At 38.1% G+C, this 72,089-nt stretch overlaps 1 protein-coding gene across 1 annotated transcript; it reads left to right on the top strand.

The window, feature by feature from the left end:
• Positions 1 to 21,219: 21,219 nt before the first annotated feature.
• LOC150087630 (nose resistant to fluoxetine protein 6-like) lies at positions 21,220 to 50,830 on the top strand. Its single transcript, XM_090369835.1, has 6 exons — positions 21,220 to 21,239; positions 29,196 to 29,339; positions 29,727 to 29,850; positions 32,770 to 32,944; positions 33,054 to 33,196; positions 50,702 to 50,830. Exons 1-6 carry the CDS (start codon positions 21,220 to 21,222, stop codon positions 50,828 to 50,830), a joined length of 735 nt encoding a protein of 244 aa, XP_090225961.1.
• Positions 50,831 to 72,089: the final 21,259 nt, after the last annotated feature.

Raw genomic sequence — 72,089 nt, 5'->3', positions numbered from 1 at the left:
AGTATAGAAGCACAGGTTTTAAGAATAGGTGGAGAAATACAATCAGGACATGCAGCTTTCTTAGCATCAAGATTGTTCAAAATCCTTCTGACATCCTTTTGATGAACCACAGGAGGCATTGAATGGAGTATATGGCAATGGTGGGAGGTGGTTTACAAAGATCATCAATTCATGAGTTGTAAAACTAGGATGCTAGCAGGTCACCTTTATCTTTGGCTGAAGTGATAATAGAACCATCTGGTGTTGAGAGAAGTGAGAAGAGAGATGGGCAAAAGTTGTGACCAATAGCTTTGGCAAGAGACCAGAATGCTCTACTACCATTTGGACAAGAAGCAAGTTAACTACTCTTAGCCAGTTCAAAATATAGTTTGGACTGCTTTACATTTAATTTAATAACTGCTTTACAATTGTTGCGAGCTTCGGAGTGGGCAGAAAATGAACCTGAAGACTGGATGCAAGCCAATTATGATATGCAACATTCTTCTCTTGAACAGCCTTGGCACGTTTATTGGAAAATTAAAGTTTAGGTAAAGGATGAAGTTTTTAAGGTGGGCGTGGCATAAAGGATTTCATCCCTACAAGAATAACTTCACTGACACAATCTGAGCAAACGTGGACATTTGAATATTTGAAACAGTAATCCGACCTAGGAAAAGAAGGATAAAAATTTCGAAGATCATCCCATTCTGCATTCTTGTAATGCCAAACAACGTTAGGTTGAGAAAGGCCACACGAGAAAGGCTCTATTGGAGAAGCGACCATTGCCAAGTTGTGATCTCAGGTGCCTAGAGGACCAGTCACCTAGACAGTGTACTTAGAAGGATTGTTTGTGAGAAAAAGATCACACATGTTGGCTGTGTGGTTAGGGTTTTGTGATATTCTGGTAGGTAATGAATGAATATTTTGTAAAGAAAGTATTAATTTCCCAAAGGTGGAAGTATTTTTGCCAGTATCACTGAGGACACCTTAAAGTTCAGGGAAACTGCTTGTTAGGGGAGAGAAGGATAATATAGACACACTCTCTGATGATACAGGTCAAAGCAATGCTTATACACATTTAAAGAATTCTTCTTTGTCACCACAACAACTGATGTTGTCAATGTGTTCTCAGAAAGATGTTTCAAATGAGAAAAGAAATAAAGCTAGTGAGACAAGCCTAAATAACTTCAAGGAGTGTGTGTCAGAGTAGTAAACTATAGAATACACAGTCAACTGTGTCCATGGCAGTGCCAGGAGCGTTGTCAATAAAATGGGTGAATTCAAACTCCTGGTTAGGACAGCTAATGCTGACATAATAGGGCTGACAAAAATGTGAAATACTCTAGTATTTTACATTAGAGAAAATACTCTAGTATTTTCTAGAGTATTTCCTCTAGAAAATACTAGAGGAAAGAATATTCTTTCCTCTAGTATTTTCTCTAACATGATGGTAATAATAATCTAGTTTATTTAAAAATTTTGTTCCTCATGGTGGTTACCCTCCCACTTGTTCCAATTGATGGGGCAGATTGAATAGTCACCCATAAAACATTCACAAGCAAGTGTTAATGTCTTATTATGGATGACTGGATGATTTCAATCTGCCCCATCAATTGGAACAAGTGGGAGGGTACCCACCATGAGGAACAAAATTTTTAAATAAACTAGATTATTATTATTTGTACCATCATGTTAGAGAAAATACTAGAGGAAAGAATATTCTATATCTCATTATTATTCATGAATTAGATGACATCACAGGCTTACAGTAGAGTAACCATTGGCAGGTAGTGATCACACAGCCTTTAGTTGGAAGATGAAGAAAGATATCGCAGTAGTTCAAGATAAAGGACACATGTTTTAAGTTCAGAAAATGGGATTATGACAGTTTAAGACACTACATGGCATCTATGAATTGAGCAGATTGCAGACTGAGGGCAACTATATTAGAATTATGGAATACCTTCTGCAATAATCAGAGAAGCCATGAACATAAATACCATATATGTATATAATGAACCATATATACCATTAAGAAAATATAATACAAGCAGAATGCCATGAAGGAATACAGAGCTAGCCGGTCAAACATAGCAGAAAGAGATGTCATGGGAAAGTTACAAAGCAATGAAAAGTACTGAAACTTACAACAGCTAGAAGTTGATCTGTAATAGTGTGCCACAAAAAAAAAAAAAGATTACAGTTGAGTATGAACCATATATACCACTAAGAAAATATAATACAAGAAGGATGCCATGAAGGAATATAGAGCTATCCAGCCAAATAGAGCAGAAAGAGATGTCATGGGAAAGTAACAAAGAAGTTACAAAGCAATGAAAAGTACTGAAACTTACAACAGCTAGATGTTGATCTGTAATAGTGCCATAAAAAAAAAAAGATTACAGCTGAGTATGAGAAAGCACTAGCCAAGAGTGCAAAGACTGGGAACAAGGAGTTTTTCATGTATATGAATACAAACAAAAAAACTAATGAGGTTGCCCCTTGTGTTACAGGGTGTGAGAATGTCTTAGATAATTCAACTCATTTTGTTAATGAAATGAATAAGTACTTTGTAGCAATCTTTACTGATGAAAGGTCCTTCATTCTGAGGCATCTATGCAGGTGTAGGTGTAGCTGAAATGCACAAAATGTGCATTTCAAACTGTGCAGGTGTAGCTGAAATGCACAAAATTAGTGATTTGAAATTTCAGATTATTTGATAGAAAAACTTTTGAGCCTAAAGGCAAGTAAGGTTCCTGGAATTGTGGCATATATCTAGTAATTTTGAGGGAGGTGGCCAGAGAGTGCATTGAAACATTGAGGATAATTATGAGGGCTTAACTGTACTCAGAGAGATTCCTTTGGATGGGAGAAGTGCCAACACATTGCCAATACGTATTGATAATATGTTGGCAATACAATATATTGATAATACATATAAATAACTTATACACATGGCAAGGTTGAACTAAAAAGAGTAGAGGAAGAAAGGAATCTGGGAGTTTTGATACAAGCAGATACAAATTTCTGTGCAAATTATTACTAAGTGGCCAGGAGAGCCCATGGTGTCCTATCAGTGATTTATTATACAATAGCCTATATCATACAATTTATACAATTTATCAATTTATCATACAAAAGCCTGTAGAGACAGGGAAATCATAAATCCACTGTATAAGGCAATTGTAAGACCACACTTATAATAGTGTCCAAGTATGGAGACCTCATCTAAAAAAAGATATTGAGCATCTCAAAAAGGACCAAAGATGGGCAACTCTGCATAGTGAGATCAGCAAGGAGGTGACTGTACAAGGAAAGGCTGATTACTATATGACTTGGCAATAGGGCACCCTAGAGGAAAGCCTGATTCGGGTTTGAGAGGGGGATTAGTAAAATGAGTAAAGGCAGAGTTTTCACTGTTATGAAGAATTTCAGAAATAGGGCCATAAATTCAAGTTAAATGGGAAGAAGTTTAGACTAGATTATACGAAGTTTTCTTTTAGCCAGCGAGTAGTTGATTACTGGAACAAGTTGCCCTCTGAGTTTCATCCAAAAGTATGGGACTCTTCTTTTCCGCAATAATTTCACCAGTGTGTGGGGGTATTGTGCCAATATGTAATAGTCTGACCAGCATCATATTTCCCTTAACACTACTTTGTTTCCAATAAATAGTTCTGATACTGATGTGGAGAGATAACCAGTCTTTTTCTGAGCTATCATAGGATCCAATCCTGTTTTTGAAAACTTTTTTTAGATTAAAAGTTGGAACAGATATACAGATGACAGCATCATAAAATGCAACAGGACTTGCATATCTTTGAAAGCACTAGCTGGAATGAATAATCAAGTGTCTTGGAAGGACATACCACAATGTTACACTGAATAGATTGATGCCATTCTACACAATTCAGTACACTATTTACTATATAGTCATAACCAAATTTTCTATCATACGATACAAACTTTGTGAGATATATATATATATATATATGTTTCAAATGACTTCTTGCAATGTTTCTTTCTTTAGAGGGGCTCTGTTGGCCTTTTGTTTTCTTAGAGAAGTTGAGAAAAGGAATGAAAAAATCAACTGGCTGCTGTTCTATTTGCACCGACTCTGGAGGTAAGAAAGTTAAATATTCATTTTTAGCTATTGCTAATGATTATTATAGTGACATAATATCTACTAAAACCACTATCTTATTTCTTCTTTAATTCATATTAATTAAGAATCTTTATTGTATTGCATTGTAGTAAAGTAAAAGTGCAGCCATTATCAACCCACTGCAGGGTGGAAGCCTCCTCAACAATTCATGCTGAGGGAAATGGACCATAATCTGCCACGCTGGTCCAGTGCGGGTTGGCAGATTGACCGTATTCAGCAGTCAGGGGCTTGAACCCCGGTCTACTCAAAGAGCGTGTGCTACTGCACTCCCGCTCCTGCCCACTCGGCTACGGAGGCCGTCGTTGCATTGTAGAATATGTAGTAAATATTGATTGTTAACAGACTTGTTGATTACCAAAACTTGACAACAGATTTACTAGAGTGGTTTCTTTGTAGGCTGACTCCCATGTACATGATTACACTAGGATTTTATGTTACCTTTTCTAACCATCTAAAATCAGGGCCCTTTTGGTCCCTCACTGATGATGAGACAGTCTGTGCAAACAATTGGTGGAGAAATATTTTGTACATCAACAATCTCTTTGACTGGACGCAGATGGTGAGTAAGCTATCCTAATCTAAACTAACCATGTATTTCTTTTGTTATCAAGTATTGTTGCATGAATGTGGTTTGCTGAGGAAATAAAAAATATATATATAATAATAAATGTATTATACTTTTAAGACTGATTCTTCGCTATTAAAATGGTAGTAGTCTTAAAATTGATTGCAAAATGGTAATAAAAAATAATGATAAAAACATAAACCCAGCATATCATTTTGTTTTAAATATGTATCTTAAGGAAACTAAAATATATGTTTTTTTTTTATTTTTTTTTTTTTATGAAAACCCCAAACATGAGAGGTATTAGAACCTATAGTACTTAGTACTGTGCATCGATTGGAGGTTGAGAAGATGAAAGAAGATATTTGTTGACATTAGACTTGAACTTCTGTAGATTGTAATTTTCAGGAAATATGTATGAAGGAAGGGTGTTCCAGAAAACCAAAGTTGAATGAATAAATGAGGAAGAAGAAAAGTTAGTTCTGTGAGTTTGAAGTTGGACAGTAAAAGGATGTTGACTGGTGACAGCACATATTTGAACTGCTTTGAAAGCGAGAGCGGGAATAATAGAAGCAGATTCAGAAGAATATCACCCATGGAAGCAGCTATAGAAAATGCATGCAGAACATCTATGAGACAGAGAGTTGAGAGACTTTGTTAGAGATGAGTCATAAAATTAACCTAACTGCCCTCTTTTGAATGGAATCTAGAAGCTTGAAACAGGTTATGGGGGCCATCCTAGGTGTGAAAACAATATTCCATGGTATGGTGGATTTGCAATTTGAACAGAGTACAGAGATTTGTACAGAGTTTGGAAAATAACTGTCACTACCTTAAAACCCCTCATACTGCAGATCTTCAACTTGTCTCTCAGGCTGGGGAAGTATCCTAAACACTTTAAGCAGGTCAATATAGTTCCTATTTTCAAAAAAGGTGATAAAAATGATGTAACTGATTACAGACCCATATCCTTGCAAAACAGCCTGGCTAAACTCTTCAACAGCAGTACACAAACATCTCTTCGAATTCTTCAGGCCTTTCACTGATCAGAATCAACATGGTTTCTGCAGTTGCAAGTCAGTAGTCACAAATTTGCTTCCTTTCTGGCAATACACCTCTGAAGTTCTTGATAACCACCTTCAAGTTGATGCAGTCTACACGGATACATCTAAGGCATTTGATAAAGTCCCGCACGAACAACTTCTGGAAAAACTTAAGCTATATGGTATCCGTGACCCTTTGCTCTCATGGCTACACAGCTATATTACGCATCATTCCTTGAGCATTATCATCAATCAAATGCACACTCAAACTATTTTATACAACTAAGTGAAGTACCTCAAGGCTCCCCCTTAGGTCCTCTACTTTTTATTGTTTTCGTAAATGATCTTCCTTCTTTCATCTGCACTTCCAATGTTCAAGTTTCTCTCTATGCAGATAATCTTAAGATCTACTCAGCAGTGAAGGAGATTACCGATTCTCAGCAGCTTCAATATGCTCTCAATAAATTCTCTCTGTGGCTATCTCTGAATGGCTTGTCTGCTAACCCCTCGAAGTGCAAAGTAATCTCTTTCTCATCCGGCAGATCTCCACAACTAATAAATATGGAGTACACCATTAACTCTGAGATCCTCGAAAGGTGTGACCAAGTTAACAACTTGGGGATTCTCTTCTCCAGCAGTGCTAAATTTGATGCCCATGTCCTTAAAATCACCAGCAAAGCATTCAAAACACTGGGATTCATCAAATGGAACACTTACAAGTTCAAAAACTACAGATTAGCATTAGTAGAGGCACATGATGCAAGAAAGCAAGCTTATGCAGCATCAGCCAAAAAAAAAAAAAAAAGCTCCGATTTCACCCCTCCATTCATTCAAAATACCTGTCCAGCTCAGCCTTAAATTTATTTAGGCTATCAACTTCCACAACAAAAGATGGAAGTCTGTTCCACCAATCAACTACCCGCTGGCTAAAAGCAAATTTCCGCACATCTATCCTACATCTGTCTTTCCTCAATTTGAATTTATGCCCTCTCAGGTGATTATTCTGAGCAAGAGGAAGAATCCCATCGGCATTGAGCAGGCTCAAACCATTCAAGGCTTTATACACCTCTATCAGATCACCTCACTGGTGCCTAGTCTCCAGACACTGTAATTTGCAAAACTTAAGTCTTTCTTCGTAAGAGCAACCCTTTGTTCCATTCACTAATCTTGTTGCCCTTCTCTGTACTCATTCCAACAGCTCTACATCTTTCTTAAAATGAGGCCTTCAGACCTGTATATAGTACTCAAGATGTGGCCTGACCTTATACAAGGGGATAATCACCTCCTTATCCCTGCTAGAAAAATTCCTGTATAAGGAGGTGCAGATATGCAGTTATCCTTTATAAAACTATTGTTCTGCCAATCCTTGAATTCAGTTCTCCCATCTGGAATCCTCACACAAAGACTTTAACTAACGAAATTGAAGCAGTCTAAAAATATTTTGTCCATTAGCTTACGTACCGTAATCCTCTATTCTATCACTCGGCATATTATAAATCACTGTGTGATTACTTTCATCTGAGCCCTCTCTGCACTAGAGTTAGTAGTGACATCACCCTTCTAGCCAAAGTAATCACTGGAACTTATGAAGCATTTGAAATCCTTAGTAAAATAAACTTCAATGCTCCTTGTAGACAAGTCAGGAACCTTACACTGTTTCACCTTGACCCTGCCACCATGGACTTTATGAAGTTTAGTCCACTAAACAGAATCAGCAAATGACTCTCATTGACTTCTTTGACAACTCCCAACCACTGATGAACTCCATCCACAAGTTTGCCTCTTCTCTTAAACTACAAAGTGACTAGCTCTGATCTAATTATTGTAATTTATTATTATTATTATTTGTTTTATTATTTTTCTATTCTCTAACTGATTAATTATTACTTGTTTTACTGGTAATTTAACTTAATGCAATCCTCCTTTGCACATATGATTGAATCTATATCAATGTGCAATTGATATAGATTCAATGTTGGATTTCTGTTGGATTTCTTATTATTGTTATTGCATTCATTGTTCTGATCTCAGATACATTGTTAATGGTTACCTGTTGTACATCTTGTTATTAATAAAAATAAAAAAATAAAAAAATAATAAAAAACACCTGTTTGGAAGAAAAGTAATGCCGACAATGAAAGAGAAAACCCAGTTTTTTAGATGAAGAGAAAGCAATATTTGTAATATGCTTATGCCAAGAGAGATTAGAAGTCAGGATAATCCCCGCTGACTGGGTTGGCCGGGTGGGTAAAGTGCCTGCCTGACAACCCAAAGGTCGCGGGTTTGAATCCCGCCTTGGGTGTGGATCAAAGTACTGCAAAAACCCTGGGAGGGGCATTATGGTCACAGAAGCTGATGCTCCAACAACTAACTAAAAAAAAAGAAAAAAAAAAGGGTAATCCCCAATAGAGATATATGATCTTGTTAAGGAATCAGAGTGTCATCGAAGACAAGCATTGGAGTAGAAGAATCCATTTTGTAAGATATAAGCCAGAACTGCGCTTTAGAAGGATTGAAATCAACTAAGTTATCTTTGCCCCACTGGAGAATTACCTGGGGATCAGAATTTAAGGAATTGGTAGCGAATATTCGAGAAGTTGAAGCTGTTTGTGTGGGGCAAGGTTTCTGAAACTGGAAGATGGAATGCAATGTGTCATCATCAACAAAACTATGGATAGGATTTCTGGTCAATGGAAGAGGGTCATTAATATACAAGAGTAAAAGAGTGAGGAAAAGAACTGAACTTTGGGGAACACTATTAGTGGAGAAATTAGAAGACAGAGAGCCATCTAACATCACCCTCAGTGAGCAGTCAGAGAGAAAAACTGGGTACCCAGTTTTCCTTCTAATTTGAAATTTCAGTTGGCAAACCAAAAGATGGAAGCTTATTTAGGAACCTTTTATGCCAAACACAATCGAAAGCCTTTGAAATGTCAAGAGTAACTGTTTGTGTTTCACAAAACGTTTCCATTGAATGTGCGTATAGACGGGTAATATAAACCAGAATATCACCAGTGGATTGACACTGACAGGAATACTGATGTTCATTAATCAGACAAAAGGTTTCTAGATAGTTTAAGAGTTGGCAGTTAATTGATTTCTCCAGTTACATTTAGAAAGAGTAAAAGCAGGGATAAGGAGGTGTAAGGAGGTGTAAGTCTAGCAGGGATAAGGAGGTGATTATTCCCTTGTATAAGGCAATGGTCAGGCCACACCTAGAGTACTGTATACAGGCCTGAAGGCCTCATTTCAAGAAGGATGTAGAGCTGCTGGAATGAGTACAGAGAAGGGCAACAAGATTGGTGAATGGGACAAAGGGGTGCTCTTACGAAGAAAGGCTTAAGTTTTGCGAATTACAGTGTCTGGAAACTAGGCACCAGCGAGGTGATCTGATAGAGGTGTACAAAGCCTTGAATGGTTTGAGCATGCTCAATGCAGATGGGATTCTTCCTCTTGCTCAGAAGAATCACCTGAGAGGGCATAAATTCAAATTGAGGAAAGACAGATGTAGGATAGATGTGCGGAAATTTGCCTTTAGCCAGTGGGTGGTTGGTAGGTGGAACAGACTTCCATCCCTTGTCGTGGAAGTTGATAGCCTAAATAAGTTTAAGGCTCAGCTGGACAGGTATTTCAAAAGAACAGAGGGGTGAAGTGGAAGTGGTTATTTTTTATTTATTTATGTTACTTTTTTTTTTTTTTTTTTGGCTGATGCTGCATAAGCTTGCTTTCTTGCATCAAATGCCTCTACTAATGCTAATGCTAATGCTAAGTAATTGCAATGGGATGATAATTAGATGGGAGAGATTTGTCATCCTTTTTAAGAACTGGCTGGATATGAGGAAATTTCCAAGCAGAAAGGAAAAAAGGCAGCATAGAACATTAGTAAGTTCACGAGCACAGGTTTTGCACACAAGTACAGAAATACCATCAGGACCTGGAGCTGTCTTAGCATCAAGATTTTTCAAAATCCTCCTGACATCCTTTTGATGGAAGACCACAGGAGGCATTGAACAGAGCATACTGGGAATGGTGGGAAGTGCTTTAGCCAAAACATTAATACACAGTTGGAAGAAAAATAGAATGCTAGCTAGTCAGTTTATCCTAGGCTAAAGTGGCAATAGAACCATCTGGTTTTGACACAGGTGGGAGCAGAGATGGGTAAAAGTTGCAACCAATAGCTTTGGCAAGAGAACAGAATGCTTAGCTACCATTTGGACAAGAAGCAAATTTTCTACTTTTAACCTGTTCAAAATCTAGTTTGGACTGATTAATAAACTGCTTTACAATTGTTGCAAACTTTGGTGTAGACAGAAAATGAAACTGAAGATTTGGAAGCAAGCCAATTACAATGTGCAACATTCTTCTTGAAGCGTCTTAGCACATTTATTGGAAAACCAAAGTTTAGATACAGGACGAGATTTTAAGGTGGAGTGTGGAATAAAATATTCCATTCCTACAAAGAATAATTTTGCTGAGAAGATCTGAGCACCAGCAGAATTACTTAACAAGTACAGGTCACTGTTGAAAAACAGCCATGAATTAATGGTTGAATTTGAAAGTGTCTGCAATTCTGCCCAGACACGATAGGAGGAAGTAAAAGATGAGAGCCTTGTTGATCAATTTGGCCCTGGAAAGGTAGAATTGTGCAAGGGTAGAATTGCACAATCTACCTACCCTGGAAAGGTAGATTGTGCAAGGGTAGAATTTTTTTCAGCCTGGTCTGTACTTGTTAACAGAAGAGACTGCTTCTACAGGGAGGGCATACACTTAAATAAAAAGGGTGCAAGAATATTTGCTGGTGCTATCGAGGCAGTGTTAGGTTGGGTCGGAAAACTGCTAGCTTGGGAGTATACAATTACTAAGATTAACAGTAGCCACTGGCAGAGGTGAAGATATTTCTTGCATTGCTTCTATTGGAATGAGCAAGAGCCTGGAAAACAAGATGCAGAATATTTCAGAGACTGCAGGGAGTCATTGAGGTACAAGTAAACACATGGGTCCTGTTAGGGTAGCTAAGAATAGGAACAGGTGCATGTATACTTGTGTGTACACCAATGCTAGGAGTTTCGTAAATAAATTTCATGAATTTGAGGTATTGCTCAAAACATCAAAGGCAGATATTGTTGGGATATCAGAGACATGGTGTAAACACAGATATAAGGAATGCAGAACTGCAATTTGAGGAGTACAATGTGTACAGAAAGGATAGACAGGATAGGAAAAGAGGAGGGGTTATGTTATTAGTTCAGAAACACATAAAATCCAAGGAAGTGAAGCCAGTCGACATCGCTGGACAGTGCAGTGTCGAGTCAGTTTGGTGTGACATAAGCATTGGGAGATCAAAATTGAGAGTGGGAGTGTTCTATAGGCCTAATGACTCTGATGAGTATAATAATAAACTATACAGGGAAATAGAGTGGGCCAGTAAATCAGAGAGTCTTATAGTGGGGGATTTTAATTTCCCAGATATTGACTGGAATTTGTGGGTTGGTCACTCACACACTAGCAAGGCTTTTGTGGATTTATTGGATGATTGTTTTCTACATCAGCATGTTCGGGAGGCAACTAGAGGGAGTAATACTCTTGATTTGATTATCAGCAGTGATTCTTCATGCATTACGAATCTGCAGATAAATGAACCACTAGGTGGCAGTGATCACTGTGTGCTGAAGTGGGATTTACTCAAAGAGGTAACTACCATCAGGGGTAAATGGAAGGGTTTTTGCTTTCGTAAAGGCGACTACGATGGTCTGAGACAGTATTTAAATTCTATACAGTGGGACCAACTGATGATGTTACCAACAGCAAATTCAAAATGGGAAGCATTCAAAGAACTTATCTTGGAAGCTACTAGGCTTTACATACCCACTAAGAAATATTGTTCAAAGTTTTGGCCTAAATGGATGTCAGTTGTTGTTGTCTTGGTTTTTAGGATCATTAGCAACTAAGGCCATATTGCTCCGGGATATGCGATGGTCATTCCCTGACCTTTCCGCATCCTCCATATTTAGTGGTGATGGGCTCAAACCACGGTCTAATCAAGAAGCGTGTGCTACGCCCTGCTGCTCCTTCCCACCTGGCTACGGAGGCACCATGGACGTCAGATGAACTAATAAGACATATGGCAGAGAAGAAAAATGTATGGGATACATATAAATTAATTGGTGACATGGTAGCCTGTGATAGATATAAGCTGGTCTGTAACCAAGTCACAAAGGAGATTAGGCAGGCAAAGGCAGATTATGAGAAATCCTTGGCAAAGGATGCAAAGAAAAACAGAAAAGAGTTCTTTACCTATGTAAACTCTAGTAGGAAAGGGGTAAATCAGATCGGTCCACTGGATATTGATGGTTCAACAGTTGAGGATCCTGCTCAGGTGGCTAACAAACTAAACGAGTGTTTTGCATCTACATTCACACATGAGGAGTTATTCAGGAAGGGGAATGCCAGAGTGAAGTAAACTCTGGCAGTGAGCTAGATGATTTTGTAATAACTGAGAGGAAAGTGGAGTAGAAATTGTTGAGGATAAACATAAAAAAGGCACCCAGGGTGGATGGGATCTATCCAGTTATATTAAAGGTGGGAGCAAAGGAAGTAAGCAAACCCTTAGCCATAATTATGAGAACTTCTTTGGACTCAGGGGAGGTACCCATAGACTGGAGATGTGCAAATGTGAACCCAATTCACAAAGGAGGATCAAAGGCTGACACAAGTAATTATATGGTATATCAAGCTTAATGTCGAAGTTTGTAGACGATACAAAGATTATCAGGGTTGTTAACTTCTGTTCCAGGAAAATTAATGGAGGCACTGGTTAAAGAAGCACTGCAGGATCATCTAGACAATACTTCAGTTATTGCTCGGACACAGCATGGTTTTGTTAAGGGAAAGTCTTGCCTGACCAATTTGATTGGATACTATGATGCAGTCACAAAAGAACTGGATGCAGGGAATAACTTTGATATTATATATTTGGATCTTAGAAAGGCTTTTGATACTGTTGCACATGGAAGACTGCTGCACAAATTGGAGCAGTGTGGCATTGGAGGCAAATTGCTGCTATGGATAAAGGGATGATTGTGAGGGAGAAGACAGAGAGTGGTAATCAATGGACACTGCTCATCGTGGACTAATGTTATTAGTGGAGTCCCTCAGGGTTCAGTGTTGGGTCCATTATTGTTTTCTGTATTTATAAATGATATTGATGATGGTATATCAAACTTAATGTCGAAGTTTGTAGACGATACAAAGATTATCAGGGTTGTTAAGGACACTACTGATGCTATGCTGCTGCAACAGGATCTGGAAAGGTTGAGCAGATGGGCTGAGAGGTAGCAAATAAATTTTAACATTGACAAATGTAAAGTATAGGAAACAGTAACCCCAGAGGAACGTATCAACTCTTTGATACTACACTGACAGTGGTAGAGAATGAAAAGGACCTGGGGGTAATTGTGCAGGCAGATATGAAGTTCTCTGAGCAGTGTAGATGGTCTGCAAGAGTAACACATGGTGTCTTGTCAGTGATATACAGAAATTTTTCTAGCAGGGATAAGGAGGTGATTGTCCCTCTGTATAAGGCAATGGTCAGGCCACACCTTGAGTACTGTGTACAGGTCTGGAGGCCTCATTTTAGGAAACATGGAAATTTGCTTGAGCGAGTACAGAGAAGGGCAACAAGATTGGTGAGGGGAACGAAGGGATCCTCTTACCAAGAGAGGCTTAAGTTCTGCAAATTGCAGTGGCTGGAGATTAGGCACCTGCGCAGTGATCTGATTGAGGTGTATAAGGCTTCGAATGGGTTGAGCACGCTGAATTCTGATGGGATCCTTCCACTTGTTCAGATTATGAACCTAAGGGGGCATAAATTCAAATTTAGAAAGGCCAGAAGAAGAATAGATGTGCAGAAATTTGCCTTTAGCCAGTGGGTGGTTAATTGCTGGAACAAACTTCTATCTGCCGTTGTGGAAGTTGATAGGTTGAATAAATTTAAGGAGGAACTGGACAGGCATTTGGAGGGAATGGTGTGATTTTTTTTTTTTTTTTTTGGCTGATGCTGCATAAGCTCATATACTTGCTTTCTTGCATCACATGCCACTACTACTACTACAGCCCACCATTGCAGGTGCGCCATCTGTGGCTACTGCTGTTATATTAGTAATTGAAATATCATACTTATTTAAATATTCCTCCAATCGCTGAAAAATTGTCAACCCTGTTCCATCACTTTCAAGATATTTTGCAAATAAAAATTCGTCAATAATTTGATGTTTGGTTTTACTATAATATCTTACATAAGCCCTAAGAATAGAAGAACTATCGAATGTAGATTCATCATGTTGGATGGAGAACTTACTATTTTTGAGTTCTGATACTACAGTTTTTTCTACATCCTCAACCATTTCACCAATACACCTTTTCACGGTATTCGCCCTCAATGGTAAGCATTTTAAAACAGGGCCAGAATCTTTTTTCATTATGGTTTCAATTACTTCTTTGATTGCGGGTATAACAATGTCCTCTGCAATTGTATATGGTTTTCCTTTTTTTGCTATATTAAAAGAAATATTGTACGAGGCTGTTAATCCTTGTTTATTGTCAGCTTCGGCAGGTGCTTTCATAAATGATTTTATAGTTGGTCAATGTGTGTATTTCTCTTTCAGTTCTTTAAAAAGGTCAAGATCTTTATCTTTCTTATCGGGATGGAGTCTTTGAAGATGATCTTTCATTTTTGCTGGATTCATTGCATCGTAACTAAAAGTTTTTTCACAAAGAAGACACATAGGCCTCGTTTCGTTTGTTAATGAAGCAATAAACCCAAGTTTCAAATATTCTAACGAATATTGTCTGCATTTCTTTTTAGAATCTGAAGCTGCCATTGTGGTTACAAGGGTTGTAACAAAATAATTAAAATTGAAGTCAGTAAGCAAAAGTAATGTCTAAATAATATACCTACTCACGTATTTCTATAGGATGTAGAAAACTACCAGCCCTGCTCAACTCTTCAACAGGTCCCATTCATGTCACTGTTCCCACGATTCACTCTTAATTACGTTGTCATTCAGAATGGAGGTAATCCAAGTTAACCGAATTAAATATTACCCGTACAATGATGTCTTATATTTTTCTATCAACCCCCAATCGGCCCCTGAGCCCGAATCGACCACTTTGGCGACCACTGGTTTAAGAGTTTTCTATGGCATATTTACACCAATATTATATAGATTATTTACACTCTACAAAATATATGATGCCTTGTTGCATTGACCACTTAAACATAATGTAATAATAATATTCAGTTTAAGGACAAAATGGTAGTAGTGAATTATTTTTTATTTCTTTTAGTGCATGATATGGACATGGTATATGGCAATCGACATGCAGTTCTTTTTCATCAGTCCAATCTTTCTATCCCTGCTCTGCAAGTGAGTACCCTTGCCAATTCAAACAATTTATTTTCATTTTCATGAGTACATTTAGTAAAATAGTTGTGATTAAATGCATGTGGAACATGATTTTTATTTTTACTGTTAATTATTATATATTATACCAAACATGGGAGCAAAAGGACACTTTATAATTTCATTGTAACTGTTTCCATGGGCAGACTTGCCATAGTTGGCCCCATATCTCTCCTTTTTTTTTTTCCAGCACTAACACACTACAAATGTTATTAAACCCAGCAGCAATTGCCACCCACTGGCATGGGCTGCCAGTAGTACAAGATTGCTTACATACAACTGGTATTACACTACTTCCGATGGATGCAGAATTTTATTATTTTATTTTCATTTGTATCTTTACTGTTTTTATATTTATTTATTTTTAATTTAATTTAATTTTTATTTACTATTTTTTATTTATTATTTTTTTTTTTGCTTTATGTAAGACAGTACATAAAGAAAAAGTGGGCCCCCTAATTGGTGTGGATGGGTACTGGGAAATCAGCTCTTGTGTTAATTGCTGTTTCCATGTAGCTAAGTGGTCAGAAAAAAACTAAACACACACACACACACACACACACACACACACACACACACACACACACACACACACACACACACACACACACACACACACACACACACACAGAGTGCAGAACCATAGCATTACACTCAATGAAACACAGCATCACTACTGATTATCAGTAGTGTAGTGATTCTTCTGCAGATAAGGGAACTACTAGGTGGCAGTGGTTGGTTGGTTGGTTGGTTATTGGAAGTTTAATGGTGCATCAGCATCTAAGGCTATCATGCACCAATTCTAAGGTAATAAAATATAAATATGTAAAAATGTAAAATAGCATATCTAGTTAATATATTATAAACAAAAATATGGCATAAAACATTTACAATATAATAAACATTAGAGCAATCTAAATAAATCTATATAAATTAATCAGTTGTAAAAACCTGAATACATCTGACACATTGTCATCGTCAGATAAAATCTGCCTGAGTGTATAAGGCTCAGACAAATGGTTAAAACATAAATGGCATTCATTACTAAAATATGTACATTCAACTAAAATATGATGGATAGTTAAAATTGCTTTACAATGTCTACACACAGGATTATCATCAGCCCTCAGCAAATAAGAGTGCGTCAGGTGAGAATGTCCTATGCGTAGCCGAGCAAGAATTACTTCCTCCCGTTGAACCCTGCACTGACTAGAATGCCAATGCATTATTACAGGCTTGATTTCATTCAGCTTGTTGGTAGAGCACCCATTCCAAGATTTTTGCCAATGCGCACATAATTTTTGGTAGATCAGTTGCTTTTTTTTTTTTTTTTTTTTATGAAAAAACCCAAACACAAAAGGTATCAAAACCTATAGTACTTAGTACCATGCATGGGTTGAAGGAGAAGTATGGGGGAAGGGGGATGCCGGAAACTTTGCTCTAGAGACTAAACATGGGTTTCACCACTTCAAGCCTCCAATAAGCAAAGTGGTGGTATTTCACCAGTTGATGAAAGTCATCTACCACCTACAGAAACAGCACCGTATTCAGTAGTCACGGGCTTGACCCCCGGTCACTCAAGGCACGTGTACTTATGCACCCGCGCGCCTGACCACTAGGCTACGGCGGCCCAGCTTGCAGTCTGTATAGGGGACTAACAAGTGGATGCGACTTTGTGGCATTGCTGATTTTGCTGCTGCATCAGCCAAGTCATTGCCTCTGATACCAACATGGCTAGGGATCCAGCAAAAGCAAATATCAAAGTTTAACTCTGAAAGGGAGTATAATATTTGCTGCACCCGACATAATACTGGGTGAGTGCTTCTCACTTGAATAAGGCCTGTAATACACTTGGGGAGTCTGTATATAACATGCACCTTTGGTACTGGTGGGTTTTATATGATCCAAGGCCAGTTCTATTGCGAGTAGCTCTGCAGTGTATATGCTACATTCACTTGGAATATGACTGCAGATTGTTTTGCTTGGAAAGACACAAGCAGATCCCGCAAACTCTTCAGACTTTGAGCCATCTGTATAAACCGGCAAGAATTCAGAGTATTCGGCAAGGTGTACTGCAAAGAGTTGCCGATATATACATGGCGATGTGTTAGCTTTCAGGCAACTCCTAAGAGTGAAGTCACAAGACGGAGATCGTATATTCCAAGGGGGAAGAACTTGCTTGACTGACGTGGATATATTATCCAACATGAAGCTAATATCATGAACCAGCTCTTGAATCCTGATACCAAAAGGCCGACTGGCAGTTTTCCGCGTATTATATAGATTTTCCCACCATGGCATATAAACAGATGTCCACGTAGGATGGTCAGGCAGTGATTTTATTTTTACAGCATATTGTAACGACAATTGCTGACGTCGAAGCATCAATGGTGGTTCATTGGCTTCAACATATAGACTTTGGACAGGTGAAGTATGGAATGCCCCCGTGGCAATCATGAATGGCTTTATGGTAGATTGGGTCAAGCCATCAGAGTACAGAATTTCTAGCAGAAGAATAAGCTTAGGAACCATAGTCAAATTTAGAGCAAACGAGTGCTCGGTATAGACGCAATAATGTGCTTCTATCTGCTCCCCAAAAGTTGGAGGAGATAGCACTGAGCAAGTTCAAACCCCTCATGCATTTTGCTCTAAGCTGACGGATATGGTGTAGGAATGTCAGTTTTTTATCAAAGATAAGTCCAAAAAATTTTGTTTCTGCTACCACAGGAATTGGATTTTGTCCAAGTCTGAGTTCCGGATCAGGATGTAGATTCTGTTTGTGGCAGAAGTGCACGCAAACAGTCTTTTGGGCAGAAAACTTAAACCCATTGGTTAAAGCTCAGGAACTAAGGTGATTGACTGCTTGTTGCAATTGTTGTTCAATAACTCTCATGCTACAGGAGTGACAAAAAATACTAAAATCATCAACGTACAAGGCACTATTTACTGAAGGAGGAAGCTGTTTTGTAATGGAGTTAACTTTGACTGCAAACTGCGTAACACTGAGGACAGAGCCTTGGGGAACTCCTTCCTCTTGACAAAAAAGGTGGGACACACTGCATTTAGCATGAACCTGGAAGAGTCATTTAGATAAAAAATTTCTGATAAAAATAGGGAGATGGCCTCTCAGACCAAAAGAATAGAGGTCTTTTCAAACACCATACCTCCAGGTTGTGTCATAAGCTTTTTCCATGTCAAAGAAGACTGATACCAAGTGTTCACGCTTTAAAAATGCATCGCGAATTGCTGTTTCCAGTTGGAGTAAATGGTCCAAAGTGGATCGATTCCTTCGGAAGCCGCACTGAATCTTGTTCAAATGGTCATTTGCCTCAAGGTAATATATGAGGCGGGCATTCACCACTTTTTCCAGAATCTTACATAAGCAACTGGTCAGAGCAATTGGACCGATAGTTGCTAGGAATTTTGGGGTCTTTTCCTGGCTTTGGGAAAGCGAGAACGGTTGCCCTACGCCAAGAAACGGGAAATTTATCCTCCAAATAAATTCAGTTGTAGAGATGTAGCAACAGCTCTAGAGAGTGAGATGAAAGATGTTTTATCATTTTATACTGAATTTCATCTGGCCCTGCGGCACTCACTTTCAAGGTAGCAAGTGCAAAGGTTAATTCCACTTCACTAAAAGGCAGGTTATAAGTTTCAGCTTTGCTTGAAGGGAAGTTGAGTTATTGTTTCTCCACTTTTTTCTTTAAAACTAGAAACTCAGCAGAGTATGAAGTTTCAGCAGATATAGTGGAGAATATTTCTCCTAGAGCGTTGGCAATAGCAGTTGAGTCTGCTAATGTACAACCATTATGTTGTAACATAGATGAAGGAACTGATGTGTATTTAACCTTCATCTTCTGAATTTTATTCCAGACGACTTTGGCACTGGTCATCTGGTTAATTGAGGATGTAAACTTGACCCAGTATTCCTTTTGCCTCTGTCAGCATATAAATCGTGCTTTTGGCACGGGCACGTTTAAAGGCTATAAGATTTTCAGTTGTGGGGTAACGTCGGAATTTTCCCCGATTTTGTAACTTTCTTGCTTCTTTACAATCTTTGGAAACCATGGCTTTGGAAAACGTGGAAATCGGGAGGATGTTTTTGGAATTACAATTGCCACTGTGTGGATAATACACTCTGTGATATACTTCACTGCTTCATCAATTGACTCCTGTTGAATTTTTACAGGATCAAATTCGGTAAGCCATGAAAATTTACTCCAGTCTGCTTGATCATACTTCCAACGTGGAGTTCTAAATGGATGACAAGGTTGTCCATTCACTATGATAGATATTACGGGGAAATGATCGCTTCCATAAAGATTCTGTTCCACTTCCCAGGAAAGCAAAGGTAGCAGAGAAGGCGAGCAGATGGAAAGGTCGATGGCAGAGAAAGTACGGGTAGGCATATGGAAATAGGTGTTTACTCCCATATTTAGTAAAGAAAGGCCGTTATTGTCAAGAAAACGTTCAACAATACGACCTCGTTCATTAGTTTCTGCACTACTCCACAGGGTACTATGTCCATTAAAGTCTCCAAGAAGTAAAAAAGGAGAGGGCAATTGCGTAATAAGATTGTCGAGATCTACCTGGGAAATGTGTGTCCCAGGAGGCAAATATATAGAACATTTTGTAAGAAAAGATCCTATTGCTAAGCGAATGGCTACTGCTTCTAAGTTAGTGTTCAATTGAAATTGAAAGGGGTATGGTTGCCCACAAGGATTGCGACTCCTTCGTGGGCTGGGCCATCCCTGTTTCTGTCTTTACAAACAGAAGCAAAATTTTGCAAGATGGAGTCATCATTTGCCTTTAGGTACATTTCCTGCAAACAAAAGCACACAGGTTCGTGTTTACGCATTAGCATTTTGACAGCCCCCATATTTCATCGGAATCCACGACTTACTTGGAATTAGTGGAACCATTGGCTGGCTTCCGAAGTGATGCGGGTTTTGATTGGCCCGCTTTGGGTTTTATTCTGCCTTTGGGAAATTGAGGGCACCCAACATCCATTTCTTCCTCCGGATGAAGATCCAGAATAGATTCTTCCACACTTTCAGCTTCTTCATTTACCTCCATTTCCTCCTATACCTCACTAATAACAGGCGGGGTTTTTGTTGGAGGTGATTTTCCTTTAGGTGCTACTTCCTTGGTTGGTATTGAAATGGGAGTAGCGACTGCTTTATCTTGCTGTGCTTGTGTCAACAAGTATCGGGCTTGGGGTGTAAAAGAATCACGTGGCGAGACTGAAATATCAGTTTGCGTCGAAATTGAAACCTTCCTCAAAACTGCTTGTGCATAAGATTTTCCACTGTTTACTGATGTAACCTGTTTCTTTGCTTCCACATATGGGATGTTCTGTTCCGTCTTGATTTTTTGAATTTGTTTTTTGTCTTTCCATCTTTGGCATGCTCTTGAATATGCAGGGCGTTCACCGCCACAATTCAAGCATGCTATTTTTGAGGCAGAATATTCCTTTGTCATGTTCTTTTGCTCCACAGTGGGCACAAGCAGGTGATCCACGACATGACATCTGAGAGTGGCCATATTTTTGGCATTTGAAACATCGCAACGGGTTTGGAATGTACAGCCTTACAGGACAGTTCAGATAACCAGCCTTGATGGAAGTAGGCGGTTTAGGTGTGTTAAATGTAAGGATAAGAACCCTAGTTGGGACTAGTTTTTCCTCCTTACGCATAAATATCCTCTTAACGACTGTTACTCCTTGATCTCTCAGTTCGGTACATATCTCCTCTTCAGATGTTTCAAGGAGATTCCACTTGGCAATTACGCCACGCGATGTATTCAATGTCTTGTGTGGTGATATCTTAATTGGAATGCCCCCAAGAGATGTTGCTTGGAGAAGCAATTCTGAATGTCGCACTGAGGAAGTTTCTACTAAAAGGTCACCCGATCTAAGTCGTTTTACCGACTTCGGGGACCCTGCCAGCCTTTTAAGACCCTTCTTAATAAAGAAGGGCAACATTTTACTATTTCCTTTTCACCGGTAGAATGTATGATAAGGAATTGAGGTACAGGAGGTGATGAAGCTTCTGTTCGGTTTTTCTTTTTTAATGTTACATTATCTTCATCAGTTTCAGGTAGGGACCTCGTAGAGGCCCCAAAGGGGTTTGAAAGATTTAAATTACTCATAGGAGTAAAGAGAAAGTTTCTGATGCCCTAAGTACCTCACCCACCACGGAGCCCAACGAGGGGACGCCCACTCGTGAACTAGCAGGTACTGCATACACGAATGGGACGCCAAGTTCGCTTAGGAGCAATTCTGAATGTCGCACTGAGGAAGTTTCTACTAAAAGGTCACCCGAGCTAAGTCGTTTTACCGGCTTCGGGGACCCTGCCAGCCCTTCAAGACCCTTCTGAATGAAGAAGGGTGACATTTTACCTATTTCCTTTTCACCAGTAGAATGTATGATAAGGAATCAAGGTACAGGAGGTGGTGCAGCTTCTGTTCAGTGTTTCTTTTTTGATGTTACATTATCTTCATCACTTTCAGGTAGGGACCTCGTAGAGGCCCCAGAGGAGTTTGAAAGATTTAAATTACTCATAGGAGTAAAGAGAAAGTTTCTGATGCCCTAAGTACCTCACCCATCACAGAGCCCAACGAGGGGATGCCCACTCTTGAACTAGCAGGTACTGCGTACACGAATGGGATGCCAAGTTCGCTTAGGAACACCATACCCACGTTACCAATAAGTCTTGATCCCGTCCCAGGACCAAAGGGAGGGAGACTTATTGGAATGCAGTTGACCCTAGCAGTAAAAAACCACCCGCTGATTGATCCCAGTTGGGCTGGTCCAGGACCACCCGTCTTGTCAAAGCAGGGGTCAAAGTGGTATATTAGGGCTGGGCCCCTCACCCACCAGAATCCCCCTTTTCCGAGTTTCCATGGGTCGCAGCGCACGGCTGCACATGCTGGATTCCAACAATGTAACCCTGGAACCAAGGTATGGACGTTAGATCCCAGTGATCCTAATCTGGAAGGCCAGCAGCATCACTGGGAGGTCCCCTCACCACGTACAGCTGCCCACATCAAGGGGAGGTGGCAGTGATCACAGTGTGCCGAAGTGGGATTTACTCAAAGAGGTGATGGTAGATGGCTCTCTGTCTTCTAACTTCTCCACTAATGCCGGTGTCCCCCAAGGCTCAGTTCTTTCCCCCACTCTTTTCCTCTTGTATATCAATGACCTTCTTCCATTGATTGGAAATCCTATCCATAGTTTTGCCGATGATAGCACACTGCATTTTACTTTCCATTTTGAGAAACCTTGTTCTGCTCAATCAGCTTCAACTTCTCGAAAATCTGCTGCCAATTCCTTAAATACCAATCTTTAGGTAATTCTCCAGTGGGGCAAAGACAACTTAGTTGATTTCAACCCTTCTAAAACTCAGTCTTGTGTTATATCTCACAAAAAGGATTCTTCTGCTCCTATGCTTATCTTTAGTGACACTCCGATTTCTAGGCAAAATGATATATCTCTTTTGGGGATTACCCTGACTTCAAATCTCTCTTGGCACCAGCAAATTACAAATATTGCTTCCTCTGCATCTAAAAAACTTGGTTTTCTCTTTCGCTCTTGCCTTTACTTTTCTTCCAAACAGCTGCTCACTCTGTATAAATCGCAAATCCGCCCTGCCATGAAATATTGTTCCCACATCTGGGGTGGTACCCCCAAAACCTCTCTTAGGCTTCTTGATTCCATTCAGAAGAGGGCAGTTAGGTTAATTAATGATTCATCTCTAACAGAGTCTCTCCACTCGCTTTCTCATAGACGTATTGTTTCTGCTGCATGCCTCTTCTACAGATACTTCCATGGGCACTGTTCTTCTGAATTGGCTTCTATAATTCCCGCTCTCTCTTTCAAAACAGTCCAAACATGTGCCGCCACCAGCCAACATCCATTTACTGTCCAACTTCAAGCCCACAGAACCAACTTTTCATCTTCCTCATTTATTCATTCAACTGCCGTTTTCTGGAACAACCTTCTTTCATACGTATTTCCTGAAAATTACAATCTACAGAAGTTCAAGCCCAATGTCAACAAATATCGTCTTTCATCTTCTCAACCTCCAACCCAAGCATGGTACTAAGTACTATAGGTTCTAATACCTCTCGTGTTTGGGGTTCACATAAAAAAAAAAAAAAAAAAAAAAAGGTAACTACCATCAGGGGTAAAGGGAAGGGTTTTTGCTTTTGTAAAGGCAACAACAGTGGTCTGAGACAGTATTTAAATTCTATATGGTGGGACCAACTGATAATGTTACCAACAGCAAATTCAAAATGGGAAGCATTCAAAAAATTTATCTTGGAAGCTACTAGGCTTTACATACCAACTAAGAAATATTGTTCAAGATTTCGGCCTAAATGGATGTCAGATGAACTAATGAGACATATGGCAGAGAAGAAAAATGCATGGGATACATATAAATTAATGGGTGACATGGAAACCTATGATAGATATAAGCTGGTCTGTAATCAAGTCACAAAGGAGATTAGGCAGGCAAAGGCAGATTATGAGAAATCTTTTTCAAAGGATGCAAAGAAAAACAGCAAAGAGTTCTTTACCTATGTAAATTCTAGAAGGAAAGGGATGAATCAGATTGGCCCACTGGATATTGATGGTTCAACTGTTGATGATCCTGCTCAGGTGGCTAACAAACTGAATGAGTATTTTGCATCTACATTCACACATGAAGAGTTATTCAGGGAGGGGGAATGCCAGAGGTGAGTTAAACTCTGGCAGTGAGCTATGTGATTTTGTAATAACTGAGAGGAAAGTGGAGGAGAAATTGTTGAAGATAAACATAAAAAAGGCACCCGGTGTGGATGGAATCTATCAAATTATATTAAAGGAGGCAGCAAAGGAAGTAAGCAAACCCTTAGCCATAATTATGACTAAGGATTTGCTTCTTTGGACTCAGGGGAGATACCCGTAGACTGGAGATGTGCAAATGTGATCCCAATTCACAAAGGAAGGTCAAAGGGGGACAAAAGTAATTATAGACCTGTTAGTTTAACTTCTGTTCCAGGAAAATTAATGGAGGCACTGCAGCATTATCTAGACAACACTTCAGTTATAGCTTGGACACAGCATGGTTTTGTTAATGGAAAGTCTTGCCTGACCAATTTGATTGGGTACTATGATGTGGTCACAAAGGAACTGGATGCAAGGAATAACTTTGATATCATATACAGTGGACTCCCGCTAATCCGAACCCGCTAATCCGAACATCCGCCTAATCCGAACACGTTTCGGTCGGCGGAGAGGAAATTTTTTAGTTTGCAAAATATACGTTTTTTGTATTTTCCCGTTAAATTTAAATGGCATTAATGGTACAAAAACATTTAGAATTCCACAAAACAATTGTATTTTATTGTAGTACTGTACTAATACAAAATTTATAAATCAGTGTTTGACATGGCCTATTAAAATTACAGATCTATACTTACACACCAAAACAGGAGCAAAAGTCATTTTTCAGAAGTAACAAACTCTGTTAGTTTCTTTTGACGTAACGATGAAAATCGGCTAGATGATGCTATGTTTCGCCACTGCTTCATAAACATGTAGTCAGCGCTACGCTGGGATGTTGTTCTAAGTAGCGTAAAGTGAGGTCAAGGGCCGCTGTCGCGTCTGTGTGCGACACAAGTTGTTCTGCAGAAACACCGGGCTCGTCATCACTCCCGTCATCATTCTGCTTGGAGTCTTCTTGGGTGACAGCTGCCACGATGTCCTCATCTGACAGGTTTTCATGACCTATTCCATCCGCTGCAATCCACTCGTTAACGTCAGATTCTATTGCTTCCTCGCACCCAGGAATTTCCTGTACGAGCTGAATTAATTGTTCTATGTCATTGTTTTCGTCAGAGCTATCGACAAAGCTGAGAGAGGGCCATAATTTCTTCCATGATCTTTGTATGGACTGCTCGGTTACACCCTCCCACGACTCAGCAACCCAATATACAACATCTTTTAAGTTCACTTGTTTCATTTTCTCATGTAAAGAAAGCGAATTGGTGTTATCTTCTATCAAGGACCTAAGATATTTCTTTCTGTATGCAAGCTTGATAGACTGTAACACCCCCTGGTCCATGGGCTGTAATAACGGTGTTACATTAGGCAGTAAAAAAGCTGCCTTTATATCCCCTGATGTCAACTCGGAGACGTCTGGGTGGGACGGCGCATTGTCTATGAGGAGAATGGCACGAGGTGGCAAATCATTTTCATTGCTGAAACGTTTCACTGCTGGGACAAATTGATTATGAAACCACTCAATGAAAAGCTGTCTGTTCATCCAAGATTTTTTTTGACTTTTATAATGAACTGGAAGACTGTTAATGTTCATATTTTTAAAAGCTCTCGGCTTCGCTGATTTACTGATCATCATCAAAGGTAGCTTGTGATTTCCTGAAGCATTACTACAAGCTATCAACGTCACTCGCTCCTTATTCGTTTTAAAACCTGGGGCACGCATTTCTTGTTGAGATGCTAGACTTTTTGTGGGCAAAGCCTTAAAATTTAAACTGGTCTCATCAGCGTTATATATCTGCTGAGGTGAATAATGTGATACCAAATCAGCAAACTCACCCAAATATTTCTCTGCTGCAGCATGATCAGCTGATAATTGCTCCCCGGTGATCGTTAGCTGGCGAATCCCATGGCGCTTCTTCCAGCGATCAAACCAACCGGTACTCGCACTAAATGATTCGTCACCTTTCATTAGTTTGTTGAGATGAATGGCCTTTTCTCTAACAAGAGGTTCACTTAGGGGTGTTCCCCTTCCTCTTTCCTGAGTGAACCACGTGAATAAGGCTTCATCAAGCTTGTCAAACGTTGAGGGCCTTACTGTTTGTCGATTTTCAACTGATTTTTCTGAAGTAGAGGTACAAAACTGCTCGATCTTTGCACGGTTTTTTTTCCAGTCAGTTACTGTGGCCTTGCCCACTCCAAACTCTATTGCTAATTTCGTTGCACTTTCCCCCTTGTCCAGCCTTTTCAAAACTTCCAGCTTATCTTTCAACGTACACGTTGTGTGTTTCCGTTTCGTGGCCATTGTGGCACAGACTGAACTAAACTAAACTATAAAATGTAATGTAGAGCGAAGATATAAACATTCACATTTAATGCACAATGTCGCGTGCAATTAGTCATAGCGTGGAGGGGGGTTTGCTTCCGGTGTGTTACGCTCGCGAACAAACGCTAGTAGGCTTACTATACATTCATTCCTTAATAAACCAGACCTGTTTTACTGCTTGCTTCTGGATTATTGCAGTTATTCGGCTAATCCGAAATTCTGCTAATCCGAACAGGGCTCGGTCCCAATTAGTTCGGACTAGCGGGAGTCTAGTGTATTTGGATCTTAGAAAGGCTTTTGATACTGTTGCACATGTAAAACTGCTGAACAAATTGGAGAAGTGTGGATTGGAGGCAAATTCCTGCTATGGATAAAGGGATGGTTGAGTGGGAGAAGAGAGAGAGTGGTAATCAATGGACATTGCTCATCGTAGACTAATGTTATTAGTGGAGTCCCTCAGGGTTCAGTGTTGGATCCATTGTTGCTTTCTGTATTTATAAATGATATTGATGATGGTATATCAAGCTTAATGTCCAAGTTTACAGATGATATGAAGGTTGTCAGGATTGTTAAGGACAGTAATGGCAGTGTGCTACTGCAACAGGATCTAGAAATTTTGGGCAGATGGGCTAAGAAGTGGCAACTGAAGTTTAACCTTGACAAATGCAAAGTCCTGCATATGGGTAGAAGTAACCCCAGAGAAACGTACCAACTGCGTGGTACTACACTTAATGTGGTAGAAAATGAAAAAGATCTGGGAGTAATTGTGCAGTCAGATATGAAGTTTTCTGAGCAATGCAGACAGGCTGCCAGGGCAGGTCATGGGGTTTTGTCAATGATATATAGGAATTTTGCTAGCAGAGAAAAGGAGGTGATTGTCCCTCTGTATAAGGCAATGGTCAGGCCAAGCCTTGAGTACTGCGTACAGGTCTGGAGGCTTCATTTTAGGAAGGATGTAGATTTGCTTGAGCGTGTACAAAGAAGGGCAACAAGATTGGTGAGGGGAATGAAGGGATCCTCTTACCAAGAGAGGCTTAAGTTCTGCAAATTGCAGTGGCTGGAGACTAGGCACCTGCGCAGCGATCTGATTGAGGTGTATAAGGCCTTGAATGGGTTGAGCACGCTGAATTCTGATGGGATTCTTCCACTTGTTCAGATTACGAACCTAAGGGGGTATAAATTCAAATTAAGAAAGGACAGACATAGAATAGATGTGTGGAAATTTGCCTTTGGCCAGTGGGTGGTTAATTGCTGGAACAAACTTCCATCTGTCGTTGTGGAAGTTGATAGGTTGAATAAATGTAAGGAGGAACTGGACAGGCATTTGGAGAGAATGGTGTGATTTTTTTTTTTTTTTGGCTGATGCTGCATAATCTCATACACTTGCTTTCTTGCATCACATGCCACTACTACTACTACTACTACTACTACTATTAATGACAATACGCTGCTGCAACAGAATTTAGAAAAGTTGAGCAGATGGGCTGAGAGGTGGCAAATCAAGTATAACATTGACAAATGTAAAGTACTACATGTGGGAAGTAGTAACCCCAGAGTAACATATCAACTCTGTGGTACTACACTGACAGTGGTAAAGGATCAAAATGACCTCAGGGTAATTGTGTAGGCAGACATCAAGTTTTCTTAACAGTGCAGATCAGATGGTCTGCAAGAGTAGCTCATGGTGTCTTGTCAATGATATACAGGAATGTTTCTAGCAGGGATAAGGAGGTGATTATCCCCTTGTATAAGGCAATGGTTAGGCCATACCTTGAGTACTATGTACAGGTCTGGAGGCCTCATTTTAAGAAGAATGTAGAGCTGTTGGAACGAGTACAGAGAAGGGCATCAAGATTAGTGAATGGAACAAAGGGTTGCTCTTACAAAGAAAGGATTAATGTTTTGCAAATTACAGTGTCTGGAGACAAGGCACCTGCAAGGTGATCTGACTGAGGTGTATAAAGCCTTGAATGGTTTGAGCATGCTCAATACTGATGGGATTCTTCCTCTTGCTCAGAATAATCACCTGAGAGGGCATAAATTCAAATTGAGAAAAGACAGATGTAGGAGAGATGTGTGGAAGTTTGCCTTTAGCCAGTGGGTAGTTGGTTGGTGGAAGAGACTTCTATCCTTTGTTGTGGAAGTTGATAATCTAAATAAATTTAAGGCTGAGCTGGACATGTATTTGGAACAAACGGAGGGGGGAAATGGGAGTATTTTTTTTTTTTTTTGGCTAATGCTGCATAAGCTTGCTTTCTTACATTATATGCCTCTACTAATGCTAATTTCTGGCCATTTTACAGAGTAACATTACAGCTGTTGTTGTTGTTATTTGGTTTTTAGGAGCATTAGCAACTAAGGCCATATTGCTCCTGGGATATGCGGTGGTCATTTCCTGATCTTTCCGCATCCTCCATATTTGGTGGTTACAGGCTTGAACCCCGGTCTAATCAAGAAGCGTGTGCTATGCACTGTTGCTCCTGCACACCTGGCTATGGAGGCACCAACATTACAGCATACAAGGGTGTTGTTGAACTAACTTTCAGGGGCCATGCTATATAAGACTAAACCCATGTTTACATGCCAACCACCTGGCTGCACAGGCCAATCCACCCTTGACTGTTTCTATGCCAATTGATACCATCTGATTAAAACACTACTGGTGTATAATATGGAAGTAATTTATTAATTTAGTTTATATGTGGTGTAACACACCACAGATAGCTAATGCACCTAAGAACAAGCAAATAACTTGAAAAGTTGATGGTAGAAAATATACAGCTTTACCAAAATATTAGAAAAGTGAAAATGGTAATTCTCATGATTTCTTTTAATTTAAAGAAGAAGCATTTTAATTAGAGTTTACCAAAGTATAGATGTGACTTTTATTACAGGTGGCCTACCATTGGTGTGGCTGTTGTCGTGTTTTCAATAGTAGCCAGTTGGACTATCACGTCTATGATGTGCATACTCTATGATCTGCAGCCCCTTGCAAGCAACATTCGTCACACAGCAAACATGGCAGAGTTCTATGAAAGGTAAGATGATTTATTCCTCTTTATTTCAGCAGTGTTTCAACAAAACTTCATTATACAAAATTAATTACTTAACCTCAATCACTATAGCTGCACAACTTGACTAGAATGGAGGGGTTGCTTTAAGCGAGAGAGAGAGAGAGAATTCAGAAGGCACAGTTTTTTTCACTATAACCTTATCAGAATCTCCTAATTATAATAATTTATGCATAAAATGATTAAGCAGAAATTTCTCTTAAGGAAAGAAATTTTATTTATTTTCTAAAATGCATATAGTATTCATAAAGAAAATAAACAATATTTACAGAATCAACAATATAAAAACACAGTCATGCAATTCAAACTAGTTCAAAAAATTAACTAGTTTTTTTGGGTTTTTTTTTCCTTAAGGCAGAACGAGTACTTTGACATGGTGTACCTAAAGCCCTATTGTCGTGTAGCTCCATACTTGGTTGGCATCTTATTTGGATATGCATTACACAGGACAGGAAACAGAAAGAAATTCCTTCAGCCAGTAAGAAAACTCATTGAACTTTCAATAGAAATTGAATTTAACTTATTTTTATGGAAGGTTTTTAACTTATTTTTTAACAGGTTAAAAATAACCAATACAATGGTTATTTTTAACCTGTTAAGATGCTTTCTTTATATTTAACACTGTTCATGTTGCACTGTGTATGATGGAAGGGAAGACAAGTTATTATAAATTAATTAATTAGTTGGAGAGACTTAAGAAATCTGTCCCCATTTATCATATCTTGTTAGCTATAATCTTCACAAGCAACTACAACTGTTCTTATAAACCATGTATAGAATACCTGTGTTTATTATCTGGAGAAGACTCTTATAGGCTTTATTCATATTACTGCTGATTTAGCCAGTGTTTTCTCCCCTTGCATAAACAAGACTGGAATTTGCAGATGATTCATTGATAAATCAGAAAATAACATCTCCAGAGTTTTATTTCCAAAATTAACTAGATATAGAAAAGAAATTATATTATATGACCAAAATTATATTCATACACCCCTCCATGAATATTGTCCTCCAATACAATGGCATATCAATATAAATCCTGTGGATCTGCCTGTGCAACAATAGCACATTAAAAGCCAGTATGGATCACTGCTTGAAACTTAGACTTTCAACATGGGATGGAGGTTGAATACCATACCAGTAACCTTTCTGTTCACACAACTGTGGCTTGTCTGAACTTCTCAAAATCTTCTGTAGCAGTTGCTATTCAGCAATGGAAAGTCATAGGCAATACATCAATAAAAAAGGTCTGGAGAGCTTCACAAACTCATGAATGCATTTGAATGATTCATAGAGAGGGCATCATGCATCTGCAAAACACATCAGAGAGCAGGTCCAGGAAGCCACAGGACATTTCAGTACACTGCCATCTGTAGAGTGGTACATAACCTTTGATCAATGGTATGACAGCTGCAATAAGCCCAGTATCATGGTCACCAATATGAAATAGCACTTGGAGTGGTGTTGTTCCTGGCATTCATGGGTTCTAGAAGTACAGAAGATGCAATGGAATAATGAATCTTGCTACACAATGTTTATTTACAATTGATGTGTTTGGGGGGTGGTAACTGTGTAGAGAGCACTTCCTGTCAGTGTCTTAACAATGTAGTGTAGTGGAGGTAGTTTGATGGTGTGAGACTGGTTAAAACTTGGTCTGTTGGTGGTATTTGATACCATGAAGTCTGTGACCTATTTGGATGTTTTGGACAATTATGTGCTTACTATGTTATGACAGTACTATGGAAAGGGCCCCAGCACAACAGTGCTCAATGTCACACAGGATTGCTTTGTGGACAATGACACTGAAAAGTTGGACTGGCTGTTCAGAACCAAGACTGGATTAGACTGTAGTCATAACAGCCTTTGCAAACCAGCCTCCCAGCTGCTTTGCAAACTGATGGAAATTCCATCTGATACCATTTAGAAGTTGGTCAAAACTATGTTCTTAAGGGTTCAGGTTGTAATACAAGCCAAAGGTGACTTTACTGCATGAATTAATAAAAAGTCCTTTTTGCAACTCTGTATGTATACAGTGTATTTGTAATTACAATGAGATACATCTGTCTCTCAATATAATTACTATAAACATAGAAATATTAATCCAAATGTTTTATGAGATTTCTAATTCTGTTTTGAAGGAATGTGTCATGACACTTGATAACCCCATTGTAGCACTGCTGATGTAATATCATAATTGTTAAGGAAATGCTTTACTACAAAATGTTTCTGTGAATAAAAAGATGGAAATCTGAAGATGCTAAATCAGGGCTTTATGGAGGATGCTATAAGGCATTACAAAAAAATTGTGGTTAATTGCAAAGTGCATGGCCATGTTCTATAACTCTATCATCAAGAAACTGCTTTTTTATGTCATTTCGCAATGCCTGTAGGAGTTAAACAATATGTTTGAGCATTAAAAATGTGCAACGTTCGGTGAAATTGATCAAGAGAATTTTTTTCTGTGCTATTCTAGAAAAATATTTTTCTAGCACAGAAAAAAAAACAGAAGACTGCACGTGTCACTTTTCCTGAAGACTATGTTCACTGGGATTCAAGATGCTTGCTTTGATTCTGGCAAAGAAGTGTGCTAAAGTCCATCTTTCATAACAGTTCAATACAGACAGTTCTCCTCTGAGGAATAACACAAAAGGTTTTCCAAAGAACATCCCATTCGTTTTTTTTTTTTAATTGTCAGCATTTTTGGAACTTACTGCTTGAAATTTTATGGAATTTTATTTCTCAGGATGATATCCCAAGCTGATGTTTGTGGATAGCCAGGCTGTTCTTTTGTGTATTTGTCTATGCAAATAGCTATTTCTTATCTGTTGTCTCTTAATACTTGTATCATATAGCAAATTTGCAGAAATGGAGTGTGCTTCACGGAGAATAAGTTAGTGTAAAGGGCCCTGACATTTTCATTTTCCGTAACTTATTTTAAATTAGCCTTAAATGTGGTTTGTTTATTTGTTATTTGGTTTTTAGGAGCATTAGCAACTAAGGCCATATTGCTCCGGGGATATGCGGTGGTCATTCCCTGACCTTTCCGCATCCTCCGTATTTGATGGTCATGGGCTCGAACCCCGGTCTAATCAAGAAACGTGTGCTATGCACTGTTGCTCCTGCCAGCCTGGCTAAGGAAGCGCCCTTTAAATGTGGTGTGTGATTCCATATCTCTCTCTCTCTCTTCCCAACAACAGCATTATACAACAGTTTTTTTTTTTTTTTTTTTCATGGTTATGTAAATGATGTTGAATAGAATTATTCTAAGCTTCTTTGTAAATGTAGGCATCCTACAATGCTATCTAATGAAGGTGAATAAGCTTACATGCTTATTGCTTTTAGATTTGCTTTCACCAAGTTTGTTAATAAACATTGAAAATGTTGATTGTTTTTGCAGTGGCAGCAATCTCTGTGCTGGGCAATAGCCTCTCTCATGTATTTCACTGTGACTTTTGGATTTAAAATTGTACTAGAAACTGGTTCTTTGGGATTTGCATATGCTGCCTTGTCCCCTACAGCATGGAGCATTGGATTAGGGTGGATACTGTATGCCTGTTGTATTGGCCAAGGAGGTAAGGACTAATTCAATTCTTTTGTTCATACACACATACATTTTACAAGCATTACTCTGCTCATGAATTCACTGCAATCACTCAAAAAATTATTGGTTCCATCTTGCAGGTATCATCAATGATTTTCTGTCTTGGACCTTTTGGATCCCACTAAGTCGTCTCACCTTCTGTGCCTATCTGCTCCATGAAATCTTCATCCACTGGTATTTTAAGTCACTCAGAGTTCCTATCTACTATGCCTTTAACCACTTGGTAAGAATAAATATTTTTAATGACTTCACTGAACATAATACAAATTACAGGTATAGCTGAAAGCCATTTTACCCATTTAGTTTTGGAAATAAACTGTGACATGAATTGCGCATTTGCATCAATAGTACCCAGCTAGAATTTAAAAAGAAACCAAAGTTGTGAGTAAGGCATCATTTTAAAACAACTCATATTGCAAAATCCTTTGTGAGTTGCCTATCCCTTATATTTCGAATAAGTAATTGTCCTCCATTATAGAAGTCTTGGGTGATAGTGAGTAATATCACCCAAATTGATGCCATTTCAAAGCTATTTGGCTTCTTGTTAGTGGATAGGTGGGAATCCAAGGTATAAGAGATCAACCCAGTTATAATTTACTTATACAATATGTAAAAGGCCAAAAGGTGTATCTTAGACTAATGAAAATTTTATAGCTGTAAGTCTCAAGCTATGATTAAATTCAAATTATGATATGAATTGTGACATCAATAGTACATTGCTAGAATTTAAAATCAAACCAAAGCTTGTAAGCCATCATTTTTAAAGGGTTGTCAGCTATTACACTTTGGGTACCAATCCACCCACCAGTGAGAAACCAAACAGCTTCGAAACAGTGCTGTTTATATGGTACTAATTGTTGTTTGTTGTATTTTGGCGCATTGGAATCGAAGGCCATAACTGGCTGCAGTAGCCCAACCATGTTATTCTTATATGTGGTCCATGTTGAATTTGGTATTGATAAATATTGTCTGTAACTCGTGGGTTGGTCAGTCACTCACCCACTAGCAAGATTTTTGTGCCTTTATTGGGTGACTGCTTTCTACAGCAGCATGTTCGAGAGGCAACCAGAGGGAGTAATACTTTTGATCTGATTATCAGCAGTGATTATTCATTCATTAAGAATCTGCAGATAGAGGAACCACTAGGTGGCAGTGATCACAGTGTACTGATATAGGATTTACTTAAAGATGTAATTACTATCAGGGATAAAGGGAAGAGTTTTTGCTTTCGTAAAGGTGACTATGGTGTTCTCAGACAGTTTTTAAATTCTATACAGTGGGACCAACTGATGATGTTACAAACAGAAAATTCTAAATAGGAAGCATTCAAGTAATCAATCGTGGAAGCTACTAGGCTTTTCATACCATGTTATGCTGTTATAACCTTGAAACCTTGAACAGTATTTTAAACTTTGAAATACTGTTCAAGGTTTAGGCCTAAATGCATGCCAGATGAACTAATGAGACTTGCGGCACTTATGGGATGCATATAAATTATCTGGCGAGACAGAAGCCTATGGTAGATATAAGCTAGTCTGTAATCAAGTCACAAATGAGGTTAGGCAAGTAAACACATATTACGAGAAATCTCTGGCAAAGGATGTAAAGAAAAACAGCAAAGACTTCTTTACTGATGCAAACTCTAGAAGGAAGCAAATGAATCAGATTGGTCCACTTGATATCGATGGTTTGACTGTTGACAATCCTGCTCAGGTAGCTGACAAACTGAATGAGTATTTTGCATCTACATTCACACATGAGGAATTCTGTAGGGAAGTGGAGGCCAGAAGTTTATCAAACTCTAACAGGGAACTTAATGATTATTTATAACTGAGAGCAAAGTGAAGGAAAAATTGTTGAAGTTAAACATAAAAAAGGCACCTAGGGTGGATGGGATCTGATTCAAAGCCCTAGTCTCTGACTAGGGCTTTGGTTTGCACAAGCTCAATGCTGATGGGATTCTTCCTCTTGCTCAGACTGCATACTTGAGGGGGCATAAATTCAAATTGGGGGAAAGACAGTTGCAGAATAGATGTGTGGAAATTTGCCTTTTGCCAGCAGGTAGTTGATTTCTAGAACAAACTTCCATCTGTCATTGTGGAAGTTGATAGCTTAAATAAATTTAAGGAAGTACTGGACAAACATTTTGAGTGAATGGATAGGTGAAATGGGAAGAGGTTTTTTTTTTTTTTTTTGTTGTTTTTTTTTGTTTTTGGCTGATGCTGTATAAGCTTGCATTCTTGTATCATATTCCACTACTTATGCTAATAACATCCCATTCCATGTTATAATGCATGGTCAATTGCTCAGTCTGTTTCACTAGTCCTCCTCTTGCCCCTTTAGCCAACACCACATGGCTAGGTTGCATGTGAACTCTGGTTGATGGTTCTTTCAGTTGATCCACTGTTGATACATGAAACATGACTATACATGTACAAAGTCTGCTGCATCCAGAATATTTAGCCTCACTAATCTGGCCCCAATGATCATACCCCATTGGAATTCAGTTAGGTCAGGCCTCCTCAAGCTCATTCTTTGCATGAAACACTTCCTGCATGTATTGAATGAAACATTATGTGTAGCATATGGTACTACTGCCACTATGCAGCATACTCTATACAAGGACAAAGTCTGGAACTACAGCATTGAGCTGTAACTCCAGGCTCAGAAAGTTTCTGATGAAAAGCTATCTCAATTTGTATATACAATAAGGCTGCCGTACTTTCCTCTTCAAATCTGGAGACAAAATGGCTTCAAAATAAAGACTATAGAAAATAAATATAAACCATTCTGTATTTCCAGGACAGAATAGAATAATAATGATTATTAGTAAATAAATGAAATTATAAATTTGTTTAATTAAAATTTAAGCAGATGAAATTATAGTTATATTATTAGCATTAGCATTAGTAGAGGCATTTGATGCAAGAAAGCAAGCTTATGCAGCATCAGCCAAAAAAAAAAAATAAATAAATAAAATAAATAAATAAATAAAAAATAACCACTTCCACTTCACCCCTCTGTTCGTTCAAAATACCTGTCCAGCAGACCCTTAAACTTATTCAGGCTATCAACCTCCATGACAAGGGATGGAAGTCTGTTCCACCAACCAACCACCCGTTGGCTAAAGGCAAATTTACTCACATCTATCCTACATCTGTCTTTCCTCAATTTGAATTTATGCCCTCTCAGGTGATTATTCTGAGCAAGAGGAAGAATCCCATCAGCATTGAGCATGCTCAAACCATTCAAGGCTTTATACACCTCTATCAGATCACCTCGCTGGTGCCTAGTCTCCAGACACTGTAATTTGCAAAACTTAAGCCTTTCTTCGTAAGAGCACCCCTTTGTTCCATTCACCAATCTTGCTGCCCTTCTCTGTACTCGTTCCAGCATCTCTACATCCTTCTTGAAATGAGGCCTCCAGACCTGTATACAGTACTCTAGTTGTGGCCTGACCATTGCCTTATGCAAGGGAATAATCACCTCCTTATCCCTGCTAGAAAAATTCCTATATATCATCGACAATACACCATGAGCTACTCTTGCAGCCCGTCTGCACTGCTCAGAAAACTTCATATCTGCCTGCACAACCACCCCCAGGTCCCTTTCATTCTCTACATATGTCAGTGTAGTACCACAGAGTTGATACGTTGCTCTGGGGTTGCTGTTTCCCATATTTAGTACTTTACATTTGTCAATGTTAAACTTCATTTGCCACCTCTCAGCCCATCTGCTCAACCTTTCCAGATCCTGTTGCAGTAGCATAGTGTCAGTAGTGTCCTTGACAACCCTGCCAACCTTCGTATCGTCTGCAAACTTGGACATTAAGCTTGATATACCATCATCAATATCATTTATAAATACAGAAAACAATAATGGACCCAAGACTGAACCCTGAGGGACTCCACTAATAACATTAGTCCACGATGAGCAGTGTCCATTGATTACCACTCTCTGTCTACTGATCATCATGGTCATCAGCCATTTTCAATCCACTGCAGGATGAAGGCCTCTCCAGCAACTTTCCAGTTACTTCTGTTTTGTGCAATGGCCATCCATTTACTACCCACAAACTCATGAATTTCATCTATCCATCTCCGCCGTTGTATTCCAGGTTTTCTTCTAGCTCCTCTTGGGTACCATTCTGTTATTTTCTTAGTCCATCTTTCATCATGTCGTCGAGCTATGTGTCCTGCCCAACCAAGACCATTTTAGTTCTTTAGTGGTGTCTCCATAGCCAGGTGGGCAGGAGCGGCAGTGCATAGCACACGCTTCTTGATTAGACCAGGGTTCAAGCCCATGACCACCAAATACGGAAAGGTCAGGAAATGACCACCGCATATCCTCGGAGCAATATGGCCTTAGTTGCTAATGGCTCCTAAAAACCAAAAAAACAACAAACAGTTCTTTAGTTTTGATAAGAATGTCCTTTACTTGAGTTTGCTGCCTAATCCATGTGTTTCTCTTCTTATCTAACAGCCTGATTCCCAATATAATTCATTCCATCCTTCACTGTATAGTTCTCAGCTTCTCTTCCATAAGTCATGGTGGGGAGTATACATTGGTTCATTATTTTATGTTTCAGACAAACTGGGATATTGCTCTTCAATATGTGACTATATTTCCTGAATGCAATCCATCCAAAATTTATTCTTCTCTTGACTTCTAGCCATTTATCATTATTACAGCTAATAACTTGTCCCGGATAAGTATATGACTCCACCTTTTCAATTACTGCTCCTTCAATCTTTATATCCCTTTCTGTGGCATACTTGTTCATCATTACTTTTGATTTAGCCATATTCATCTTTAGTCCAAAATCCTTACTAGCTGTGCATAACTGATTAAGATTTTCCTTTAATTCTTTGGGATCGGAGCTTATGACCATAATATCATCTGCAAATCATAAATGGTTTAGGTACTCTCCATTCCCATTGACTCCTTTCTGCGACCAGTCTAATCTTCTGAAAGCTTTCTCAAGGGCAGCAGTAAACAGCTTCGAAGAAAGTGTCTCTCCTTGTTGAATTCCATTATTATAGCAATCATTATTATTATATTATATTATTACAGCAATTGTTATATTATTATAGCAATCAATAATTTTAATTAATTTTAATATAATTTAGAATATGAGAATAAAATAAATAGATTTAAAAACAACATAAAATAATTATTGAATAAATGTACTTAGGAGGGCCCATCATGAATTCTCGTGTTTTCTTTTTTTTTTTTTTTTCTTTTCAGCCAGCAGGATTGAAACTCATTTAGTAAATGCAATGGCATTAATGCCAACTAGAGATGAAACTTTGCTTTTACAACAAGTTGCACTACTACTTTTAAACAAATGACAACATTTTTGTGATGCATTTACTTGATATGGTTAATCTTTCAATTATTTAAAATTTGAGACAATAACTAAACAGCAGAGGTTAACCTTTAGTGATGTAATGTCATCTATAAAAGGTTAATATGCCAATTTCACTATTCACTAGTATGAAAGCAGTGTAATACACTGGTGTGCACAATTTAAGAACCAGTTTTCACCTGTAGATTCTCATAGGAGGGGTCTGGATATGGGAAAAGCATACCAAAGGAACCTCGTGAGGTACAGAAATGATGAAGGAAACAACGCCGACACAACAACGGAAACAAAACAGCACAGGGGGACTTTATTCAAAAATGGCAACATAGCACTGGCTGCCATGATACAGATGCATTACTGCCAAAGATGGAACAATGGGAAGAGGTGGTCTTCAGTAGGAGATATGTCCACCCCTAATGTCAATGCAGGCTTTGCACTGCCTGTTCATACTTAGAAGAAGTATGGACATACAAAACAAGATATTTGTTGACATTAGACTTGAACTTCTGTAGACTGCAATTTTCCAGAAATACATACGAAGGAAGGTTGTTCCAGAAAATGGCAGTTGAGTGAATAAACGAGGAAGATGAAAAGTTGGTTCTGTGAGTTTGAAGTTGAACAGTAAATGGATGTTGGCGGCATGTGTTCATACTGTTTTGAAAGAAAGAGCGGGAATTACAGAAGCCAATTCAGAAGAACAGTGCTCATGGAAGTATCTGTAGAAAAGGCATGCAGCAGAAACAGTATGTCTATGAAACAGAGAGTGGAGTCATTAATTAACCTAACTGTCCTCTTCTGAATGGAATCAAGAAGCCTAAGAGAGGTTTTGGGGACACTGCCCCATATATAGGAACAATATTCCATGGGAGGGTGGATTTGCGATCTGTACAGAGTGAACAGCTGTTTGGAATAAAAGTAATGCCGAGAGCGAAAGAAAACACCAAGTTTTTTAGATGCAGAGGAAGCAATATTTCTAATGTGCTTGTGCCAAGAGAGATTAAAAATCAGCCTAATCCCCAAAAGAGATATATCATTTTGCCTAGAAATCAGAGTGTCACCTAAAATAAGCACAGGAGCAGAAGAATCCTTTTTGTGAGATATTAGACAAGACTGAGTTTTAGAAGGATTTAAATCAACTAAGTTGTCTTTGCCCCACTGGAGAATTACCTGGAGATCAGCATTCAAGGAATTGGTAGCAGATATTCGAGAAGTTGAAGCTGATTGAGCAGGGAAGGGTTTTTCAAAATGGAAAGTGGAATGCAATGTGCTATCAATGGCAAAACTATGGATAGGATTTCCAGTCAATGGAAGGTCATTAATATACAAGAGGAAAAGAGTGGGGGAAAGAACTGAACCTTGGGGGGGAAACCAACATTAGTGGAGAAGTTAGAAGACAGAGAGACATTTACCATCACCCTCAGTGAGCAATCAGAGAGAAAACTGGATAATCAATTACAAAACACAGTTGATAAACCATAAGATGAAAGCTTGTTTAGAAGACCTTTATGCCAAACACGATCAAAATCGTTTGAGATGTCAAGAGCAACCGCTTGTGTTTCACCAAACATTTCCATTGAATTTGTCCATAAATGAGTAACATAAACCAGAATATCACCAGTGGATCGACACTGACAGAATCCATACTGGCGATCGTTGATCAAACAGAAGGTTTCTAGGCAGTTTAAGAGTTGGCGGTTAATTGATTATTCCATTACTTTAGAAAGGTTACAAGTAATTGAATGGGACAATAATTGGATGGGAGCGATTTGTCATCCTTTTTAGGAACTGGCTGGATATGAGCAAATTTCCAAGCAAAAGGAAAAACATCTTTAGAATATGAAAGTGAAAAAAGGCAGCAAAGAACCGGAGTAAGTTCAGGAGCACAGGTTTTGAGAACAAGTGGAGAAATGCCATTAGGACCTGGCACTTTCTTAGAATCAAGATTTGTCAAAATGCTTCTGACATCCTTTTGACAGAAGACCACAGGAGGCATTGAATGGAGCGTACTAGGAATGGCGGGAGGTGTTACACCAAGATAATTAATATGCAAGTTTGAAGAAAAATGGAATGCTAGCAGGTCAGCTTTATCCTTGGCTGAAGTGACAACAGAACCATCTGGTTCTGACAGAAGTGGGAGCACAGATGGGCAAAAGTTGTGGCCAGTAGCTTTGGCAAGAGACCAGAATATTCGACTACCATTAGCACAAGAAACAAGTTTTCTACTCTTAGCTTGTTCAAAATCTAGTTTGGACTGATTAATAATTGCTTTACAATTGTTGCAAGCTTTGATGTAAGCAGAAAATGAAACTGAATAATTGGAAACAAGCCAATTACGATATGCAACTTTCTTCTCTTAAACTGCCTTAGCACATTTATTGGAAAACCAAGGTTTAGATAAAGGGCAAGATTTTAAGGTGGAGTGTGAAATAAAGGATTCCATTCTTGCAAGAATAATTTCACTGTCACGATCTGAGCAAATGTTGACATCAGAAGTTTTGAAACAGTAATCCGTCCAAGTAAAAGAAATCTCGCAGGCATTCCATTTTGCATCCTTGTAATGACGAAGAACACAAGGTTGGGAATAGCCATTACTTTATGAGATAAAGGCTCCATTGGAGAAGAGACAATCACCAAGTTGTGATCTGAGGTACTTAAAGGACCACTCACTTCAACCGTGTACTTAGAAAGGTTGTTTGTGAGAGAAAAAGATCAAGTGAAAAAGACTGTACTTGTTAACAGGAGAGATTGCTTCTACAGGGATGGGATACACTTAAATAGAAAGGGTGCAAGAATTTTTGCTGATGCTGTCGAGGCAGTGTTAGGTGGGTCGGAAAACTGCTAGTTGGGGGGGATACAAGGACTAATAGATTAACAGTAGCCACTGGCAGAGGTGGAAGTGATTCTTGCACTGCTTCTATTGAAATGAGCAGAAGCCTGAAAAACAAGATGCAGGATATTTCAGAGACTGCTGGGAGTCATTGCGGTACAAGTAAACACATGGGTTGTGTTAGGGTAGCCAAGAATAGCAACAGGTGCATGTATACCTGCGTGTACACCAATGCTAGGAGTTTGGTAAATAAATTTGATGAATTTGAGGTATTGCTCAAAACATCAAAGGCAGATATTGTTGGGATATCAGAGACGTGGTGTCACACAGATATAAGTAATGCGGAACTGGAATTTGGGGAATACAATGCATATAGAAAGGATAGACAGGACAGGAGGGGAGGAGGGGTTATGCTATTAATTAAGAAACACATAAAGTCAAAGGAAGTGAAGCCAGTTGACATCGATGGACAGGGCAGTGTCGAGTCAGTTTGGTGTGACATAAGCATAGGGAAATCAAAATTGAGAGTAGGAGTGTGCTATAGGCCTAATGACTCTGATGAGTATAATAATATATTGTACAGGGAAATAGAGTGGGCCAGTAAATCAGAGAGTCTTATAATGGGGGATTTTAATTTCCCAGATATTGACTGGAATTTGTGGGTTGGTCACTCGCACACTAGCAAGGCTTTTGTGGATTTATTGGATGATTGTTTTCTACATCAGCATGTTCGTGAGGCAACAAGAGGGAGCAATACTCTTGATCTGATTATCAGTAGTGATTCTTCATGCATTAAGAACCTGCAGATAAATGAACCACTAGGTGGCAGTGATCACAGTGTGTTGAAGTGGGATTTACTCAAGGAGGTAACTACCATCAGAGGTAAAGGGAAGGGTTTTTGTTTTCGTAAAGGCGACTATGATGGTCTGAGACAGTATTTAAATTCTATACAGTGGGACCAACTGATGATGTTACCAACAGCAAACTCAAAATGGGAAGCATTCAAGGAACTAATCTTGGTGGCTACCAGGCTTTACATACCAACTAAGAAATATTGTTCAAGGTTTAGGCCTAAATGGTTGTCAGATGGACTAATGAGACATGTGGCAGAGAAGAAAAATGCATGGGATACATACAAATTAATGGGTGACATGGAAGCCTATGATAGATATAAGTTGGTCTGTAACCAAGTCACAAAGGAGATTAGGCAGGCAAAGGCAGACTACGAAAAATCCTTGGCAAAGGATGCAAAGAAAAACAGAAAGGAGTTCTTTACATACTTGAACTCGAGAAGGAAAGGGATGAATCAGATTGGTCCACTGGATATTGATGGTTCAACAGTTGAGGATCCTGCTCAGGTGGCTAACAATCTAAACGAGTATTTTGCATCTACATTCACGCATGAGGAGTTATTCAGGAAGGAGAGTGATGTAGGTAAAGTAAACATTGGCAGTGAGCTGGATGATTTTGTAATAACTGAGAGGAAAGTGGAGGAGAGATTGTTGAGGATAAACATAAAAAAGGCACCTGGGGTGGATGGGATCTATCCAGTTATATTAAAGGAGGCAGCAAAGGAAGTATGCAAACCCCTAGCCATAATTATGAGAGCTTCTTTGGACTCAGGGGAGGTACCCATAGACTGGAGATGTGCAAATGTAACCCCAATTCACAAAGGAGGATCAAAGGCTGACACAAGTAATTATAGACCTGTTAGTTTAACTTCTGTTCCAGGTAAATTAATGGAGGCACTGGTTAAAGAAGCACTGCAGGATCATCTAGACAAGAATTCAGTTATAGCTCAGACGCAGCATGGTTTTGTTAAGGGCAGGTCTTGCCTGACCAATTTGATTGGATACTATGATGTAGTCACAAAAGAACTGGATGCAGGGAATAACTTTGATATTATATATTTGGATCTTAGAAAGGCTTTTGATACTGTTGCACATGGAAGACTGCTGCACAAATTGGAGCAGTGTGGCATTGGAGGCAAATTGCTGCTATGGATAAGGGGATGGTTGAGTGGCAGAAGACAGAGAGTGGTAATCAATGGACACTGCTCAACGTGGACTAATGTTATTAGTGGAGTTCCTCAAGGTTCAGTGTTGGGTCCATTGTTGTTTTCGGTGTTTATGAATGATATTGATGATGGGATATCAAGTTTAATGTCTAAGTTTGCAGATGATACAAAGGTTGGCAGGGTCGTTAAGGACACTACTGACGCTATGCTGCTGCAACAGGATCTGGAAAGGTTGAACAGATGGGCTGAGAGGTGGCAAATGAAGTTTAACATTGACAAATGTAAAGTACTACATATGGATAACAGTAACCCCAGAGCAATGTATCAACTCTGCGGTACTACACTGACAGTGGTGGAGAATGAAAAGGACTTGGGGGTAATTGTGCAGGCAGATATGAAGTTCTCTGAGCAGTGCAGATGAGCTGCAAGAGTAGCTCATGGTGTCTTGTCAATGATATACAGGAATTTTTCTAGCAGGGATAAGGAGGTGATTATTCCCTTGTATAAGGCAATGGTTAGGCCACATCTTGAGTACTGTATACAGGTCTGGAGGCCTCATTTCAAGAAGGATGTAGAGCTGCTGGAACGGGTACAGAGAAGGGCAACAAGATTAGTAAATGGAACAAAGGGTTGCTCTTACGAAGAAAGGCTTAAGTTTTGCAAATTACAGAGTCTGGAGACTAGGCACCGGCGAGGTGATCTGATAGAGGTGTATAAGGCTTTGAATGGTTTGAGCATGCTCAATGCCAATGGGATTCTTCATCTTTCTCAGAATAATCACCTCAGAGGGCATAAATTCAAATTGAGGAAGGACGGATGTCGGATAGATGTGCGGAAATTTGCCTTTGGCCAGCGGGTGGTTGGTTGGTGGAACCGACTACCATCACTTGTTGTTGAAGTTGATAGCCTAAACAAATTTAAAGCTCAACTGGACAGGTATTTCGAACGAACGGAGGGGTGAAATGGGAGAGGTTTTTTTTTTTTTTTTTTTTTTTTTTGGCTGATGCTGAATAAGCTTGCTTTCTTGCATCATATGCCTCTACTAATGCTAATGCTAATGCTAATGCTAAAAAGTGTGTTGGCTGTATGGTTAGGATTGTCTGGTATTCTTGTAGATAAATGAACAATCTGTGCAAGGTCATTAGTAAATTGCAAAAGCCTCAGCATCTCAACCAGCTGGGTTGGTGTGACTAGAAAACAGAAGCCAGCTGGAGTTGTGAACATTAAAATCACCAAGGAAAATTACCTCACTGTTAAGAAAGTTGGATTGGAGTAAGTCAAGTTGCAAAGAGAGGAAGTCAAAGAACTCCAAGTGATTAGTGGAGTTGGGAGAACGGTAGAGACAACGAATGAATTTGGCACAATGAAGTTTATTACTATTATTATTTGGTTTTTAGGAGCATTAGCAACTAAGGCCATATTGCTCTGGGGATATGTGGTGGTCATTCCCTGACCTTTCCGCATCCTCCGTATTTGGTGGGCATGGGCTCAAACCCCAGTCTAAACAAGAAGCATGTGCTACGCACTTCTGCTCCTGCCCACCTGGCTACGGAGGCACGGCACAATGAGGTAGAGAGATTTTAAGCCAGAGAAGATCGATAACAGGAGATTCCAAATTACCAAGTCTCTGACAGGGAATATTGGAATGGTTGTTATTGTTGTTATTTGGTTTTTAGGAGTATTAGCAGCTGAGGCCATATTGCTCCGGGGATGTGCGGTGGTCATTCCCTGACCTTTCCGCATCCTCCTTATTTGGTGGTGACGGGCTCGAACCCCGGTCTAATCAAGAAGCGTGTGCTACGCACTGTTGCTCCTTCCCACCTGGCTACGGAGGTGCCTATATTGGAATGGACATATACAAAAGTACCACCTTTGAAGTGAAAGGAATCATACAGCAAATAATTTGGGCAACTGAGATGAGCAGTATTTGAATCAACCGATAACTGAGATTCTGTCAGAAAAAGTAGATGGGGTTTTGCAGACTGTACGTGTAAATGAATATCATTAAGATTAGAACTGAGACCATGTATATTTGTGAAATTAACGACAAAGCGTTTGGGAGGTTTAGATGTTTTCACAGATAAGTTTGCGCTATTAGTTTGACAATCCATGTTGTATTCAATAGTAAGAAAAAGTGAGGGAGGGGGACGTGCTGTATGAAGTAATGAAATTTTTAGACATGGCATACACATGGTAAGAATATATTCAGATCCTTGACTTAACATGGCCTTGACAATGCCCTCCACATACAAACTACTCAGACTCAATCCAGTAGCGTTAGCAAGATTATACACTAGCTGATCCAGAAGCCTCCTAAAGAGTTACCAATAGGTTCAGTCCAGTGAACTAACTAGCAGCTGGCCTGCGAACACCATTTTAGAGCTGTACCCTTGAAATTTATGATGTTCATCATAACCTCAACAGTTATCAGTCATACTGCATGATGGAAAAGATTAGCATTAGTAGAAGCATACGATGCAAGAAAGCAAGCTAATGCAGCATCAGCCGAAAAAAAAAAAAAAACTACTCCCATTTCACACCCCCCGTTCTTTCCAAATACCTGTCCAGCTCAGTCTTGATTTCATTCAATCTATCAACTTTCCCAACAAAAGATGGAAGTGTGTTTCACCAATCAAGTACTCTCTTGCTAAAGGCAAACATCCGCACATCTATCCTACAATGCTCTTTCCTCAATTTGAATTTATGCCTTCACGGGTGATTATTCTGAGCAAGAGGAAGAATCACATCAGCATAGATCCTTGACTTAATAGAGCATGCTCAAACCATTCAAGGCTTTATACACCTCAATCAGATCACCTCGCAGGTACCTAGTCTCCAGGCACTGTAATCTGCAAAATTTAAGCTTTCTTCATAAGAGCAAATCTTCGTTCCATTCACTAATCTTGTTGCCCTTCTCTGTACTCATTCCAACAGCTCTACTTCTAAAAATGAGACCTCCAGACCTGTATACAGTACTCAAGGTGTGGCCTGACCATTGCCTTATACAAGGGGATAATCACCTCCTTATAACTGCTAGAAAAATTCCTGTATATCATTGACAAGACACCAGGAGCTACTCTTGCAGACCATCTGCACTGCTCAGAAATCTTCATATCTACCTACACAATCACCAACAGATCCTTTTCATTCTTTACCACTATCAGTGTAGTACCACAGAGTTGGTACATTGCTCTGGGCTTGCTCTTTCCCATATGTAGTACTTTACATTTGTCAATGTTAAACTTCATTTGCCCCCTCTCAGCCCATCTGCTCAACCTTTCCAGATCCTGTTGCAGCAGCATAGCGTCAGTAGTGTCCTTAACAACCCTGCCAACCTTTGTATCGTCTGCAAACTTGGACATTAAGCTAGATATACCATCATCAATGTCATTTATAAATACAGAACACAACAATGGACCCAACACTGAACCCTTAGGAACTTCATAAATAACATTAGTCCACGATAAGCAGTGTCCACTGATTACCACTCTCTGTCTTCTGCCCCTCAACCATCTCTTTATCCACAGCAGCAATTTGCCTCTAATGCCACACTGCTCCAATTTGTGCAGCAGAATTCCATGTGCAACAGTATCAAAAGCCTTTCTAAGATCCAAATATATGATATCAAAGTTATCCAGTTCCTTTGTGACCACATCATAGTATCCAATCAAATTCGTCAGACAAGACTTCTCCTTAACAAAACCATGTTGTGTCCCAGCTATAAATGAAGTCTTGTCTAGATGATCCTGCAGTGCTTCTTTAACCAGTGCCTCCATTAAAATCCCTGGAACAGAAGTTAAACTAACATGTCTATAATTACTTGTGTTGCCCTTTGTCCTCCTCTGTGAATTGTGATCACATTTGCACATCTCCAGTTCATGGGTACTTCCCCTGAGTCCAAGGAAGTTCCCATAATTATGGCTAAGGGTGTGCTTACTTCCTTTGCTGCCTCCTTTAATATAACTGGATAGATCCCGTTCACCCCAGGTGTCTTCCCTATGTTTAACTTCAACAATTTTTCCTCCACTTTCCTCTCAGTTATTACAAAATCATCTAGCTCACTGCCAAAGTAGCAATTCACCTCTGGCATACCCTTCCCTGAATAACTCCTCATGTGTGAATGTTGATGCCAAATACTCATTTAGTTTGTTAGCCACCTGAGCAGGATCATCAACAGTTGAACTATCGATATCAAGTGGACCAATCTGATTCATCCCTTTCCTTCTAGAGTTTACATAGGATAAAGAACTCTTTGCTGTTTTTCTTTGCATACCTTGCCAAAGATTTCTCATAATCTGCCTTCGCCTGCCTTATCTCCTTTGTGACTTGGTTACAGACCACCTTATATCTTGTGGCGCCTCCGTAGCCAGGTGGGAAGGAGCAGCAGTGCGTAGCACACGCTTCTTGATTAGACCGGGGTTCGAGCCCGTCACCACCAAATACGGAGGATGCGGAAAGGTTAAGGAATGACCGCCGCATATCCTGGAGCAATATGGCCTTAGTTGCTAATGCTCCTAAAAACCAAACAACAACAACAACCTTATATCTATCATAGGCTTCCATGTCACTCATTAATTTATATGTATCCCATGCATTTTTCTTCTCTGCCATTACTTCATCTGTCTCATTACTTCATCTGACATCCATTTAGGCCTAAATCTTGAACAATATTTCTTAGTTGGTATGTAAAGCCTAGTAGCTTCCAAGATTAATTCTTTGAATGCCTCCCATTTTGAATTTGCTGTTGGTACATCATCAGTAGGGCCCACCATATACAATTTTAAATACTGTCTCAGACCACCGTAGTCTCCTTTACGAAAGCAAAAACCCTTCCCTTTACCCACGATGGTAGTTACCTCTTTGAGTAAATCCCACTTCAGCACACTGCGATCACTGCCACCTAGTGGTTCCTTTATCTGCAGATTCTTAATGCATGAAGATGGGGAAGATTTGATCGGAACCTATCTCTGGAGACTAAACATGGGTTCCACCACTTCAAGCCTCTAATAAGCAAAGTGGTGGTATTGCACTGGTTGATGAGAGTCATCTACCACCTAGTATTTCCCTAGTAACACAGAGGGGTGGCATTCCTCCATGTGGTGTGGGCACCACACCTCAACCTATGGTTATGTTGGTTCACACCTGGTTGATCATCCACAGTGTGCTTGTGCGTGGAGGTTATACCCAGGATTACCAACAATACCACCATCGTGAAGGTGCAAGCAGAGGATTTGGCTGTCACACACCATCTGGACTTCGCCGAAATTGGGTGCACTTGACTTGAATATCACCCGTTATCAGTTCTATCAGTGTTTTCTACCAGGTAGCAAGTACAGCTTGTCTGGCATATCTCAGAGAATGTCTGTGACAACCTCAAGGACCAAGGTATGGGATTAAGGGTAGGTTGCTACAATGGATAAAGGGATGGTTGAGTGGGAGTCACAGAGTGGTAATCAATGGACACTGCTCTTTGTGGACAAATGCTATTAGTGGAGTTCTCCATGGTTCGGTGTTGGGCTCATTGTTGTTTTGTATATTTATCAATGATATTGATGAAGGTATATCAGGTTTAATGTCCAAGTTTGCAGATCATACAAAGGTTGGCAGGGTTATTAAAGAGAGTATGCTACTCCAACTGGATCTAGATAAGTTGGACAAATGGGCTGAGAAGTGGCAACTGAAGTTTAACATTGACAAATGCAATATACTGCATATGGGTAGCAATAACCCAAGAGAAACGTATCAAGTGTGTGGTACTACTCTCAGGGAAGTGGGAAAGTGAAAAAGACCTGGGGGTAATTGTGTAGTCAAATATGAAGTTCGCTGAGCAGTGCAGATTGGATGCCAGGGTAAGTCATGGAGTCTTGTCAATGATATATAGGAATTTTACTAACAGGGAGAGGGAGGTGATTATCCCGCTTTACAAGGCAGTGGTCAGACCACACCTAGAGTACTGTGTACAGGTCTGGAGGCCTAATTTTAGGAAGGATGTAGAGCTGCTGGAATGAGTACAGAGAATGGCAAGCAAGAAGATTAGTGAATGGAACAAAGGGTTGCTCTTATGAAGAAAGGCTTCAGTTCTGAAAATTTCAGAGGTGATCTGATTTAGGTGTATAAGGCTTTGAATGGGTTGAGCAAGCTGAATGCTGATGGGATTCTTCTTCTTGCTCAGATTAAGAACCTAAGGGGGCATAAATTCAAATTGAGGAAAGACAGTTATAAAAATTTGCCTTTAGCCAGCGGGCAGTTGAATGGTGGAACAGATTTCCATCTTTTGTTGTGGAAGTTGATAGCCTAAATAAATTTAAGGCTAAACTGAACAGGTAATTGGAACGAATGGAGGGGTGAAATGGGAGCATGTTTTTTTTTTTTTTTTTTGGCTGATGCTGTATAAGCTTGCTTTCTTGCATCATATGCCTCTACTAATGCTAATGCTAATTCTACTTCAAACTGAGGAAAGACAGTTGTAGAATAGATATGTGGAAGTTTGCATTTAGCCAGTGGGTAGTTGATTGCTGGAACAAGATAGATTAAATAAATTCAAGGCAGAACTAGACAAACATTTGGAATGAATGGATTAGTGAAATGGGAAGGGTTTTTTTTGGCTGATGCTGTATAAGCTTTCTTTCTTGCATTGTGTGCCTCTACTAATGCTAATGTAATATACAGAATATTGATCTTGAAAAGGTAGTCCCAGATAAGTGGCGATTTGCAGTTCTTGTAAGTCACCTTTCTGGTAATACATTCTAGGAACTGCCAACCGGGCTAGCCGGGTGGGTAAAGTGCCTGCCTGGCAACCCAAAGGTCGCGGGTTCGAATCCCGCCTCGGGCTTGGATCAAAGTACTGCAAAAACCTTGGGAGGTGCATTATGGCCACAGAAACCGATGCGCCAACAACTACCAAAAAAAAAAAAAAAAAAAAAAATCTAGGAACTGGGCCATTCTGGGTACAAGAAATGAATTGTGGGGATGTCTGGTAACCCTAATGTGAAGTTTTTTTTTTTTTTTTTAGGAGCATTGGCAACTAAGGCCAATGCTCCTAAATGGAAAGGGGAAGGTCAGGGAATGACTAATGGTGACTAAAGTATTGGTGGTCATTCCCTAACCTTTCCACATCCTCCGTATTTGGTGGTCATGGGCTCGAAGCCCGGTCTAATAAAGAAGCGTGTCCTACGCACTGCTGTTCCTGCCCACCTGGCTACGGAGGTGCCGGTAATGTGAAGTAAATGTATATATTAATTTTTATGATATCTTTATACCAATTGTTCTCTTCAAATTATGCAAATCCATGATGAAGAAGACTCAAACAATTAAAACTTCATATTTTTAAATGAACAAAATTGTCAGTAACTGTTATTAGTTTAAATATAAAAGTATATAAAAAAGTAACAACACATTATTTAAGTAGATATTGCCTTCACTAAAGAGACTAACTTAGTCTGCAATTTTTAATCTCTCCTGCTTCACTCTATTATTATTACCATCCAGTTACTGATTGAGCTTTCTCTCTCATCCACAGGTGTTACCCTTGTTTGCCTTCGTCTTAATGACCTACTTTGCTGCATCCATTGCATTTGTGCTGTTTGAGGCTCCACTCATAGCCTTGAAGAATATCATGCTCAAGAAGACTGTGAAGAAAATCAAATAACCTTGTCTGTGAAAGTATTTGATTTGGAAAGGTGACAAACTAAACTGCTACATTCACTCTATTTAATGGATTGTAGAATCCATTTAGCCAAAAGAAACAAATTTCCAAACTTATTTGGAAAGTGTGCTTTCCAAATAAGGAATTTAAGACATTGCAAGTTATCAATTAAAAACAAATAGCAACTTCTCTAATGCCTGAATATGTCTCAAAATAAAAATTTTTAGTATATAATACACTTATGCAGAACAGAACAATTATGCATATTTTGTATTTTTATGACATAAAACATTAACTACTTTTAATGTACAGTACTTTGGAAAGGGCGCCTCTGTAGCCAGGTGGGCAGGAGCAGCAGCAGTGCATAGCACATGCTTCTTGATTAGACCAGGGTTCGAGCCTATGACCACCAAATACGGAGGATGCGGAAATGTCAGGGAATGATCACTGCATGTCCCCGGAGCAATATGGCCTTAGTTGCTAATGCTCTTAAAAATCAAATAACAAACAAACTTTGGAAAGGACATTACTTGGAGTGCTTACATATAGTTTGTGTAGAGAAAAAAAAAACTTTGTTTGAGTTTATTGAAAGTGGCAGAACTCTGATACAATTTACTATCAAGCTGACATAAAACATGTAAATCTAACCCTGTTTCTGGTTCATTGCCAAATCATATCTTTAGACAGCACTGCTGGCTCAGACACATTGGTGATGTAATCAGAGTGAAATTTAATATTGTATGGGCACAACAGTAGATTTATCATTATATTAGTCTGGAAATAAACTGAATTTTCACAAAGCTCACACATGGGCTTGGTATTTAGCCTATATAAACTGCATCTTTATTATCAGAAAATTCGAGTTCTAAATGCCAATGCATAAATATACTGGCAGTGATCTTAATATACTGATTTGGGAACTTCTTTCATAAAGGTGACTACAGTGGTCTCAGACAGTGTATGAAATTCTGTGCAGTGGGACCAAGTGATAAAGTTACCAACAGCAAATTCTAAATGGGAAACATTCAAGGATATAATTGTAGAAGCTACTAGGCATTTTATATCAACTAAGTGATACTGCTCAAGGCTAAGATCTAAATGGATATATGAAATAAGAAGGCTAATGGCAAAAAATAAAAAATTGCATTAGATTATAAATTAGCAGGGTATGCAGAAACCTACAATAAATATATAGTAATCTGCAATCAAATCACTAAGGGGGATTAGACAAACTAAGGCAGATTATGAGAAATCTTTGGTTTTGGTTTTTTTTTTTTTTTTTTAAGAGCATTAGCAACTAAGGCCATATTGCTCCGGGATATGCGGTGGTCATTCCCTGACCTTTCCACATTCTCTGTATTTGGTAGTGACGGGCTCGAACCCCGGTCTAATCAAGAAGCGTGTGCTACACACTGCTGCTCCTTCCCACCTGGCTATGGAGGCACCTAGAAGAAATCTTTGTCTAAGAATGCAAAGAAAAGTAGCAAAGAATTCTTTGCTAATATCAATACCAGAAGGAAAGAGATGAACCACATCAGTCCATTAGATGTGAAAAGCATAACTATTGATGATCCTATTCTCATTGCTGCCAAACTGAATAAATATTTTACATACATCTACATTCACCTGCAAAGATGTTTCTAGGGTTGGGAATAACAGCAGTATACAGAGCTATAACTGATAATATATAATTTTTTTAAATTTTATAATAACTAATAATTACAATTGATGATTTTACAGAGTTATAACTAAATGATTTTGTGATAACTGAGAAAAAAAAAATGGCAGAAAATTACTAAGGCCAAAAGTAAATAAGACATGTAGAGCCGATTGAATAAAATTATATTATATTAAAACAAGCAAGAAAAGAGGTGAGCCAATTAGCCATAATTATGAGTATAACATTGGATTCATGGAAGGCCATATGGATTTCTGCAATAAAGGTAGACTGATAATGGAACTGATAATGATGCATCAGGAAGACTGATAATGGAACTGATAATGATGCATCAGGAAGACTGATAATGGAACTGATAATGATGCATCAGGAACACTGATAATGGAACTGATAATGATGCATCAGGAAGACTGATAATATGTATGAATTTTTATTTACTCTATTTATTTAAATAATATCATCAACATCCAAATCTCCTATACCCAGTGAGTGTACAAGTCATTATTGCACTGCAAATCAGTCCTGACTATTAACCTTCCATGCACCATTTTCTACCATGATAGGCAATTTCTAGTTAGGTTTTTAGCCAGCCAGATTAAGCCATCTTTCTTTTAAAACTTGCTTACCACTATCAGCCCATCTTCTTCTTGGTCTCCTTCAGGGTCTATTATCATTTATTTTTCCTCTAAATATCTGTTTAGCTAATCTCCTTTCTCCCATTCTTTCTATGTGCCTATCCCATCTTAACTCTATTTCACTCTGAGTAGATATTTTTTTACCAAGATAATTTTTATGTCCTCATTTTTAATATGATCTTACCATTACTCCAGTATATGCCATTTATTTTTTCTTAAAACTCCCATTTCCGAAGATTTAAAATTTTAATCAATCCCTTTATTTCTTACCCAGTTCTTGGCTTTAATAGATTAAAAATAGGCTCAAAAAGTGTTATAAAGAGGACTATCCTCACTTGGAAGGAATTTATGAACTAATTGATCCCTACATGAAAGAGGATTCTTGTCTGTGAAAATTAATCCATGGCCTATGATACCTGTGAAATGCTTCTAAACACTGATCAGTGAGTCATTTCACCTCTATGCAGTTAGGATGCTTCCATCAATGTTGTGAATATTGGTATGGCCATTCCATCATGACACTTCACCTTACCAAAAAAATAGGTTTCCCCGATGTTAGAAGGAGCATGGTTTCTGTTCTCTCCAAATGAGAATATAGTGGGAATCAGTTTCTAGACTGAACCCAAACTCGACTACAAAGAGAGCATTGGCCCAGTGATCTTAACTCAAGAGATGGTATTGTCTCCACCAAATCAGATGTGTATTCCTGTGGGAGGAAATGGGAAGAACAGAAACCATAGGCATTTCATCCAGGAAAAGGAATAGGATGGACATTGTAAAAGGCAGAGGAAGTAGATTTTCCTCATGAATTATTCCAAAAATTTCCATCCTAGAAAACTTGAAAATCAGCATGCTTGTAGAAAAGTACTCTATATGCAATAAAAGTATTTAGTTAGTTAGTTATTTGGTTTTTAGGAGCATTAGCAACTAAGGCCATATTGCTCCGGGATATGCTATGGTCATTCCCTGACCTTTCCGCATTCTCCGTATTTGGTGGTGACGGGCTCGAACCCCGGTCTAATCAAGAAGTGTGTGCTATGCACTGCTGCTCCTTCCCACCTGGCTACGGAGGCGCCTCAATAAAAGTATATGAACACTACAGTACACTATAAACAAAAGTACAAATAAAAGTACACTACAAACAAAACAGAACACTGACAAAATTCCCTCCCCCAGTAGCATAGCTACCCTTTTTCGGGGCACCTCCGTAGCCAGGTGGGAAGGAGCAGCAGTGCGTAGCACATGCTTCTTGATTAGACCGGGATTCGAGCCTGTCACCACCAAATACGGAGGATGCGGAAAGGTCAGGGAATGACCACCGCATATCCCAGAGCAATATGGCCTTAGTTGCTAATGCTCCTAAAAACCAAAATAACAATAACATAACAAACCCTTTCTCGGGCCTGGAGGCAAAGAACATGTTTGGGCCCCTACTTAATTAATGAAAATTGCAAAAACAGGAGACAGCCAAAGACACCGGGCCCGGAGGCAATTGCTTTGCCTGCCTACATGGTAGCTATGCCACTGCCCTCCCCTACAATCTTAAAAAAAAATGGCAAATAAGAAAATTTTAGTACACTGGTAGATTACTGATTTGAAGACTGACCAACTGGCAAAGCATGAAAGAAACAGTTGTAATTATCAAAAGAATAAATTAGAAAAAATGCAGTTAAAATGATCAATCCAAGCATTTATGAGAGAGTTATCTCAGAAGTAATGTACAAAAGCAGATAATTTAAAATGAATTTATTTTATAACATAATTTACATTAAAATCTTCAATGTAGTTTCCTTCACACCTGATAACTGCTTCCCAAAGTTCAGGTAATATTTGAATGCCATTTAACTGTCTGCTTAAGTCATCTGATGCATTGGGTCATGGCTGCACTCAACTTCTAAAGATTGTTTGTTGTTTGTTTGTTATTTGTTTTTTAGGAGCATTAGCAACTAAGGCCATATTGCTCCGGGGATATGCGGTGGTCATTCCCTGACCTTTCCGCATCCTCCATATTTTGTGGTCACAGGCTCGAACCCCGGTCTAAATCAAGAAGTGTATGCTAAGCACTGCTGCTCCTGCCCACCTGGCTATGGAGGCACCTTAACTTCTAAAGACAGAAACCTTTGTCCATGTAACAGTTCCTTCATCTTGGGGAATAGATTGTAATTGCAAGAATTCATATAACTATAAGGGGGTGAGGTAGTGCTTCCCACTTGTAATCAGTAAAAATAAACTGCACAAACTGTGTGATATGAGGCCTTATATTGTTATGGAGTATGATGTTGTTATGTTGTTATTTGGTTTTTAGGAGCATTAGCAACTAAGGCCATGTTACTCCGGGGATATGCGGTGGTCATTCCCTGACCTTTCCGCATCCTCCGTATTTGGTGGTGACGAGCTCGAACCCCAGTCTAATCAAGAAGCGTGTGCTACGCGCTGCTGCTCCTTCCCACCTGGCTACGGAGGCGCCTTATGGAGTATGAGCACACTAGCTTTCTAACATCTGTGGCAACTTCTGACAAAGAAACATTGCATATTAATCTCCACTTATTGATCTTCCAAGTGGAATGTAATCAGTGGCAGTAATGCCCTCATAATTGTAGATCATCATGACTATTTGTTTCACTTTTGACTGTTGCCAGTAATGTTTAGAGAACCGTGGCAAAGATGGATGCTTCCCCTGAGCTGATTATGACTTCAGTTCAGTACAAAGTCACATATCCATCTCATCAATGGCACAATACATTTTAAAAACTTTTCACCTTCTTGTCAGTAATGTGCAAGTAACTACATTGCAGTTTCTTTACACTTGCCTGTTGTTCATCTGACATCAAATGTGTGATTCATCAGGTGGAGACCTTTAGTTTTTGTTACACCTCAGTTAAAATTCATAAACAGATGATTTCAGTATTCTAGATTCATTTGTTATTTCTTCACAGGTCATACATCTGTCTTCCACCAAAATGGTGGTAGTAATGACTGCCAATGTGTTTTCTGCAGAGGTTCTCTGTCTACCTGAGCATTACTTGTTTTCAACAATGGTTAACACTTCTTAATTACATTGAAACTTTAATTCCAGTGGTGTTTTTATTGCATAATTTACATTTTATTATTTATTTTAATGCATAAAAAAACCTAGTGTTTTTATGCATTAAAAAGACTATGTTTTTTCTATATTATCACAGTTATTCTCAGTCATGACAGCCATCAAATTTGATCTAAAAAACACCATCTGATAAATGAATTGAGTGCTGTGTATGGGTGTGTGCTCACACTGCTTTAAACAACACAACTTACAAGTCAAGAACAGAAGAACTGTTAAAAAATACACAGCAACAAACAATCCCTTAGTTACATCTGTTGATTATGTGCACAATTTTACTCACGAAACATCCTTACTGTCCTCTCTCTCTTTTTTCTTCATCTCCCATTTTTTTTTTTTTTTTTAGTTTTGTAAATAAATTTCTGTTTATTCTCATTTACTGTAAACTCTTCTGAGATCAGAAGAGTTTACATATTCATTATGACTGTATACATATTCTGAATTATTTGTAGCGGGTAGCCAGATAGATTTTTAGCACCACAGTTCATATCGGGTAATACATTTTTTGTGGCAACAGACAGGCTGACACCCATAACCTCCTTACTTATGGCCATACATGCTAATTACTGGACCACAGCCAACCTGATCCATCATCTCCATCACTTCAGCCGGTAGTTTATTGAGAAATATTTTTGGATTTCATCTCAGAATTTCAGAGTGGTTTTTCCCATCACTAATGCCTAGCTTCTAAATGAAGTGCATAGCACTGAAATGACCATCCAGGAAGGGGTGAAAATTTCTATAATCATGCTCTGATAATCTGAATTATTATTTAGTGGGTTTTCTTTTGGATATTAGCTAGACCTGGATACTGAGGCACAATATTGCTTCAATATTTTTTTGGGTAAGATTGTAATTGTGTGAAGTGTTGTGGCAACCGAACAAATAAAATAGTACTTTTTTGATTAACAGTATGAATATATAAATTCAAATTATTATTTTAATAATACTGGAGCTTGTCACTTTATCCATATTATGTATTTGTCTGTGGAAGTGTGTCCATGGAATAATTTGCATGGACTGAAAAATACAGAATAACTCATAGGAGAAACTATTCCCATGAATCATAACATCTAACTACAGCCTCATCTGAAGAGGACTTCAGAAATTCTTCCAGTAATCAATGAGAATAGAGCCCAGCCCTCTTCAAAAAAGTGGCAAATACTGATATAATATACTAACTAAGCTTCAGAAGAGGGTTGGTATAAGTATATTCTGTGAAGTTCAATGAACATTCACCATGTTGAACAGCTTCTTGGATATTTTAAATTTCAGCTGAGCTAAGGCCATAAAACATCAGCATATTTGTGTCTGTAAACTGCACATATTTTATGGTTATTTTATCTGTTTTGTGAAATGAAATACACAAGTTTCCAGCAAAAATAATCACACAATACTCTCCTGAAACTGACTAATTTGGTCATGGTGTAAAAAAAAAAGCTCATGAAATGTTTGAATTCCATCTCCTGTTATAATAGCAATTTGAAACCATTTTTTTTCACATGGTGTGGAAATTCAGCAATTGTGTATAGAGACACATAAATATATTGCATTTTGCTGGCTTTTTATGCATTTGTGTTGAATTTGGTTCATTCTGTATGATATATGCAAAAATGCATGTGGCATATAAAAAAATTTTAGACAGACCAGTGATTTGTCTATTTCACACTAGCAAACTAAAATATCTATTGATTACACACCAGGTGGCAAAACAGTCGCTATCTCTGGTATAGAACCATTCCCAGCAGCTGGGAGCTTGAAGCTGTTGTTTCATATTTTGCCTTTAGATGCCAGAGGCAAAATATGAAGCAACAGCTTCAAGGCTGTTCAGATATATGCATACTTTATGTATGCTGTTCAGATATATGCATGTAGTTGGTTGGTGGAACAGACTTCCATCATTTGCTGTGGAAGTTGATAGCCTAAATAAATTTAAGGCTGAGCTGGGCAGGTATTTGGAACAAACAGATGGGTGAAATGGAACGTTTTTTTTTTTTTTTTTTTGCTGATGCTGCATAAGCTTGCTTTCTTGCATTATATGCCTCTGCTAATGCTAATACACCCTAACATTTTGACTGGGGCCAGTGGTTAGTATGTGCAGCCATAAATAAGGAAGTTGTGAGTGTCAGTCTGTATGCTGCCATAGAAAAATGCACAGACCATTGTGCATAGTGAATTTGTAATGCTTGTTAATAAAATATCTTATTTTTAATAATAAAATATATACATTATATTACCAATGCCAGAATAGTCTTCCTGTGCATTCTGATCCATTTTGAGCTCTGTATACACATATGAAACAGGGTGCAAGTGCTTTAAGATCATTTCTAGAATTTTAAATGGTAAAAGTTTTTCCTTTTACTGATATTCATGATGAAATATAAATTAAAAAAATATATATTTTCTTGTTAAGCATAAATGCAGTTTAGTAATGTTTAGTTAAATTATTTTGCAAGGAAGAGAAGACCATTCTTCTTCGTTGGTTCCTATAGAGCAAATCAGTATTGACAATAAACTAATCCAGCCTGTGAATCCTCGAAAAATTCCTTACCCAGCCCATATAGTTGTAAAAATTTCTCAGTGTAACCCATTGACATAAAAGATTAGCATTACTGACTGCTCTACAGGATCCAAATCTCCAAGGTTCACTGTCACTGAGCTCTAGGCTAATAACCTGCTCCATTTGTATCTGTTCTCAATGCACTTGCTGCTTCTATTAATCACACATATTTGATTTATCAGGTTATGTTACACAAATAATATAGCACATTCACTTATATCAACATACAAAAGAAATGAAGAAATAAGTTTTATTAATCAGCTATTGCATATTATAATTAGAAAAGATATACACAAAAATTTTCACTTAATCTGTTGTTTGATATTATTCATATAGTTTGTACATTTATTTACATTTATCTTGTATCCCCAAACTCTCTGCCAGCAATATTATTTCCAGAATAAACAGTCAACTTCAGGACTTTTTCAACAGCATTTTTTCTAATGCCATGAAAGGAGCCTCAAAGAGAAGAGATACAAAAAAAGCAGTTGCATATGCATACGCAAGGAATGCCAAAAAGTACGATACCTAAAGAAAAATAAATTTATTATTCAGATAATTAAATCAAAATATAAGCTTATAAATCAAACTATTAATAATTTAAAATTAAAGAAAACTATTAACAATTTAAAATTAATATTCCAATAAATAACATTCATAAACACAGTTATGGAAAAACTGTAATATAATATTTTTAATGTAACAAGAATTTTTTTTATAATATCACATTTAACGTTTTGTGCCCAAACAGTATTAAAATATAAAAACTATCTTTTACATTTAAAATATGGAATGGCAATTGTTAAATAGAAGTGTAAAATATTGAAATTGCCAAAAAATATCTTTTTTATTCTTCCTGTAAGTTATTTACCATGTTATCAACAATTTGGTGGTAAAGGTTGAAAATGCCAAATGAAATCTGTGTTTCAAGTATATATTAGAGCAAAAGATTAAGATAAGATAAGAAAAAAAGGCCTTAATAATGCAGGGTCTTTTATAATGTTGTGGATGACGTAAACTCATTGTGCAATAACCATGCATTAAATTCAAAAGTACGATATGCAAACAATTTTAAAATTAAAACAGAAATTAAATTATGAAAATTAAAAACACTAAGAGCCATGCATATTTGATTTACAAAATTAAACAATTCATTGATACTAAGAGTGGAAGAGGGCTTCTTATACATGTTCAATGATATCGTGCCTCAAAAACCCTAGTTGCTTATACAGCACAGTAATTTACCTTGATAATGAAGCCCCAGAGCAAATTTGGAATTTTGACGTTAATTTAGTTCACTTTATTCAATTTCAATTTCAATTCACTTTATTTAGTGAATTGAAAGTCCCTTCATGCAGGAAACCTGCTTTTTTGCCCTTGGTACCAGTAAATTATTTAATTTTTCAAATATACATGGAGTTTAGTGTTTTTAATTACTCTGATTTAATTATTATCTGCAAGTAATCCCTTCTACACAAAAAATGTTCTTGCCCTCTTATTAACATGAAGTTTAATACAGATAAAAATGGTGCTCACATTGCTAAATATTAACACTGGCATTAACAATTCTTGGAGACTGTGCCTCTGTAATGAAAAGAAGCAGTAGTCATCCATTGCCAAGTAGAGCTGTCCGTGATCACATAAGACAAATGTTCATGCATAGCTCTAGAATTTATCACACATTCTAGTGAATAATTACAAATGTTTCAAAGCACAGCATGGTATATAATGGTGAAACTGCACAAGTTACAGTTACCAGAGAAAATCACATAGGATAGCTAAGGTGTATTGTTTTCAATTTTTCAGATGAATTAATTAAAATGATGGAAGCAGATAAAAGTCTGCATGATTATGTGGTGTTAAGTAATGAAATTACATTTCATCTGTGTGTAAATGTGAAGTAGTGAAATATGCAAGCACGCACACACACACGCAGGGTATATAGAATCCTCATGGCTACATTGAAATCATCCAGGATTTACTGTTTGGGCGCATGGGATACCACGTACCCAAACAGTAAAGACAGAAAAACAGGGGCAGAGCAGCATTACTTTCTAAACCATTTCATGAAATAGCAGCACCCTGCTTTGCTTATTTGCCGCACTGAGCCAATGCAGGCTCAGTAATAGGCGTTAGATTATACACTTAATGAAAGTTATGTTTTGAACCAAAAGTTTCTCTTCTGCACACTGTTTGGCTGCTTGTTTAGATTCAATACATTTATTCACTGTTCAACACAAGGTTGCTAACTGGGGCTACATGCTCTGAAGCTGGTTGTAACTATGCTTTAAAGTTTTTAATGAATAACAGATTTGCCTTCTTGGCAATGTTATTTGATTACAAATGATATTACTAACTTTAGGTTGATTTGTGGATAACATAGTCATTTGTAAAGCTTGTTATTGTTTGTTATTTTTTGGTTTTTAGGAGCATTAGCAACTAAGGGCATATTGCTCTGGGGATATGTAGTGGTCATTCCCTGACCTTTCCGCATCCTCCATATTTGGTGGTCACGGGCTCGAACCCTGGTCTAATCAAGAAGCGTGTGCTATGCACTGCTGCTCCTGCCCACCTGGCTACGGAGGCACCCATTTGTAAAGCAAGCATAAACCCAAGCTCTATTATTGGTGGGATGATAATGTCCCTAGACAATAAAAATAGAAAAACATAATGCAAACTAGTGTTTCTTCCCCAAACTAAATATATTAATTTGTTTACTTATATACGAAGTGTGAAAATAAAGTTCCCAGACTGGTGAAATAAAATGAACACAAAGTTAAGGAGCTCAAAAATAGTTTTATTTTTATTCAAAATAATCACCACCCGACTGAATTCCCTTATTACCCCATTCTAAAAGTTTCTGAAAACAATTGGTGAAAACACTGAAAGAGATGATGTTCAGTTCAGCAGTTACATTTTTCTTTATATCTTCAAGATCCTAAATCTCTTTCCTTTGAGGACAGTTTTCACCTCAGGAAAGAGGAAGAAATTTGCTGGTGCTAGATCGGGAGAGTAGGGTGGATGGTTGATCTTTACAATGCCATGTTTCATCAGAAATGTCTTCACAACAAGTGCAGAATGGGCAGGGGCATTGCCATGCAATAAGAACCAGCTTCCTTTCTCGTGAAATTGCAGCCTCACCAGGGAAATGCACTTCAGTAGTCTTTGATGTACTGTATGTAGAACAGAGCATTGACTCTTTTCCTTTCGGTACAAATTTCTTGTGAATTACACCGTTTGTTTGAAAAGATGATTAGCATAATTTTTATTCTGGACTTCTATAAATGTAACTTTTTGGGCCTTAGTGATGATTTTGACGTCTACCGCATGCTCTTACACTTCATCTCTGGGTAGTAATGAAACACCCAACACTAATCTTGACAAGTCTGGATGAAGTCTTCACATGATGACATTCTTTGCTACTTTTTCTCACCCACAAGGCTCTGCCACAAATTTTGCACAGACCTTCCTTTTCCCTAAATCTTCATGCAGAATTTGACAAATGCTTCCTTATTCATATCCAACTCATCAGCATCATTCTGAGGGTCAAACAATGATCTCTTGCTGCAATTTCCTAAAATTTGCAACTCTGTCCTCATTTCAAGAGGTTGAATGATGCCCACATCTAGGTCATCATGAACATCCTCATGTCTGATTTTTAACCACTTATACTGTACAAGCTCACTGGTATGGCTTTGTTTCATCACTATTAACAATTTTTAATATTTCATACATTTCTGTTGTAGATTTTTCCAGTTTAAAGCAAAATTTGATATTCATTCTTTGCTCTGTTGCAAAATCATGACACAGAATGTTAACACTACTAATTGTTACTTGCAACCTGTCAGCCTTCTTCACAGTCTCTGTACCACCATCTGTTAGAAGAAGTTTGAACTACAGAAACCACTCTGTTTATTTTCAAACTCATCAAACATGACTGCAACAGCACCATTCTGAAAACTTTATTGCCACACCTCATATGATTCCATATAAAAAGTAAAATTGGTAAAATGTGTTTTAATGAATAAAATGTGGCATATACCTGAAGTAGAGAAAGAAGTTTAAGAAAAGTGCTATATTAACTACCCAGATTAACTACCCAGCCTGTCTTGGTAAAGGACCAGAATTAGTGCAACCAAGAAATATTGCTGTCAGGATAAATATTAGAGCAAAGAGTAGAAGTTGTAATACTGTTATTTGTACTTACCATTGTTGAGTGCGAAAAATGCAAGGGGTTTCGTAGAGAACGAAAAAACCAGTTTATAATTATTGGATGTACTAAGTAGGCACAATAGGTGAGATGGCTCAGTGGAATCCATGCTTTCCATGATAAAAATTTATTGATAAGACCTAAACATTAAAAAGAAAAAAAACATTTATTTTCTATTTTTAAAAAACATAAACGATATGCAATAAAAGTATATGAAGTAGCACACTACAAACAAAACAGAACACTGACAAAATTCCCTCCCTAACAATCACACCAGAAAATTTTAGTACACGGGAAGATTATTGATTTGAAGACTGCTTGACCAACTAGCAAAACATGAAAGGAACAAATGTAATTATTGAAAGAATAAATTATAAAAAATGCAGTTAAAATGATCAATCCAAGCATTCATGAGAGAGTTATCTCAAAAGTAATGTGCAAAAGTAGATAATTTAAATGAATTTATTTTATACATAATTTACATTAAAATTAGCATTAGCATTAGAAGAGGCACATGATGCAAGAAAGCAAGCTTATTCAGCATCAGCCAAAAGAAAAAAAAAAAAAAAAAACCCTTACCATTTCACTGATCCATTCGTTCCAAATGTTTGTCTAGTTCTGCCTTGAATTTATTTAAGCTATCAACTTCCACAACAACAGATGGAAGTTTGTTCCAGCAATCAACTACCTGCTAGCTAAAGGCAAACTTCTGCACATCTATTCTGCAACTGTCTTTCCTCAGTTTGAATCTATGCCCCCTCAGGCTTGTAATCTGAGAAGAATCCCATCAGCATTGAGCCTGCTCAATCCATTCAAGTCCTTATACACTTCAATCAGATTGCCTCGCAGGTGCCTAGTCTCCAGAAGCTACAATTTGCAGAGCTTAAGCCTTTCTTCATAAGAGCACCCTTTTGTTCCCTTCACCAGTCTTGTTGCCCTTCTCTGTACTCATTCTAGCAACTCTACACTTTCCTAAAATGAGGCTTTCATACCTGTACACAGTACTCAAGGTGTGGCCTGACCATTGCCTTATACAAAAGGATAATCACCTCCTTATCCCTGCTTGCAAAATTCCTGTATATTATTAACAAGACCCCATGACCTACTCTGGCAGCCTGTCTGAACTGCTCAGAACACCTCATATCTAACTGCACAATTACCCACAGGTCTCTTTCATTCTCCACTACCCTCAGTGTAACACCACTCAGTTGGTACATTTCTGTAGAGTTACTGCTACCCATATGCAGTACTTTCATTTATCAATGTTAAACTTCAGTTGCCACTTCTCAGCCCATCTACCCAACTTTTCCATATCCTGTTGCAGCAGCATACTGTTATTACTGGTATTAACAACCCTGCCAACCTTTGTATCATCTGCAAACTTCGACATTAAGCCTGGTATACCTTCATCAATATCATTGATAAATACACAAAATACACAACAATGGGCTCAACCAAACCCTGAGGACACCACTAATAACATTAGTCCACGTAGAGCAGTATCCATTGATTATCACTTTCTGTCTTCTCTCACTCAACCATCCTTTTATCCATTGTAGCAACTCATCCTTAATGCCATACTGCTCCAATTTGTACAGTAGTCTTCCATTTGCAACAGTATCAAAAGCTTTCTTGAAATCCAAGTATACGATATCAAAATTATTTTTTGCATCCAGTTCCTTTGTGACCATGTCATAGTATCCAATCAAATTGGTCAGACAAGACTTCCCCTTGACAAACCCATGCTGTGTCTGAATTATTACTGCTGTCTTGTCTAAATGATCCTGCAATGCTTCTTTAATCAGTGACTCCATTATTTTCCCTGGAACAGAAGTCAAACTAACAGGTCTGTAATTACTCGTGTCACCCTTTGATCTCCCTTTGTGAACTGGAGATACATTTGCACATCTCCAGTCCATGGGGACTTCCAACAAGTCCAAGGATGCTCTCATAATTATGGCTAAGGGTTTGGTTACTTCCTTTGCCACCTCCTTTAATATAATTGGACAGATCCCATCTACCCCAGTTGCATTTCCTATATTTAACTTCAACAATTTCTCCTGCACTTTCTCTCGGTTATTACAAAATCATTTAACTCCTTGTTAGAGTTTGATAAACATCTGGCCCTCTTCTCCTTGAATAACTCCTCATGTGTGAATGTAGATGCAAAAATACTCATTTAATTTGGCAGCTATCTGGAAATAATCATCTACAGTCAAACCATTGATATCAAGTAGACCAATCTGATTCATCCCCTTCCTTTTATAGTTTATATAAGTAAATAAGTCTTTGCTGGTTTTCTTTGCATAATCTGCCTATGCTTGCCTAACTTCCTTTGTAACTTGATTACAGACTAGCTTGTATCTATCACAGGCTTCTGTGTCACTTGACAATTTATGTGCATCCCGTGCATTTTTATTCTCTGCCATCCATTTGGGCCTAAACCTACAGCAGTATTTCTTAGGTGGAACAAAAAAGTCTAGTAGCTTCCAAAATTACTTCCTTGAATGCTTCCTATTTAGAATTTGCTGTTGGTAACATCATCATCAGTTGGACCCACTGTATAGAACCTAAAAAATCTCTGAGACCACTGCAGTTGCCTTTACAAAAGCAAAAACCCTTCCCTTTACCCATGATGGTAGTTACATATTTAAGTAAATCCCACATCAGTATGCTGTGATCACTGCCTCCAAGTGGTTCCTTTATCTGAATTTCTTAATGCATGAATAATCACTGCTGATAATCAGATCAAGAGTGGTACTCCCTCTTGTTGCCTCTCTAACATTCGGCTGTAGAAAACAATCATCCAATAAATCCACAAAAGCTTTGCTAGTATGCAAGTGAAGATAGAAGCAAAAGCATTAACAGTTATGACAGAAGCAAAAGCATTAGCAATATTTTATTACATAATAATGGTAATAAAATATTTATGTATTTTATTACAATTATTTATTGTGTTTGGTGATGTTTTTGTTACAAATGTGTGTTCAATCATGGGTAGTCAGCACCTAACCTTATTTTTCCAATAAGACCTGTTATTTAAATTGTACGATTTTGCATTGCATGGGGGTTTCTAGGAACACCTCATATCGTGCTATACGAGGACTGACTGTATGAAAATAATGAACATCTGCACGAATTGATATCAAATATATTAACTTTGATAGGCATGTAGGGCTATAAAGAGCTCAATTTTCAGGATAGATATAACAGCTCAACTCTTCAGTGCCTTCCAGCTAAAGCATGTAATTTGTGTTAAAGTTTGCATTAAAATCTATTTGCCTGCAGCCACAAGAGAACAAATGTAAAAATACAAATTTAAAATTTTGTATCTTTTAGCATTAAACACAATACTGTATGGGTGTGAATAAAAAAACAGAAGTTGTAATAAAAAAACAGAAGTGTGTCAAGACTAATACTCAGGATTTCTAAGAGGTACAAGCTAAAGGTTATAATGATCTATGCACCAACATCGAGCCATGATGATGAAGAGGTTGAAGAAATGTACACCGAAATTTAGAGTCTTCTAGATGAGCAGAAAACCCACTACACTATCATTATGGGAGACTTAAATGCTAAGGTTGGAAAGAGACAAAACAGCACAGAAAGGGAAACTATAGGAAATTTTGGAATTGGTGAAAGAAATGAAAGAAGTGAAAGACTTGTGGAATTTCCAGAATCTCGAGGATTGTCAGTAATGAACACTTTTTTCAAGAAAAGGGTGAACAGGAAGTGGATGTGGAAAGGTCCAAATGGATTAACAACTAATGAAATTGACTTCATTCTCACTAACAGAAGATATATCGTGAATGATGTTACCGTCCTGAACAAGGTAAATGTTGGAAGTGATCACAGAATGGTAAGATGCACACTTCATATAGATGTAAGAAAAGAAAGGAAAAAACTGACTCGAGTAAATAATACGAAAGTCTTTGTGATAACAGAAGATGAGAAAAAGCAGTATGTACTTCAAACTTAAGAACAAGTTTGAGCTTCTGCAGACCGCTCAGGACCAAAATATTGACGAGGAATATTACAACTTTCTGAAAGTGATAAAGCCCAAGAAACCTATAGGTAAAAAGAAATCCAAAGAAGAAAAAATTAGTCAAGAAACACTTCTCATGATGAACCGAAGAAGACAAATGAAGAACAAGATAAACACTGACAAGCAGAAAATTGAGTATACTGAGTTATGCAAAGCCATTAGAAAGAGACTCAGATAGGGCATAAGAAGATTTAACACAACAAAAGTAGATCAAGCATTAAGGGAAAACAAAGGACTTAAATCAGCAGCCATGAGCAGTAATACAGAAAGACAAATGATACTGAAACTGAAGAATAGCGATGGTGTACTTATAAATAGCGGAGAATGCATAATTCAAATAGCAGAAGACTACTATAGAGAATTATACAAGGAGTGAGGGAATGATGCCAGCAGTAGGGAAGATGAATCGCAAATTAGTAACACATATGACATACCCGATATTCTTCCTGATGAGGAAGAACATGCATTGAAGAAAATGAAGAATCAGAAAGCCCCAGGGGAAAATGAAGTTACTGTAGATTTGATAAAATTGGGAGGACGAGACATGACACAAAAACTGGCAAGACTCTTCACAAAATGCATTACAAAAGGTGTGATGCCTAAGGAGTGGAATAATGCAATCATAGTTTTGCTGCATAAGAAAGGAGATAAATCAGAAATTGGAAATTATAGACCAATTAGCTTGTTATCCCACATCTACAAGTTGTTCACAGGGGTCATTACTAACAGATTAGAAAGAATACTTGATGAGAATCAACCGAAAGAGCAAGCTGGCTTTAGGACAGGATTATCAACTATGGATCACCTTCACGTAATATCACAGCTAATGGAGAAAGCAAATGAATATAAAACACCATTATGCTTGGCATTTGTGGATTATAAAAAGGCATTTCACTTCATACAGCATAAGGCAATTTTTCATACACTGGAAAGACAAGGCATAGATACTCCATATATTATGATTTTGAAGAAAATATATGAGAACGCTACCTCCTTTATTAGACTGGACAAAGACAGTAGCAAATTTAAAATTGAGAAAGGAGTTCAACAAGGAGACAATATCTCCGAAGTTGTTTACTGCTACCCTTGAGGAAGCTTTCAGAAGATTAGACTGGTCGCAGAAAGGAGCCAATGTGAATGGAGAGTAACTAAACCATTTACGATTTGCAGATGACATTGTGGTCATAAGCCATGATCCCAAAGAATTAGAGGAAAATCTCAATCAGTTATGCACAGTTAGTAAGGATTTTGGACTAAAGTTGAATATGGCTAAAACAAAAGTAATGATGAAAAAGTATGCCACAGAAAGGGACATAATGATTGAAGGAGCAGTAATTGAAAAGGTGGAGTCATGTACTTATCTGGGACAAGTTATTAGCTGTAATAATGATAAATGGCTGGAAGTCAAGAGAAGAATAAATTTTGGATGGATAGCATTCAGGAAATATAGCCACATACTGAGGAGCAATATCCCAGTTTGTCTGAAACGTAAAATAATGAACCAATGTATACTCCCCACCATGACTTACGGAAGTGAAACTTGGGCACTCACCAAAAGAATGGAAGAGAAGTTGAGAACTACACAGCGAAGAATGGAACAAATTATATTGGGAATCAGACTGTTAGGTAAGAAGAGAAACACATGGATTAGGCAACAAACTCAAGTAAAGGAGATTCTTATCAAAACTAAAGAACTAAAATGGTCTTGGGCAGGACACATAGCTCGAAGACATGATGACAGATGGACTAAGAAAATAACAGAATGGTACCCAAGAGGAGCTAGAAGAAAACCTGGAAGACAACAGCAGAGATGGATAGATGAAATTCATGAGTTTGTGATTAGTAAATGGGTGGCCATTGCACAAAACAGAAGGAACTGTTAGGTTGCTGGAGAGGCTTTCATCCTGCAGTGGATTGAAAATGGCTGATGTTGATATATATATATATATATATACAGTGCTTTTTTTGTAAAAAAAAAATAGGTGCCGGTATTCATTTTTTGCTATCAGGAAAAATTGAAAATTAAAAGAATATGAAAAGTACTCTGTTTTTTCCCCTGATATTGCTTTTTTATTAATAATGTTTTTAAAATAAGAACAACAAATTAAGTATATTATCACAGTTTATTAAGCATAAATATATTATTCAAGTATATAAAAAAAATAAGTAAACTGTGAGTAAAAGAAGTAAAAATAATTTCATAATAAATTTTTTGTAGAATATTTCAAATTTTTATTAAGTTCTCATCCAACACCCTATGCCGACTTCTTTTCCTCCTCTTTTTGTGTCGGTTGCTGAATGATGTTTTCGAAGCAGCCATGAATCGGCATATTTTGCTGGATCAAAGCAGGGCAGCGGTGGGCCTGCAGTTTTAAGAAACAGTAGTGAAGAAATTGTTTTTGTCATCAACGAAGCACTGGTTGGGCTGGCAATCAGATTCATTTGTGAAAATCCTAGCTCACATTCGCTTGGTGAAATTGGTATCGTACTCAGAGCGTTCATCAAATGCTTCAATTTTTCTTATCAATTAGGTATCCCCAAAATCCATGAATTGCATTTAACTGTAATTGACAATTTTGTAACTTCATTTTCACCAAATGCCAATAATTCATATTTAGAAGTATTGATACCTTTGTTGTCCTTCTCTCGTCATTGGTATTGTCACTAGTTCTTAAATTTGAATTTTTTCTTTTCTTTTCTTACTTTTTTTTTTTTTTTTTTTTTGAAACTGTCCAAAATATCGGTGTCATTCGGATATTCAGGTGCTGCGACCATGTAAACAGAGATAGGGAAAATTTACGGAAAAATGTGGATAACACACTTCCGCGAAATAACAGATTATTATTTGTTGCGGTAAAAGAAAATCACAACGAAGGTAAAGAAAGTGGCTTACACGAGAACGACGAAAAACATCGGATAACTTACTTGGAAAATTAGTTTCCCGATAAGGCACTCTAGCGCTGCTCGCTCGGTAAACAGACGGTAGGTGTTATCGGTCTGGAGCAAAGTCGAGAACGACATGTTGATTGACAGGTAGGTTTTTTTTTTTTTTTTTGATTTGGTAGTTGTTGGCGCATCGGCTTCTGTGGCCATATTGCACCTCCAAAGGTTTTTGCAGTACAGTGATCCAAGCCCGAGGCGGGAATCGAACCCGCGACCTTTGGGTTGCCGGGCAGGTACTTTACCCACTCGGCTAGCCCGGTCGGCTGACAGGTAGGTGTGGCAAACGATGCGCTGATTGGTGCATGAACACAACACACAATAACATCAGTTTAGTGTCACTAATGGTAACTTGCCCTAATGAACGCTTTCCATAATGGTGAAAAAAAAGGTCAGGTTACCTCCACTTGAATCCCATAGGAGCTTGAACCCCTCCCGAAATGGAGGGGGTAACTAACCTTTTTTCTTTAAAATCATGTGGACTAGCGTATAAATTGTTTATTAACAAAATATTAATTTTTTATTACTGTACTTTTATTTTTAAAGACACTCATGCAGATACACACGTATCAGCGTCAATCAACACCTCAACAGCTATTCACTATATATATATAGAATCTTTCTTTCATTTCTTATATTATTTCCTAATCTAACATTTAAGGTTAGGTCACTAAATATAAGGAAACCGTTTCTATTATTTCCTAACCTACCATTTAAGGTCAGATTAAGAAATATAATGAAAAATAAAGAAACCTTTTCCTTTTTTCGTAACCAAACCTAAATCAACGGTATCGTAAAAACACTCATGAACTCCAAAAATCTGCTTTTAATAATGAGAAAAAAACAAACATAAAAATGAACAGAACGAAACTTTTATTAATTCAGTCAGGCTAAATTCAGAATCGGGCTTCCCCGATACTGAATCTCTACCCAAATTTCTTCCATCTTTAAAAGATTCATTGCTACTATTACCTGTTTACTGTTCATTACAAAACTATTATGCACCGTTCTTTACTCATAAATATTTTTTTTTTTTTTTTTTATGTGAACCCCAACGTTATAATGCCAACCAATGATTACACAGTAGCTTGTCCTCTGTCGCACCCACCACCAATCATTTCATCGTTTGCCATGCCTACCTGTCAATCAATATATACTTCTCGATTTCGGCTCCAGACTGATAACACCTACCGTCAGTTTACCGAGCGAGCAGCTAGAGTCCGGTGTTGGGAAACTAATTTTCCTCGTAAGTTATCTGACATTTCTCATCGTTCTCGTGTTGGCTTTCTTTACCTTAGCCAAAATCACTTTTCTAATTCTCGAATGGGGTGCTTACAGTGATTCATAGCAGTGTCCAACTTACGACCCACAAGGAAAGTGAACTAAAACAGTATTTTAAATTTTGTTAATTATCAAAAACATTTTCTAATTAAATGTTTTGTTCAGTAAATGTAATTGTGTATTGTACTTAATAAAATTTTTGAATATTTTAAATTTTACTTTTACATGCAACAAGATATCGAAAATGTAACACACTAAAGAAATCTAACTTTGAATTTTTTTTTTTTGAATATGGCCCCTGTACAGGAAAAGGTTGAACACCACTGCAGTAGAAGGTGGGCCAGAGCCCATTGGGAATACACCTTGATCTGCTCACTCTTGACAAATGCAACTTCTCCGTATGTGGGACTGGTGGTCGGATAGGTTTTACCAGGTACCACTAAGTTGTAGAATGCTAATCCCTTTAGCTTACTTAATTCGCGCAGCAGCACTAATTGCCTGAAGGCCAAAAAAGCGAACAGGGCATACTGAGTTAATTCTCTCCTAATCCATTCACTATATGAAAATTTTCTTCGCTCAGTGGAAACTATTTTAAATGTAACTTCCAAAGGAAATTCAAAATAATTAAACAGAGGTCTGACTGAGTAATTTAGAATTATAAAAATGGTTATATAGTTTTATATAGAAAAAATCTTAACAATAGACAGTAAAATATGCAAATTTAGTTAAATAATTTTAAGCTTATTTGAATATTAGGTAAACATGTGAAAAAAATTTATAGAATGTTACAAATTTTGAAGTGCATTGCATCCA

This window comes from Mastigoproctus giganteus, chromosome 3 (assembly GCF_048544385.1).
Source record: "Mastigoproctus giganteus isolate SK-2022 chromosome 3, ASM4854438v1, whole genome shotgun sequence".
Lineage (NCBI taxonomy): Eukaryota > Metazoa > Arthropoda > Arachnida > Uropygi > Thelyphonidae > Mastigoproctus > Mastigoproctus giganteus.
This window is presented reverse-complemented; position numbering and strand designations above follow the sequence as displayed.

Excerpts from the sequence above, each read along its gene's own strand:
- LOC150087630 (XM_090369835.1), top strand. The coding sequence starts at position 21,220 with ATGTATGATAAGGAATTGAG. Across the intron at positions 29,851-32,769 it reads GAAAGAAATTCCTTCAGCCA|TGGCAGCAATCTCTGTGCTG; the intron begins GTAAGAAAACTC and ends TTGTTTTTGCAG. Across the intron at positions 33,197-50,701 it reads ACTATGCCTTTAACCACTTG|GTGTTACCCTTGTTTGCCTT; the intron begins GTAAGAATAAAT and ends TCTCATCCACAG.